This window comes from Balaenoptera physalus (assembly GCF_965194825.1).
Source record: "Balaenoptera physalus genome assembly, chromosome: 5".
In the NCBI taxonomy this organism is placed as follows: domain Eukaryota; kingdom Metazoa; phylum Chordata; class Mammalia; order Artiodactyla; family Balaenopteridae; genus Balaenoptera; species Balaenoptera physalus.
The window spans coordinates 59,427,890-59,499,978 of NC_138884.1; the positions used below are offsets into that span (position 1 = coordinate 59,427,890).

The 72,089-nt window shown below is 40.0% G+C and overlaps 1 protein-coding gene across 1 annotated transcript; it reads right to left on the reverse strand.

Annotated features, from left to right (window-relative positions):
- Positions 1-16,181: 16,181 nt before the first annotated feature.
- LOC309661872 (cyclin-Y-like protein 1) lies at positions 16,182-50,810 on the reverse strand. Its single transcript, XM_082464013.1, has 10 exons — positions 50,278-50,810; positions 41,098-41,172; positions 39,177-39,211; positions 33,024-33,124; positions 29,431-29,466; positions 27,182-27,233; positions 26,090-26,209; positions 22,117-22,283; positions 18,680-18,842; positions 16,182-17,125 (listed from the first exon to the last, which is right to left on the reverse strand). Exons 1-10 carry the CDS (start codon positions 50,501-50,503, stop codon positions 17,009-17,011), a joined length of 1,092 nt encoding a protein of 363 aa, XP_082320139.1. The 5' UTR covers positions 50,504-50,810; the 3' UTR covers positions 16,182-17,008.
- Positions 50,811-72,089: the final 21,279 nt, after the last annotated feature.

Consider the following 72,089-nt stretch of genomic DNA (forward strand, 5'->3'; position numbering starts at 1 on the left):
TCCTTTGTCCGTTGATTCATTTGCAAATATTTTCTCCCATTCTGAGGGTTGTCTTTTCGTCTTGTTTATGGTCTCCTTTGCTGTGCAAAAGCTTTGAAGTTTCATTAGGTCCCACTTGTTTATTTTTGTTTTTATTTCCATTACTCTAGGAGGTGGATCCAAAAAGATCTTGCTGTGATTTATGTCAAAGAGTGTTCTTCCTATGTTTTCCTCTAAGAGTTCTATAGTGTCCAGTCTTATATTTAGGTCTCTAATCCATTTTGAGTTTATTTTTGTGTATGGTGTTAGGGAGTATTCTAATTTCATTCTTTTACATGTAGCTGTCCAGTTTTCCCAGCACCACTTATTGAAGAGACTGTCTTTTCTCCATTGTATATCTTTGCCTCCTTTGTCATAGATTAGTTGACCATAGGTGTGTGGGTTAATCTCTGGGCTTTCTATCTTGTTCCATTGATCTATGTTTCTGTTTTTGTGCCAGTACCATATTGTCTTGATTACTGTAGCTTTGTAGTATAGTCTGAAGTCAGGGAGTCTGATTCCTCCAGCTCCATTTTTTTGCCTCAAGACTGCTTTGGCTATTCGGGGTCTTTTGTGTCTCCATACAAATTTTAAGATGATTTGTTCTAGCTCCATAAAAAATGCCATTGGTAATTTGATAGGGATTGCATTGAATCTGTAGATTGCTTTGGGTAGTATACTCATTTTCACAATGTTGATTCTTCCAATCCAAGAACATGGTATATCTCTCCATCTGTTGGTATCATCTTTAATTTCTTTCATCAGTGTCTTATAGTTTTCTGCATACAGGTCTTTTGTCTCCCTAGGTAGGTTTATTCCTAGGTATTTTATTCTTTTTGTTGCAATGGTAAATGGGAGTGTTTCCATAATTTCTCTTTCAGATTTTTCATCATTAGTGTATAGGAATGCAAGAGATTTCTGTGCATTAATTTTGTATCCTGCAACTTTACCATATTCATTAATTAGCTCTAGCAGTTTTCTGGTGGCAGTTTTAGGATTCTCTATGTATAGTATCATGTCATCTGCAAACAGTGACAGTTTTACTTCCTCTTTTCCAATTTGTATTCCTTTTATTTCTTTTTCTTCTCTGATTGCCGTGGCTAGGACTTCCAGAACTATGTTGAATAATAGTGGTGAGAGTGGACATCCTTGTCTCGTTCCTGATCTTAGAGGAAATGCTTTCAGTTTTTCACCATTGAGAATGATGTTTGCTGTGGGTTTGTCATATATGGCCTTTATTATGTTGAGGTAGGTTCCCTCTATGCCCACTTTCTGGAGAGTTTTTATCATAAATGGGTGTTGAATTTTGTCAAAAGCTTTTTCTGCATCTATTGAGATGATCATATGGTTTTTATTCTTCAATTTGTTAATATGGTGTATCACATTGATTGATTTGCGTATATTGAAGAATCCTTGCATCCCTGGGATAAATCCCACTTGATCGTGGTGTATGATCCTTTTGATGTGTTGTTGGATTCTGTTTGCTAGTATTTTGTTGAGGATTTTTGCATCTATATTCATCAGTGATATTGGTCTGTAATTTTCTTTTTTTTGTAGTGTCTTTGTCTGGTTTTGGTATCAGGGTGATGGTGGCCTCATAGAATGAGTTTGGGAGTGTTCCTTCCTCTGCAATTTTTTGGAAGAGTTTGAGAAGGATGGGTGTTAGCTCTTCTCTAAATGTTTGATAGAATTCACCTGTGAAGCCATCTGGTCCTGGACTTTTGTTTGTTGGAAGATTTTTAATCACAGTTTCAATTTCATTACTTGTGATTGATCTGTTCATATTTTCTGTTTCTTCCTGATTCAGTCTTGGAAGGTTATACCTTTCTAAGAATTTGTCCATTTCTTCCAGGTTGTCCATTTTATTGGCATAAAGTTGCTTATAGTAGTCTCTTAGGATGTTTTGTATTTCTGCAGTGTCTGTTGTAACTTCGCCTTTTTCATTTCTGATTTTATTGATTTGAGTCCTCTCCCTCTTTTTCTTGATGAGTCTGGCTAATGGCTTATCAATTTTGTTTATCTTCTCAAAGAACCAACTTTTAGTTTTATTGATCTTTGCTATTGTTTTCTTTGTTTCTATTTCATTTATTTCTGCTCTGATCTTTATGATTTCTTTCCTTCTGCTAACTTTGGGTTTTGTTTGTTCTTCTTTCTCTAGTTTCTTTAGGTGTCAGGTTAGATTGTTTACTTGAGATTTTTCTTGTTTCTTTAGGTAGGCTTGTATAGCTATAAACTTCCCTCTTAGAACCGCTTTTGCTGCATCCCATAGGTTTTGGGTCGTCGTGTTTTCATTGTCATTTGTCTCTAGGTATTTTTTTATTTCCTCTTTGATTTCTTCAGTGATCTCTTGGTTATTTAGTAACGTATTGTTTAGCCTCCATGTGTTTGTCTTTTTTACGTTTTTTTCCCTGTAATTCATTTCTAATCTCATAGCGTTGTGGTCAGAAAAGATGCTTGGTATGATTTCAATTTTCTTAAATTTACTGAGGCTTGATTTGTGACCCAAGATGTGATCTATCCTGGAGAATGTTCCGTGCGCACTTGAGAAGAACGTGTAATCTGCTGTTTTTGGATGGAATGTCCTATATATATCAATTAAATCTATCTGGTCTATTGTGTCATTTAAAGCTTCTGTTTCCTTATTTATTTTCATTTTGGATGATCTGTCCATTGGTGTAAATGAAGTGTTAAAGTCCCCCACTATTATTGTGTTACTGTCGATTTCCTCTTTTATAGCTGTTAGCAGTTGCCTTATGTATTGAGGTGCTCCTATGTTGGGTGCATATATATTTATAATTGTTATATCTTCTTCTTGGATTGATCCCTGGATCATTATGTAGTGTCCTACCTTGTCTCTTGTAACACTCTTTATTTTAAAGTCTATTTTATCTGATATGAGTATAGCTATTCCAGCTTTCTTTTGATTTCCATTTGCATGGAATATCTTTTCCCATCCCCTATCTTTCAGTCTGTATGTGTCCCTAGGTCTGAAGTGGGTCTCTTGTAGACAGCATATATATGGGTCTTGTTTTTGTATCCATTCAGCCCGTCTATGTCTTTTGGTTGGGGCGTTTAATCCATTCACGTTTAAGGTAATTATCGATATGTATGTTCCTATGACCATTTTCTTAATTGTTTTGGGTTTGTTTTTGTAGGTCCTTTTCTTCTCTTGTGTTTCCCACTTAGAGAAGTTCCTTTAGCATTTGTTGTAGAGCTGGTTTGGTGGTGCTGAATTCTCTTAGCTTTTGCTTGTCTGTAAAGCTTTTGATTTCTCCATCAAATCTAAATGAGATCCTTGCCGGGTAGAGTAATCTTGGTTGTAGGTTCTTCCCTTTCATCACTTTAAGTATATCATGCCACTCCCTTCTGGCTTGCAGAGTTTCTGCTGAGAAATCAGCTGTTAACCTTATGGGAGTTCCCTTGTATGTTATTTGTCGTTTTTCCCTTGCTGCTTTCAATAATTTTTCTTTGTCTTTAATTTTTGCCACTTTGATTACTATGTGTCTCGGCGTGTTTCTCCTTGGGTTTATCCTGTATGGGACTCTCTGCGCTTCCTGGACTTGGGTGGCTATTTCCTTTCCCATGTTAGGGCAGTTTTCGACTATAATGTCTTCAAATATTTTCTCTGGTCCTTTCTCTCTCTCTTCTCCTTCTGGGACCCCTATAATGCGAATGTTGTTGCGTTTAATGTTGTCCCAGAGGTCTCTTAGGCTGTCTTCATTTCTTTTCATTCTTTTTTCTTTAGTCTGTTCCGCAGCAGTGAATTCCACCATTCTGTCTTCCAGGTCACTTATCCGTTCTTCTGCCTCAGTTATTCTGCTATTGGTTCCTTCTAGTGTAGTTTTCATTTCAGTTATTGTATTGGTAATCTCTGTTTGTTTGTTCTTTAATTCTTCTAGGTCTTTGTTAATCATTTCTTGCATCTTCTCAATCTTTGCCTCCATTCTTATTCCGAGGTCCTGGATCATCTTCACACTGAGTGCCAAGTAGTTCCAAAAAAACCAAAAAAATATAAGCACCTGTAGAATCCCAGGGAATGAAAGAGGTAAAGTCCATTTTAAACATATTTATTAACGGTTTTAATGTTTGTGAAGAGATTTATATTTATTTCTTTTAACTTTGAGGCTGGGATTAATACACGTATTCCTCATTATTTCTCACAAAGTCTTGTTGATAAGCAGGAGGAAGAGGGCTATTCTGCAATTTTGTCTCCCAGTCTGTGTAAGTGGGATCCAGGACACAAGAACGACTCAGCCCTAAAGTGCAGTCCTGAGTCCCTCAAGAACTCAGGCCCTCCTGCCTTTTTCCCGCCTTCTTCCAGTAGAAGGAAGGGGTGGGGGGAGCGGGAAACAATTCAAACCCTCTTTGTAAGCGTGTGAATGAATTTCAAGAATGTTAAACACCTCAGTCTTCCATCCTAATTAGAACATGTAGAAAAGAGGCATTTTTAGGACATTTAAAACTTGCAGCATAATAACCCATCTGGAGAGCGCCACAGTGCGTCCCAGTGGTCGAGGCGCCCAGCAGGTCTTCGCGCGGGCTCCCGCAGCTCCGTGCGCCCCGGATCCCCGGCGGCGCGCGGGTGCGCAGCTAAGCAGCGGGTACCCCCCCGGGGGGGGGCGGCCCCTGCCCATCACAGAGCCCGGAGCCAGTGTTGCTTTTCTCTGCGGGCGACTTCGAACTGCCTGGATTTTTAACCCGATAAACTGATAAAGGACTAACATGTCTGGAGTCTTCCAAAGACAGAAAGAAAATCACTTTCTTGTCGCAACAGTAAGATTTTGTTACGAAATGCAAAAGTAAAGGTTAAAGCCTGGGAGATAACCGGTCGCATATGGGGGGAGGGGGGAGGAGGTGGTAAAAACTGTGGCTGTCGCATCCCAACTATCTCGGTTCGAATCCCGGGTTTGCCATTTGAGAGCCTACTCTGTGCTAGGCGGTCGGAATACCGCCCTGAACAAGATTATCTAGGTTGTGGCTTTCTTGGGGGAACTATCATTAGCTCGGTTTCCTTGGTATGCTTCTAAACTCTGTTTCTTCACCTATAAGAATTGTTGTAAGGATCTGAGACATCCTGTATTAAGATGAGAACGATTAACGCGCCGTCTGACACACAGTAGGGGCTCAGTAAGCATTTGTACTTCTCTCAATTTGAGCTCACCTGGTGAGGGCAGCGCAGAGAGGAGACAGGTGCCACGGTTAAGAATGATTCTTTGAGCAGTTCTTTTAAACAAGCGCTGGACTCTAAGGATGCTTAGCTGCAGATAGGAGACCTGGTAGGTGTCCTGGAAGCTAGGGTTCATAAGCTAGAACATTACGGGAAAGTGAGCCCCGCACCAGTGGACGCCAGCAGAGAACTCAGGAGGGACTTCTAGCTAGGGTTTCCCGCTCCGGGTCTCAAGAAGTCGTGATTAGCATTCGCCCCACCCCCCCATAGCTTCCCGGCCGGCGACTGGCCCACGCTCCTCCTCGGCTGCCAGCTCCAGGCGGGGCCGGAGGGCGCCTGGGGAGAGGCTGAGCCCACGGGGCAGTGGGCGGGGACGCGCGGAGAGCGTGGCGGGGCGGCCCACCAACCGAGCCCCAGCGCGAAGGGGCGGGGCCGGGGCGGAGCCTCCCGGCGGGCATTAGAAGCAGGTGACCCAGGCTGGGCGGGAGAGGCTAGTCAGCCCGAGGCCGTGACTCCACTGCAGCCAGCGCCGCCGCCGCCGCCGCCGCCGCCGCCCGCCGCCGCCGCCGCGCGCAGTTCAATACCCGCCGGAGGTGGGCCAAAGGGTGCTAGAGCGCGGGGGAGGAGCGGAGCCCGGCGCGTCCCGGGAGAACCTCCACCGCCCCCAGGAGTCCGCTGGAGCGCGGATCCCCCTGCAGGGGAGGAGAAGAGCGGCGGGCGGGACGCGGCGGCGGGCGCGCACCATGCAGTCCTGTGAACAAACACTGGCAGCGATGGGGGAAAATAAGTGTCCCTGGACTTTGGACTAGATTACAGCCAGATATTCCAAAAGCATCGAGACACTGCTCTCTGCGGCCTCTGAAAACAAATGAGACCCGTAACACCCTTGCATAAGCTTTTAAAACATGGATCAGTGCAGCAAAAGGAAAGCTGTTCCCCGCCCCCCCTCACCTCAATATATTTTTCTCTTCCTCCTCTTCTGAGAAAGCCTATATAGTGATGAGCACACACTTTACTGTTAGAGAATTCTGTTTGCTTTTCTAATCTGTTGAACCATTCCCTCATTTATATATGAAAGCCTATGTATTGATGAATACACACGTACACACACCACGCATACATACTTTACTGTTAAAAATTTTGTTTGCTTTCCTAATCTATTTAACCATTCATTCGAGAAGAGTGTGAGGCCATTACTGGGGAAGGGGGTGACAGTGCATTGGCCAGCAGAATACCAGTGACCAGGACTGAGTGGGGACTAAATTTAAGAAGCTAAAATGGCAAAAACAATTAAAATTTGAGGATGTCTCCCTAGAAAAACAGCAAGTGTAGGGATTTGCGCTTCATTTATACCAAAGTTGGAAAAGTCAGATTTAAGCCCAGGTCAGTTTTTACATTATGGATATTAAGTAAACAAGTGTATAGTTTCCATAGTGTATTTAAGCACTTTGCTGGTGGAAAGAAGCCTGGTGTTATAGTTTTCATGGACTTTCAGAAGCTATTCACGTTTCTAAAAATGCACTGCTCTTACACACTCATCCTCTGAATCAAAATTTCAGTATATTCGACAAAACCTTGTACACAGAGCTACAGAACTTTTTGCACATCTAATTCCTCTACTTGTTCAGAAGCTTCTTAGAACCTTGAAATAGATCCCCTGCCTGAGGGCCAGTTCCTCTCTTGTTTTTCAAATGAGGAACTTTTCTGATCACCTTGACCTCTTCCCTCAGTTAACATGTCTTCCCAGAAAGTACATAGATTATTCTGCTGCCTTAGGTCACTGTGCCTAATTTGGGTTTTTCCTCTTCCTTTTTTTTTTTTTTTTTTTTTTGTGGAGGAGTGTAAAGATGATGCAGAATGTATCTAAAAGTTGTGGGATGATGTGGTTGAAGTGATTTAATTCTTCCTGTTAAAACAACTATTTTTCATTTTGGCAACATACCAAACCTAAAAAGAACAACCAATTTACTTTAAAAAAGAAAAAAAGACAGTTAAGACAAAGGATACTAAGCCAAGGAGAGGCAATACAGGTAATGCATTTGGAGGTCTAGGTCCAGGCCAACTCTCAGAGCTGCCTCTGTTTTCAGCCTCTGTTCTCACCACTGCTCTCCCCCTCCCTTCCCTCAAAGATGAAGCCCACCTGCTTCCCTCAAGTCTTACCTCAGCCACCCCTCCCGCTACCCAGGGCAGAGAAGCCCATCTACTTATGGTCGCCCCCTATTTCCATCTCATATGCTGTTTTCTTCTGATTTTTATTTTTATTAGGCAAACAATCCACACTCATGAAAACAATTATAAAATGGAAGGTTGTGGGGTGGTTTAGCAGCTTCTTCACAGCCAGCTCTGTGATTTTAGTGAGGATTTAAGGCCCAGTGTAGTTTCACATGTACAGCTTTTGGGCTGTCCCTTTCATGGTTCAATTGTAAGCAACGTCTCCCATCACAGATTAGGGGGTAAAGATTTAGAAGGAACTAATATGTGACCTCTCAGTAAATCAGTTGATAAGACTTAGGAAGTCATTTTAATTTATATTATTAACCTCACACTTTGAAGTTGTCTAAATTGGCTGAAAATAAGTATTCTTGGTGCCGTATTGGTTTATCCTTGCAAACCTTTGTCATGCTTTCTCGTAGTCATTTCCAGTGATAAGCCTGTGTGTGTGTTGTGTGTAATTGTGAGCAATGTACAAGCTTAAATAACGTGCTGACACCACTGTTTCCAAGTTGGTATTCATTAGGCCGTTTCCTCCTGGGCTAGGGCTGTGCTAATCCTGACACCGGCTGCCAGGAGAAAACCTCATGGAGCCCACACCGCACCTTAATAACAGCATCCGTGACCTGCAGTCTCAAGTACAGAATGGGAACCCCAGAGCTAGGAAATGTAGTTGTATATTTTAATGAACTGCTACCCCTGCTAAAGAGGCTTCTTTCACTTTTGTGCTCTACAGAAGGACCAAGGGGGGTAGGAGGGACAAAGCTTTGAATAGCTGCTTTCTAACACCGAATGTGGCCAACAGGACAGAGAACATCACAAATCTAGGCAGGTGTGAGGTACAGTGGCTGAGGATTTCCTGCTCCCCCTGCATGCCCTTTCTTGCCTCCAAAGTCCGATCAAGTGATCCTGGGAAAGAAATACGCCTGGGTTGAGGAGGGTGGTTTTGAAAGAAAAAGCTACCAAGACATTAAAGCAGGGTGAATGAAGGGTAGGCAGGATGAAAGTAACTAAGTAACCTGGCTCAGAACTCTCAAAAGCTTCTAGCAGCTTGATGACAATTACAGGATTTATTTCAGTCTGTGGTACATCATTTGAAGACAATATTACTTCATGTTGTTACAAACCGTATGTATAGTGTGTATGTGTTGTGGGTGCGTATATAAATAATATATATTATATATATGAGAGATTTAGTGACTTTTGATACGGGTTTGGTGCAGGTGAATTTATTACTGAGCCAAGTGAGGCACATACTGAGTCAGTGGTTCGAGTCCAGGGCATTCAGTACTTTTCCTGATTTCCATGTGTGTATAGTGCCTGTCCCATGCGGTATTGTCAGTGTCATGTCAAATCCAGAACTCACAAAGCAGAGCCAGCGATATTTTATTTGTAGACAGTCAACTAGAATCTATAAAATGATTACTGGCAGATGATTATAATTCCAGATCCCTAACACTAGCAAAAGGAAACCCAGAGCATCTTGATAAGAAGTTTTCTGTTTTTGTTTTGTTCCTGGAAGTCAGTAGAATAGCAGTTGTATGTGGTTATATTAGTGTCAAGATACTTAATTTGCTGACCTTATTATTTCAGAAAAAAAAATTGTATGTATTATATTTGTGGGAAGTTAAAATAATGCTTTGAGATTTATATCAAATATGGAGAGTAGTTATTTATGAAAAACAAAGAAATGTCTATTTTTGTTTCTTTGTTCCCAATTAATGTAGATAAATTTTAAAGTGCATTAAAGCAATGGTAAAGCAAATAAGATGCTGTACAAGTATTTTTCTCATGCTTTCATGGAGAGACACTGTTTTCTAAGAGTATCTGAAGGAGGTATGTGCATTCTAACTTCATGATCAGATTTCTCGGATGTACTTTGAATATAAGTGGCAACGTTTTTATTGATAATAAAATCAAAGAAATTCCAGTCACCAGAAGGAGAACTAATGAAAACATGTTTTACCTGAATGAATATACTTCATAGGTTTCTCCTGCTGATCCTGTGATTGTTTCATGATTCACTTGAAGAAATGAAGGAAAATACACATAAGAACAGAGACATTACCTGAGATTGTGTTCTATTTTATCAACCCTCCATCTATACTCTGTACTGAAGCAATTTGGATAGAAGTGCTGCTGTTGTTGTGTGTGTCTGGTTTGCAGTCAGAAACTCCCAAAACTTCATCATTCAGCAGTTAGATCCACAACTTTGTATTAAGGTCTAAATACAAGTCAGGGAACCCAGATAAGATAAAAGGATATATGGTTCTCCCTCTGTATTTGTGGGTAATTGGTTCCAGTAGTCTCCCTCCCCCCCGTGCCACCCCATACCAAAATCCATGGATGCTCAAGTCCCTTATATAAAACGGTGCAGTATTTACATATAACCTACGCACAATCCTCCCATCTTCCCCCGCACCCTCCTTTATACTTTAAGTCATGTCTAGATTACTTATAACACCAAATACAAATCCTAAGTAAGTAGTTGTAAATACAATGCAAATGGTTGGTGGTGTGCAGCAAATTCAAGTTTTGCTTTCTGTAACTTTCTGAAATTTTTTTCCCTAAATATTTTCAGTCCATGGTTGGTTGAATCCACTGATGCAGAACCTGTGGATACAGAGGGCCAACTGTAAATTGATTTAGAGTTGGCACTTCCCTGACAATCTGGACAGATGCTTAGTAAACCTGAGATAATTAATTTAGCATCAAAGTGAGTACTGTGAGCATTATTAGATTGGTACATGTTAGGGCATTTGGGAGAACAGAAAAACCAGCAGTTGAGCTGGATCCTGGTGCAAGAGCCACTGTGCCTTACCCGTACAGGTCTCTAGTTGGCACATCTTCCCAATGCTTTCTCATTGTTCATTCCCCCCAGTGGAAAAGGGGGGCACTGTTGGACTTAGGAAGTTGGAGAAATAGGTAATAATGCTTCTTTTAGTGATTTAGTTACAGAGCTCTTACGTGCAACAGAATGAGAGGAAGTAGAATGGTTCTGTGCATAGATTTGGGAGCTAGACTGATTAGGGATTCAACTCCCAGCTCCATCATTCATGGGCTGTTGATCCTGAACAAATTACTTAAGCTCTTAGTACTTCGTTTGTGTACTGCATCTTAGTACTTTCTCATCTGTGAAAGGGGGATAATGATAGTACTTATATTTTAGGGTTGAGAGGATCTTAAAGATGAAATCAGGTTAAGGTAAGTAAACCAAGGAGGAAGCAGCCATTCAGGCATGGAATGGAAAGGGAATTGAAAGACTAGTTTTCAAGTTTGTGTCTGCATAAGAATCATTTGGGGTTCCTATTAGAAATGTAGATTCCCAGGCTTCAGCTCCAGGAATTGAGATGAATTTGGGATCCAAGAATTAGGTCTTTTTGTTCTGTTTTAGTAAACTTTTAGAATTATTTTAGGTTTACAGAAAAGTTGCAAAGATATATCCATTTTGCCCTAATATTAACATATTATCATAGCACATTTGTTAAACTAAGAAGTCAACATTAACGCACTACTGTTAACTCCAGACTTCATTTGGATTTCACCAGATTTTCCACTGATGTTCTTTATCTGTTCTAGGATTCCACATTGCATTTAGAGAAGCTTCATTTCTTACAGGGACTTTCAGCCCATGAGAGGCAGGTGGTCTGGAGACCACATCTTGAGAAACACTAGGACATGTCAAGGGCTGAGGAAGGTCAAATTGCCCCATCCTCACCACCATCCTGGTGGTGGGGGTGTTGGATATAGAAATTTGATTTGAAGAGTTGGGATGGAATCCTCTCCCTTAGATGAGAGGGGTTACCTTAAGAAGTGAGGCATCTATTCCTAATGCCAGATGAAATGAGTTTTGGAGTTTGGAAGGTGGGGTTGCTGCCTAGCCTGAGGAGATACATCTAGGGTTGTGGGCAGATCAGGGGAGTGAGTGCAGCAAATTGGGAACAACTACTTTGTGGGAACACAGGAGGGCTCAAGTAGTTGATTAAAGGGGATTACAAGGGGCCAGTTAGCCCGTGAGCCATAGAAATCCTGTATTTCCTGGAACCTGGTGATAGTGTTTTAGAAATGGGTCATAGTAGTAACCAACATCAAGCACTGCCACATTGGACACGAGCAGAGAGTCAAAGGGTGAAGCTGAGATGACCTTGTTGAGAGAGGGCAGTGGGAGGTGGACAAAACACTGATGCCCTGCGTTTGGAAGAGTCGGTTCCCACAGTGAGGAGATAAAGGGCCACCATCTGGGGAGCTAGAAGTAAAGGTCAGTAGAATTGAGAACGGTAAGATGAAGGAATAGATGTTGTAAGAAAAAGCTAGCAGAGTAATTTGAGGTCTTGAAGTAGAGATCGACATATTCTTGAGGACCTTAGGTTCTGAGGCTGTCACTGACTTTCTCTAATCACATTCAAATTATTTAGCTGCCCTCACAGCAGTTAAGTAATCACCTAACCTGTTCCTTTTTTTTTTTTTTTTTTTAAAGAACATTAACCTCTTTTCATTTGACTCTGGATTTCTCTTAATTTCTATACTACTTCACTTTCCTGGTTCTTTCTGCATGTTAGCGATCCTAAACCATAAACTGGTATTCATAACATTTCTTTCACATGAAGTACATGTTATCTCATCTGCCAAACCCATTTAAAATGGACTAGTGGAAATTGCCTCAGAAGCCAAACAGATTGCACCTGTGTACAAGGGACCAGGTGTCTCTGAAGGGCTCCTAGATCTTTTGTATTCTTGCTGGCACGGTGTCAGGCTGGCCAGGCTGGTGAGTGGCTAACAGTTAAGATTTTAGGTGATCTAATCCTTAACTTGATAGATGCTGGGTGTAATCTACAGATTCTGCATAGAAATTAGCACTTACCCCTGGGAGAGCCCCTACCAGCTGTCAAGTGCTTTACCAAACAGCTCTATACTCAAGAATGCGGCTTCTGGGTGAGGGAACAGTCGTAGTCATTTTACATGTGGTTAGAGAGAAGTCTTGGGTGATGAAAGATTTTAGCTAACCTACACGCTATAGGTAAACATTTCCCAAAACATTGCATAACCTGAATACAGAGTGAATTGTTTTCCAGTAAATACTGGCTTCAGCATTTTTCAAAAATCAAGGAATGGTATATTTTATAGAATGGGAAAACTAAGAAATGAAATTTGACCTGTTGTAAAACTAGGATTTAGTGCTGTTGAATTTCAATAATGGGCATACAGGGTACATTAGGAGTAAATGTGAAAGAATAGGGTCATGATGGAATCTGATACAGGGTGGAAAAAATTTCTCTTAACCAGAAACACTGGGCCCTAAGAAGTTGTCTTAGGGTCAACCACATGAATTTAACATACAAAAATGGCAATTTAATTTGGTTCAAACATACATTTCAAACTTTTGTCTTTTCCTTGTAAAGAATAGAGTTCAGTTCACGGTATACCAGAGTTAAAATTGCACAGATGTCAGTATTCCAATAGAGAAAAATAATTTTTTTTAAAAAGCGAAAAAGTAAAATTTGAGTTCAGGTAGTCAGATATTCTTTTATAGTCTTACTACTTTAGGGAACAAACCCTTCCTCGGTATAAAAATCTGGAAAAAAATGCCATAGTTGCCACCCTATTAATAACTAGTTTCCATGCCCCATATTTGTTGGAGAACCTACTTTGTGATGTTTAAACTTTTACCTTAAGTTGCCTCAATTTCCCATTTATTAAAATGGCTGTATTGCCTCTAGAATTAAAGCTGAAGGGGAAAAGCAATTTTTAGCGATTCCCCTTATTCTACCAACTTGTTCTTGAAGCTACAGTCATGCCCAATGTTCCTACCCCCAATTTTTTTTTTTTTAAACCTTCGACCACTCGAGATATGTCAGCATTTCTGCTTAGTAACTGGCATATTACTACGCGGTGCAAACTATTGATATAAACAGTGACTTGTGATAGATTTTTTTTCCCTTCTGTACTAAATCAGATCATTTCTCCTCATCAGCAACTTAACAAGAACAAAGTTAAAGATGTGACCTTAGGAAGGTAACTAAGGTGGATGAAATACTACGGCAATACTATCAGGACTGATGGAATATTGCTCAAGTGCAGTGGCTAGGGTCTAAAAGAAACTTTAGAGATCTGGTATATTTCCAACTGAATGTTAAGTGAAATAGCATGTTAAAGTCAAATTACGTGGCTTGTTTAAAAGTCACCCTCTTAACAGCAACCACAATTCTACTGCTTCCTGTTCTTCCATGTTCTTTCCTGTTCAATTGCTTGAAGCTCTCAAACAACAAGTTCTGATTCTACAGTATTCCTGTAATTCCTTTCTCTGTGTATTTACCTACTTTTATCTTTCAATGTGCATTTCCATCTTGGCACCATAACAAACAATTCAAAAATGCCATCTAATGCATTATGCCACTGAGCACTGTAGCCAGTGATTTTAAGTGTACTAGATTATCTTCAGGTTGAAAAGAGCGTAAGCTGAAGAAATAAATGTCTACATCTTAACTAAAGGCAGGGGTCAAAACAACTTATGAATGGTTAGTTTGAAAATGCTTTAAGGCCCGACTATCAGAGCTGACTGAAAACATTTGAGTTAGGCAGAGTTGTAATGTTATGTGAACAGTGAGAAGTGTTACAAACACAGTAGCCATATATTTTAATTGAAATAGAGTTTATTAGCTTTTCTTTTAATATAAACATGAGGAAGAAAAACCACATAAGTTGTAGCATTCTTTTCAAAATAAAACTGCAATCAGTACTTGAATTTCCAAGCTCCAAACTCCATAAACAATATTTTTTGAGGTGGTAGATTGTAGTATTTTATATACCATAATTTATCATTTATGTCTCTGTCCCTTAAAAATGATGGAACCTGCAGCACTCAGTATAATGTGAAGCCTTGCTATAAAGAGAGAAAGTACTTCTGGCCCAGAAATGCTTTGTTTACAGGCAAAATTCCTAGGATTACATTTGAGAAGGTAGGAGGAGAAAGATTTCACATAGTTGAGAACACTTTTTTTTTTTTTTTTAATATTTCAAGTTTAGGTGACATCGTTACCAATCTCCAAAAAGACTGATTACTGGACCTCCCTGCCTTTTAAAGCCTGAGGTAAGGGTTCCTAAGGTTTATATGTTTCCTCTTACATAGAACTTGAAGTGAGACACCTACAGCCAGGTTAACACACAGGATAGAAAAGCTGTTTCGTATCACTTACTCTCCTGTCCCTACTATTAGGGTCCAGTTCCTTTCAATTTATTACATGTGAATTAACACTGTTGTTCATAATTCCTTTACCAAATCTAGAAAAAAGAAACTTAGGTGATCAAGCAGGTAAGCAGCCCAGCCTTGCAAAGGACTATTTTAAAAAGAGGAGGGGAGGTATCCCCTCAAGTCTTAGTGCAATTTTAAGCTTTGATACTTGTAGAAGTATAAATGCCACAAACTTACAAAACATCATTTGAAAGTTTAATCGAATTTCTTCTAAACTCATTTAGTTTTGTAAATTTTAAACGTTAAGCGTTTATTGTTTTATTTTTTAAAATTTATGTATTTATTTATTTATGGCTGTGTTGGGTCTTCGTTTCTGTGCGAGGGCTTTCTCTAGTTGTGGCAAGTGGGGGCCACTCTTCATCGCGGTGCGCGGGCCTCTCATTATCGCGGCCTCTCTTGTTGCGGAGCACAGGCTCCAGACGCGCAGGCTCAGTAATTGTGGCTCACGGGCCTTCCCAAGCCAGGGCTCGAACCTGTGTCCCCAACAAGAGAGCCTGCGACAGTGAGAGGCCCGCGCACCGTGATGAAGAGTGGCCCCCACTTGCCACAACTAGAGAAAGCCCTCACACAGAAACGACCCAACACGCCATTAAATAAATTAATTCATTTAAAAAAATAAAAAAATAAAAAAATAAAAGCTTAATGTTTAAAATGTACAAAAGTAAATGAGTTTAGAAGAAATTCGATTAAAGTTTCAAGTGATGTTTTGCCAGTCTAGCATTTATACTTCTGCGACAGTGTTCTGGAGTATCCAAGCACACTATATTAAAGCTTAAAATTGTTCTAAGACTTTTGGGACACCTTCTATTTCATCACCGGCTTGTTAATTACTGGACCACCATGTTGGCTGGAATTATGAAAATATCCTTTAATACAAGTATATAACAAAGAGGAAAATCATCACAAAATCAGAAGCACCATTATAGTTAACAAGAAATGCAGCACGGACCCAATAGAAGGAAATAACCTACTTTCTCTGTTTATGATCGCAAACATGCTAATATGCTAATAAGTACTGCCTGCAAAGCATTTGGATGACATGTGTTATTCAGCAGCTTTTTGGTTTAAATTGATTGCCAATAATGACTAGCAGCTTCAATGATATAGTAGGGAGGAAGAACCCTGCAAAACCTAACGATGCTACAACAGTCTGTTCTGAAGTTTGGCTTTATGAGTTGTTAGGAGTCCCATTTTTTTTTTTTGTTTTTTTTTTCTTTTTTGTTTTTTTTTTTGTTTGTTTTTTGTTTGTTTTTTTGTTATTTTGTTTTTTCTTTTTTTTGGTTTTTTTCTTTTTTGTTTTTTTGTTTTTTTTGTTTTTTTGTTTTTGTGCTTTTTTTCTTTTTTTTTGTTTTTTTGTTTTTTTGTTTTTTTTCTTTTTTTTTTTTGGAGTCCCATTTTTTGATGGTAATACTGCACTGATTCTAAAGGAATATGCAGCAGTATGGGACAGTGAGGTAAGAAAAACATAGAAGTTATATAGGTAGTGTCTTTAAAGTCTAAGAATTTAAACTATTAATTAAAAAAGTTTGGCTTTATGAGTTGTTAGAAGTCCCATGTTTTTTTTTTGTTTTTTTTTCTTTTTTGTTTTTTTTTTGTTTTTTTTTCATTTTGTTTTTTTTTTGTTTTTTGTTTTTTTGTATTTTTTCTTTTTTTTGTTTTTTTCTTTTTTGTTTTTTTTTGTTTTTTTTCTTTTTTGTTTTTTTGTATTTTTTGTTTTTTTGTTTTTTTTCTTTTTTTTGTTTTATCTTTTTTGTTTTTTTTTTGCTTTTTTTTTGTTTTTTTGTTTTTTTGTTTTCTTTGTTTTTTTTCTTTTTTGTTTTTTTTTGTTTTTTTGTTTTTTTGTTTTTTTTCTTTTTTTTGTTTTTTTTTCTTTTTTGTTTTTTTGTTTTTTTGTTTTTGTTTTTTTTTTTGGAGTCCCATTTTTTGATGGTAATACTGCACTGATTCTAAAGGAATATGCAGCAGTATGGGACAGTGAGGTAAGAAAAACATAGAAGTTATATAGGTAGTGTCTTTAAAGTCTAAAAATTTAAACTATTAATTAAAAAACCTCGCATAGCTCACAGCTATCAGATATCTGTGCGTGGATTGGGAGCAGATATCTGTGCGTGGATTGGGAGCTTTTAGCTTTGGAGTGGTTTTTGTAACTCTGTTTACAATAAAAAGGACAGAAGAGCGTGTTACATTGACGAGGTCCCGTTCTTTCCTATGAGCATAATCTTCGCTTGTGCATCAGTCTCTTGAATTCAATGTCTTTCTTTAAGGTGAAAATACTAACTTTGCTGGTTTCTGAGCAGGAGAGGTGATATTTCTCCAGTCATTGTTTCGAGGGGTTTATGATGTTACAACCCCTCACTTCTCCCTTAAGAGAGGATGGCATTGGAGCGCCGAATACCAATGAAATTTTCAGCGCTGAAAGACCTTCTCATAGCAGCTCTACGCACGTCTTTGTATTTGTCGTCACACAATCTGGAAATGGCCTAGGAAAGTCAATCAGGTAGAACATAGGTATAATTAGGGGGGAAAAAAATGTTCGGACCTTAAAAAAACAAAAAAAGCATCATTGATAAGCCACACATCTACATTCGTTTAGATAGTTCATAGTTACTGCTACTTTGGATAGCTGATATCTACACTAACTGACAGTTCCCTAAGGTCATAACCTTTAAGGGCTATGATTGGATTGCTGGGGCAAGGGGTAACTTGCCCTAATAACTTAGAGTTACTTAAAAATTGGGTTCCTAATGATAGGCTCCTAATAGCAATATCATCTGTTACCTACACACGTGATCCTTAAACGTAATGGACATACACTTGGGCAAAATCAGTGTTTACTCAGCTATTCAACTTCTATTCAGTTTTCATTAGTTATTACATACTCTAAGAAAATTTTAATCAGGTAGGTATGTGCTGAAGGTAGGAGAGGTCTAATGACAAGCGCTGAAAGGTGCTATTTCACTTGCACATAAATTATGGTAGAAAAACATCTTATTCTAAAGTACCACCAAGGTACCACAGAAAGTATCAATTTTAAATGTGTTCATTTCAGTTGTGAATTTTGCTGTATACCCACCAAAAATCATAAGCCATAAGTAGTACTTTGTTCCATGTACGTTACCATTTATATTCAAAACTCATGTACTTTCTACATCCAGTATCTGAATCCACATTATACCTTCCAAGTATAGGTCTCTCAGGTTAGCCACAGATGCTTTGTCTAATAAACTCTTGGGACTGAACTGTGATACACATACACACACACACACACACACACACACACACACACACACGAACTGCAAGCTGAGTAAAAAACAGTTAAGAGGGAATTCCCTGGTGGCGCAGTGGTTAAGAATCCGCCTGCCAATGCAGGGGACACGGGTTTGAGCCCTGGTCCGGGAAGATCCCACATGCCGAGGAGCAACTAAGCCCGTGCGCCACAACTACTGACCCTGCGCTCTAGAGCCCGTGCTCTGCAACAAGGGCAGCCACTGCAATGAGAAGCCTGCGCACCGCAATGAAGAGCAGCCCCCGCCCGCCGCAGCTAGAGAAAGCCCGCGTGCAGCAGCGAAGACCCAATGCAGCCATAAATAAATAAATACATTTATTTATTTATTAAAAATGTCAAGACAGTAGAAATAGTCCAAAACATCAATTATAAAAAAAAAAAAAAAAAGACAGTTAAGAGTGGTAAGTAGATTATGTAGGTACATATGATTAGGGATACAATTTTAAGAAATTATTCATGTATGGTTATATGTAAGTGTAGAGGTTCAAATGGAAAACCATTAAGAACAGACTAAATATGATTTAAAGTATTCTGAATTATGGTTACAGAAGAGACAATTTTTTTTTTTATAATGTGGGATCCCTGTATAAACCATAAAAGACACAGGAAATATGATGCCAACGGGTCAATAAGCTCTTCAAACTGTTAACAGCTTTCCATTTTCCTAATCACTGCTTAATATAATTTAGCTACAGATGTGGCTTCGGTGGCTGACAGAAAACCCCAGTTAGTGATTTCACAGCCTTACCTCTAAGTTCTGTGCTCTTTCTTTGCTAAGAGGAGCGAATAGAACATTCAGGTTGTTGTCATCTGCTAAGGAGCGAAGGTCAAAGTAGTATTTGGCATACACACTGAAAGGAACATTCATATTAAACTGAAGTAGCTCCAGGAAGTGCCTTTCCATCTCATTCCTGGGGGAGGAGGAGAAGACAAAACCAACACAGGACAATTTTAGTCAACTGGGCTATCTTCAAAAATACCATTCTGAGCTACTAGGATGGCTCTAAATACTGTTTTGAAACAAATAATGGCTACCCAGCTGGATTAATACCCTAATGCTCAAACAAGGTACAGCTATTTGTGGTCCTTTCTGCGTCCCAGCACTTTGAGTCTGGGACAAGGGGGAAGAGGTTATGGCCCTCTTATGCACTCATGCTGCTGACTCAGGGGCTCATTCTTCAGAGTTCCATTAGTGCAGCTGTACGATTCATGCTCCACACTCACTCACGAGGCCCCGCTCTAGTGATCAGACGAAAGGAATGATGTATGCTGTTTATTAGCTCTGAAGAACTTGCAGACATTTTCACCGGGCTGATGACAGGAAGGGGCTTACTGAAGTAGAGACGAGCCAACAAAAGGAGTGGGCACATCACCACGGCAACAAATGGATCCATCGAGAGCCACTGCTATTATCTCTGAGGGGGGAAAACTCTTGAGGCAACAAGGATTCATCTCAAGTAAATAAATAAATAAGCTACATTCGATGGGAAAGGGAATCCCCCCACCCCCACCCCGTGCATGGGGCTGTGTCAAAGGGCATGATGCAAGTTTCTGTTCACCTTAAAACCTTACTAGGGTGAGTTGTCGTCACCATGACAGGACAGGATGCACTTTTTAAGCTTAGGAAGGCAGTAAGATTATGTCTCAGCTAGACTAAACCCACTTTACGATACGACCTCTGATAGAGCAGTTGTTGCCCCCGGTGTTAGGAGAGCAGCCCAGAATGTTCAGACCTACCGCCCCTTGCCAGGACAGACTGCACACGCCCACAGAGGGCGAATTCAATGAAGTGGGAAAGTAGAGTGCTGGGAGCAGGCTTCTGCTATATGACCATATCCAGCCATTTGCTTGCCAAATGTTTAAGTAAATAAATATAAAGTTAGAGTAAATCTTACCACTTTTCACAGCAATCACTTTAGAGAGTTGATTATATAAAAATGATAAATACCCAAACAAACATGCAAGTGGCTTATTTTACAATACATTTGGTTTCTTGGTTTTAAAGTGTTAATATTTTATCCATTGGATAAATCAACAAATGCTCCATGTTCTCCTGTATGGAGAGCAGAGTATGAGCAGAAATGAGGTTTCTCATTTGTTGAACTTTAAACCTAACTGAACCTACTTCCAAAATTAATTTCCTGTTCATACGGCCAGAAGTCTATAGAAATGTAAATCAGATAATGTTTTGATAATCAGCTAATCAGGACTTAATTTACTACAGGAATAAATGCACTTCACTATCCCTTTTATATTTTCTCCACTAATACATTTTAATTGTGTGGAAATACAGTACTTCATAGGATTAACATGTCTATTAATAGAGCTTTAATCACTGAAGAAAAGCATTATGCCTACAGAATATGCATCTTCTGTGTTTTTTGCTGTTTTTAAATGGCTAGGTGGCTGAAGAGCCTACCACTTACAGGCGCAGCAAACTGTCTGAACAGCAGCTGCTCAGTTTAACTTACTCTTTTGAAGGGAAATATATATTTAACAAGACACAGAGATGTTAGAAAGTTTTAAGGAAAAGCTGATAGACAGCAATTTTTCAATTCAGACTCAAAATGAGACCATTACAAATAGTAGTCAACAGCAGAGGGATGAAACAAATGTGTATTAAACACTTTGTTGCAATGCTTTCCAACTCCCAAAGATCATAAACAAAAGCAGCCTATTGTAAACATAACTCCTGGTGATTCTCCGTTCTACACAGAAAAGCGTTGTTTAGAATTAGTTTCTTCATAGCTGGACAGTGCCGCCAATGCTCCTGGGCTCAATGCCTATGAACACCCACACGTTTCCCTGCATGTTCTCGGATGTTGTACCTGGAACCAGAGCCCCAGTCAGCTCAGTTGCAGATTCTGAGAAAATTTCAGCTGCCATCATGGCAGGGATGGTGTTCACGATTACAAATTTTCCTTCCTTCAAGGCACCAGTTTAAAGACTGATGATAGTGTTGGTCAACGTCACTTTAGTTTCTGCAACTTCCAAAAGTACTTCTATTCATTTCAAATTCATTATCTGCTGTTACACTGTTTGCTAAGATTGCTACCAGCAATATCACCACGACCACCTGGTTTACATGATCACCAAAGTGGGCATTTTCACCAAAAGCCACTTTGACAGCTACTGACAGTCACTGGTCCCTTCTCTTAGTCACAACTTTCCTCGCTTCAGCTGTAAATATGCACTTTGGTAATTGTGAATTATCTAGAGTAAGGGGCAAAGGTAACAAAAACAAGCTCTTGCCCCTGCCTGCCACCTTGATCGGCCTCTGCTGTCCAATATAATCAAGAGGTGTCCTTTCACATTTTCCTGAATGCCACCCACAAAGACAGGTTCACTGTCAAGCGGGCACTTCGAGAGTCTGCTGGAATTACCTCTCTGGCTCATCCTGCTTCCCACCCTTGGGGCCCTTCACCAGAGCCAGATTGGAAGCCTGGCGTTTCATGCCAATGTGAGCGTGCCATCTGTGAGGAGAACCTGCCTAGTTAACTCAAGGCCCCACAAAGTGCCGCTGTGTTTGCTGAGTGCCCTGGGTGAGGCCCCAGGGATGCTTCCCGGACGACCTGAGAGGTAGGTGTTTCCTAACTCGGCAGACTTTAGGGGAGGAGACAGGAACACAGGGATCTGAAACCTTTATATGTGGCTACCTGTACATCATAGTTTCTGTAACAACAGAACCTCAGATAAAAAGGAGAAAAAGACCAGCAAAAGCAAATACACAATGTGTGACTCAGGTTGAAATTATAACCTGTCAGTAGTCTAGAGGCCCTAAGACCTTAACAGTGGCCACTTGCTTCAAAGACCAGGCATGTGCCCCTTAAAAATGGACTGGACCTGGTAGACAGCTTTAAGAAAGCTGTCAAGTTACTTACTGTACCATGTTGTTCTGGTAGTGAGCTTGTAAAATGTTTGGCAAAAACCACCAGAAAAATAATTTCAATTTATCAAGCAGAATATTACAACAATAACACATCAAGACCTACCAATTAATGAGGGGAAATACAAATTGTTATACTACAGCTAGATAGAAAGAAGGCTGTAATTGTATGTCTATTTCAGCTCTCTGCACAAGGTAACCTTTCTTAAAATGTAACATTTCTTAAAAATGTAAACTTACGAGAGCAAATGAGGTATTGGAAAATGGTTAGAAAGTTCATGGTAAGCTTACAAACTCACATGTCCTCAACTGTAACGTCCTTGAGGATCTGGCAGTAGTCCACATTCCATACAGCCCGATCGTCCCAAACCTTGGAGGCAAGCAGAATGGCTCCCAAAACAATTCTTTTCCAGTTAGTGGGGCAAATGTCGATCTCAGCATAAGTTAAGAGCCTTTCTAAGTAAACCTGCAAAAGTAGAGCACTGATCTTTGATTTTAGTTCAGTTGAAGTGCTGTGATAAGAATTGTTAGGAATGACAGATTTCATCTCTTTTTGACACCCCTTTTATTCCTAGGTTCTACAAAGACTTTGCTCAGCCAAGCCAAGGCCAGAGGCCAGGTCACAGTTGTTAAGTCAGATATTTCTGTTAGTCTGATATTTCTACTCTGCCCGTGTGAATTTCCAACCCAGTTTTGGTCACAGGAATGAAAGGACATCTCAGCAAAGGGCATTCTAAAGACACGCATTGTATTATTACCTTCCCACTTGTCAAGGGCAGCACATACAGCCCAGTGTCGACTTCAACTGTTCAGTAAATGCTTGAGTGCCTATCACGTGCAATGTTAACTACAAGACTGGTGGTGGTTGCATGGCGATTTTACATAACGCTTGAGTGTGTAAAATTCTGGTAAGACTGAGCACATCTTTACCTTCTCTTCAGAGTCACCAGTCCTTTTGTGGCATGAACTTGAAGATAAAAACTGGTGGTCAAGAGAGCCTCCCAGTGGCTGCTGCGTGGCACAGCAGGACAGGCAGTACAAAGGGGCTTTACAACTGTCAAGTATTCCCATATTTTAGTGCCTTTTTAAGGAACACACATGCATACAAAGGGTAGTCCTTTTCATAGCCCCAATTTTTCACATCTCCATTATCATTTCATTATTCATTTCTGTCTTACATAATCTGCAGCTTAGTCAATTCTTTTGGTTTTAAGGTGGGAAGACCTGCCTGTGTCTGTATCCCTGGGGCTCCTCTAAACCTGCCGGTTTGTGAGATGATTTCATGGTTTCTTTTACATGTATCAAATGTCTACCCTACAAAGAACTGGATGGAGTTACCAGCTGAGCAAAGATTAGAGAGGTAAGCTGTGATTTGTTGTTACCTCTGTAGAAGAGTGTATATGCCATTTGACAAAAAGAAAAATGTCCAGTTTGAAAGAGTCTGTTTACTCTCTGAAGGGTTATCAGATTGACAGCTCAGATTCGCCCATGCCCTCCAAACTCTACTGTGTTTTCAAACACGGGTATTGAGATTATATGTTCTTAGTGAAATTCGGCTCCCATTCCCCAAAGAACTCAGCACTCTCTAGTACCCTAAGAACGACTCTCCCCGCAAGGTTCAACTCTCTACTTTATGGGACTAATCAGAGGCACTGCAATGACACTGGCAATCTCTCAACTTCCTCTCACCTTTGTACTGGCAAACTTGGTACACGTGCCGATATTCATTTATCCCACTTGCCCTCCTGTCTTGGAGGAAGCGAGATTTCTTTCTTTTCACTGAAGCTAACTCTCCTGTGAATGAAGTTGATCCCACCTCACTTCTGCAGAGCACTGTGCCCACAGTTAGTCTCTTTTTGAACAACTTCTCCCTCTCTGTCAGAGGCTTCCTCCAGTGTGAATGCTTCCATGTCCCCAGCCTGTCCCCCACTGCCCCTAGACGGCGTCCTCAGGGCTGAGGCCAGCTCCTCATCTCCCATCCTCTCCTTAACCCACTTCAGTCAGCCTCCTGCTGCTACCACTCTACAGAGACTACTCTTGCCGTGGTCACCGGTGCCTTCACACAAACAACCCAGAGCTCTTCGTCCCAGAGCTCCACTCCCCAGGCCTTCCCTCATAAATGAAAGAGCACTGCCACACGCCCAGTCGCTGAGACCAAAAACCTGCACTTGAGTGTATCCTGCTCCAATCTGTTAGAACTTCTTGTTATCTCTACCTTCACTGGTACCCTGACCGCTTTTCTGTCTGTCACTTCTGACTTGTATCGCTGCCACTGCCTAACTTCTCTGCCTCCCAACAGACTACAGTCTGTTCTCCCCAAAGCAGCCAGGAGAGCCTCTTAAATTAAGAGTACTTTATGCGCCTGCTCCAGATCTGCCAGAGGTTTCCCATCAAACAAATACCTTCTTCCCGTGGCCTGCAAGTTACGAGGCCCTGTGCGGTACGGCCTTGTCCTTCCGTGACCTCATCACCTATGCTCTTTCCCTCATTCCCCGCTCGGATCACAATGGCCACCTTGCTTTTCCTTGAACACACAGAACAAGTTCCTGTCTCAGAGCCTTGAACTTGTCCCCTCTGCCCGTAATGCCAGCGTACCTGATCTTCCTCAGTTCAGCCAGGTCCTGGGTTCAAACATTACCTCTTTAAAGAGGCTCTTCCTGAGCTTTCTAGTAAGCCCCTCTAATCACTTTATCCCTTTACCTTGCTTTCTCTTCATGGTTTTTACCACTACTTGAAATAGTCATCTTTTAAAAAACACTCATTAAAAAAAAAACACTTATACTTTGCTATACACCTGAAACTAACACAACACTGTAAATCAACTGTACTCCGATAAAAAAAAAAAAAAAAAAAATTTACGTCTTCCACACTTGCTCCATAAAGGCAAGAACTTTATTTATCCAACTTGTTCTCTCCTCCACCCCACACATGTAGAAAAGTGACACAGAGTAGGTATTCAGTGGCATGGTATTTATGACATGAGCAACTTCTTGGTAGCATTTAGCGTTTGGACCATACTCTCCTTCTTGAACCTCTCCTGGTGTCTCTTAGGGTTCTCTGCTGGGTTTCCTACCACTGTAGCCACTCCTCTGGGGATCTGTCCCTTAAGTGCTGACAGTCCCTAGTAGGATCTATCTTCTACCCACTTTTTATTTTACATACTTTCTCTGCATTTGAACAGCTACACTTAATTCCCTCCCTCTAGCTCAGATTCATGCTCCAATCCCATATATTCCAATGATTACTAGACACTGCCATTCTGCTGTCTCGCAGGTACATCAAGCTTAACTTGTCTACAAAGAAATGCCCCTCTTCCAACCCAAATACTCTCCTTCCTGCCTTTCCTAGCTCTCCATACGCAAGCACCATTCCTGCCTCTCTCAAGCATGTGCTAAGCACTCCAAGTGGCCTGTAGCTCCAAGAAAAGGCCTGTGTCTGATCCAGTACCCACCCACTGAGGGGTCTCTTTTCAAAAGGACAAGCCTCCTGTCCTAAATTCTGCCCTGACAGGAGCAGGCAGTGAGTGGCCTAAGTATTCCTTCCCTGCAGACCACGCAGCTGACTTTCCCCCCTACAGGTTTGCTATAGGGAGGAGTAAAACAATCCCAACTACCTCTCACTTGAATATGATTTATTATTCAAATGATAAACTCTTACCATAGAAATTAGGAATGGATGACAAAAAGGTCCTTACACAGCTGTAGCTTAGCAGGCTAACTAGAGTAAAGCCTTCTGAAGTCCTACTGGCACCCTAGTCCTGGGCAACTTCACATGCAGGGATGGTTAACACCATTATCCATTATCCAAGGAACAGAGAACTGAGGGCAGTAGTTCTCAGTCAGGACACACATCAGAACTGCCTAGGCAGTACAGTCTGGAATTCAGCTTCAAACTGCCCGGAACCTGTTTCTGCCTGTGGACCAGAGCGCTCAGTGATTGCCCCGCCCCACCACCACCACACGCGTCGTCTGTGTGTGCGTGTGTGCGCTGTGCGTGCGTGTGTCCCCTCAGGTGTGGAAGGAGAAACCAGAAATCTCTCCTGCTGCCTTTAATAGCAATTGTTTTGTGATGAGAAAAGCAATGGCAACATTTTAAATCATAATGATGATTAATGCTCAAATGTGTATACTTTACTTTCTTTTGATAGGTTTCTCTGAATAAAGTTCTAATGATCATTTCAGGAACCTACTTTCATTTGGGAAAAACAGGACCATACCATGTGTACAAGACAGAAATTTCTACAGATGCTTTACGAAAGAAAAACTATCTTACCAAAGTTACTACTGCACATTCAGCAGTTAGCTGTGCGGCACTAAAAAGAGTATGAACAAATCTGTAAATGAATTTGTGTTCAGGATCATGCTCGAAGTATTCCTCTGGAATCTTTTCTCGCTGAAAGGAGAAAAAATGCAATTTAAGTATCCATGGAAGAAAAATACTTAAAAGTACCCTCAAGATAGCAGTCTTCACACTTGGGCCCACGTGCCCCTTAAAATAATTTTGATTGGGTGACATGTCTTGTAGTCTTTTAAATATAAACAATGGGGTCCTAAAATACCACAGTGATCCAGTACTCACCACCATTCATTAAAGAAAAATACAGGCACAACCGCAGAAAATTTATGTATTTCCACGTTCCTCCCCACAGAATTCTAACCAAATGCAAACTACTGGGTTGGCCAAAAAGTTCATTTGGTTTTAAGTAAAAATAAAAGACACAGTTTTCATTTTCACCAAGCATTTTATTGAACAATATATTCACTAACCAAACAAACGTTTTGGCCAACCCAATATTTTTAGGCTCAAAAGTCTTGCTGATCACCATATGGCATACTTTTCTGTAATCAACCTTGAAAACACATTTCCAGTGTCCTGTAACCATAAGGCTCTAAGAATGTGCTGTCCTGTACAGCAGTCGCCAGCCACGTGTGGCCACAGAGCGCCCGGAGAAGTGAATTTTAAAACTTTGTCATTTTAATTCGTTTAAAATGTAAACAGTTTTCTAATTTTCTTCTTAGAGGCCTTATCAGATTAGGTTTATTTACAAATATTTATATTGTTTGATGCTATGGAAAATCATCCTTTAAAAAGAGACATTTTCTGTTACTTGGGTATGTTTACTTACCTGCTCACTATTCACACAAAGTGCAACTCGGTTCATATCCATCAACCCCTTATACAACACGCCTTAGGGAAAATGACTAGACACAACATGGCGTGGGGAAGAAGACTTAAAGGAAGATGAATTTGACTTCGAGCTGGAGGAAGTAATTTTCTTCTAGTAATTAATTTCAAAGCAAATCAGCGTGAAATAAACACAACTGTATAAGAGAAAAATACCACTTCAATAAAACTGACACTTACTGTGAGTGGATGTAATCTCTCATCAAAAATATCCAAGGATCTATCTGCATCTCTATAAAATAAGAATGTGCATTTAAAAAATTAATTCAGGGGTTACTATCTTAGTAACATATCTGCTAGGAGTAGAGAGAGGGGTAGAGGAAGCTTAACCTTCAACGAAGCAAACAGTTTTATAAATTCTTCTCCTGGATTCCACCCTTAGAAAGGTTTCCTGACCTATTTTTACTCAGCACATCAAGTTCTGTGAAATCTTTTCTACAACAACCAGCCAGAGTTGCCTCTATAAGCACTGACCCTCCCTAACAGGCAATGCTAGTAAACCAATATATTTTCACTCCTCTAACCTCACACTGGAATATGCAAGAACATTTTATAAAGCAGTGGTGGTGGGCAATAAATTCTTCTAACTTCAATCAATGTGAATATGAGATTCATGGTTTTTTCCCGTTTTTTTCTCTTTAGTTCTTTATATTCTTATTGTGTATTTCTTCTTGTCTCTTTTAAATAGTTTGAGTTAAAAATGTAATTGTCTTTTTATTTTAAAAGAAACCAGGCTTTTTAATTTAAAATTTCACCACACTAATACACTGCGCTCATTTGAACAACGGTTCTCTAAATGTGGTCTGCAGGCCTCTGGGATTCTCCCCTATCCCCTCCTTCAGGAGGCCCAAGAGGTCAAAACTGCTTTTATAAGAATACTAAGACACTACCTGCCCTTCACATTGTGTGACATTTGCTATGGATGTATAAAAGCAAAAGTGGGTAAAACTGCTGGTTTCTGAGCATGAATCAAGGCAGTGGTACCAAACTGAATTAGAAGTCATTCAATTATTCACTGCCACTTGCAGGTAAAAAATCTGCTTTAAGAACATCCTTGATAAAAGAGTAAAAATTAATAGTGTTCTTAAACCTTGGTCCTTCTTTTTAATATTCTGAATAAGTGGAAAGTATGCATTAAGCACTTTTACATACTGAAATATGGCTGTGTTAAGGAAAAGCACTTGTGACTTGGCGGTAAGTCATTTTTTTCATAGAACACCGTCTTTATTTGAAACACTTTTTTCATCGAACACCATCGTTATTTGAATGTACAACTGACACATTCTTTCAAAAATGAACAAAGTGAGCCTGTCACTTCAAGGAAAATAACTCTAAAGTTATTTGTTGCCAATGATAAAATTCAAGCCATCAAGCTAAAAATATCAGGATTTTTGGAAAACTTCTACCTTCTATTGTGAACTTGACAACTTCTCAACACTTCAAAGACTTTTCTGGTAAGACTGGTGGTGATACTAACAAAAGTGAGTTTTTGACACTGTCTAAAGAAATGTGAACCAATACTTTCCAAATGACCAATGTATAATATTATAAAGTCAGGTACAGGTAAAAAGATCTACTCAGTATGCATGACAGATCAATGGGTATTAATTTAACATAGTATTTATTACAAGTTCATTGATATGATTTAGAATTCCATTTTAACTAATTTAAGAAACTAGCACATGCAGACTTTTGGTACAGTATCACAGAATATACCAAATTATCTGAAGGCTTTAAAAATACATCTTTTTCCAACTATATATCTGCAAGCGGCTGGATCTTCTTCACATTGTTTCTTCAAAACAAATGACTGAAGACAGAATAGATATGAGAATCAGCTGTCTTCTATTAAGGAGATACTTTTCTCTCAATATTTTTTGTTGTGGAAAATAGTTATTTTTCATTAAAAAAAAAATGACATGTTGAACACTGGGGTTCCCAATCAGGGGTGATTTCGTCCCCCAGGGGACTTCTGGCCATGGCTGGAGACAGTTTTGGTTGTCGTAATGTGGAGGGAAGAAGGTGCTACTGGCATCTAGTGAGTAGAGGCCAAGGGTGCTGCTATATATCCTATAACACACAGGACGACACCCCACAACAAAGCATTATCTAGCTCAAAATTTCAGTAGTGCTAAGGCAAACCCTGTTTTAACATACAATGGATTTAATTTTTTAAATTCTCAATTTCAATTTCTAATACAGTAAATTATCAATATAACCCATATAAACAAATACTCTTTGGGATGCTCAGTAACCTAAGAATTAAGGGTCCTAAGAGAAAAATAAATGATTCACTTCTATATTGTAATAAAAGCACTCTAATAATAAAAGCTTATGCCAGTAACATCTATAGTTATTACCTAACACGAAACTTGATACCTTGTAAATTAATTAGCTGGAATAACAAGATAGGTTTTAAAAGAGCTCACCTGTTCTTTATGTGGTAATATATTGCTAAGGTCATACTGTGGAGGAAAAAAAATACATTGTAATAACTGATTTTTATCATATCAGGCCTGAAGACATTTTTAAAAAGGGGTTAGCAAGGAGGGAAGACCTTCCAGAGGCCCAGTGGCCCCGAAATCCTCGAATTCAGAACAGTACCACGTGGGTGCTTTCCCCCTTGTTTTAGGTTCTTCAGCTTTTAGCAAAATTAGGAGACCCAAAATGCTAGATATGCTGTTAGAAGGCATGTTTTGGTTGATTATTATAATATATAAATTATTACATATTTCCCCTGTCATTTGTCCTTCTACCCACAAAACCTTCTGTCCTGTACAAGTTATATCTATCTATACACATGCTTAAATTGAAGCCATATAGTAGTGTGTGTGTGGGGGTGTGTGTGTGGGGGTGTGGTTTTTTTGTTAGCCCCTGCATTTCAGTTGATTTAGTTCGCTACCCACCTACCCATCCGTTTTCCATTATTTCCCTAAAAGTAAATAATAAAAGTGCTCTATACCAAAATGATTTCAAATCACTTTTACATAATTATTAGAAAATTTAATAGCAAAATTTTATAGCCACAAAACTGATGATAGGTCTAGCTATCCTGAAATAAGCAGTGTTAATAAGACAGCATAATACTACACAGTACACTATTAATGACAGGTATTTCCAAATTATTTTAAATAAAGTATTAACGAACAGATAGATACAAGTCCTTAGGTAGTCTTTTTTAAGTTACTATAGTCCTAAGTTATTCACAGCTGTTGTATATTAGGCAACAAAGGGGTTCTCTGGTTAAGTTATATGCTCCCCTTTGTTCTCAGTGTCTAAAATGAAACTCAAAATAATTGAGGGAAGGCAAATCTGAATTTTATAATAGGTCTATAGAATCTTAGCACTTGTATAAAGGCCTGTAACACCGTTAGCATCAAAGATGGATACTTCTATAGTGCTTCAGAGTTTCATCTTCAAATTGATTTTAAAATCACAGCATTAGAAGTTTTATGATGGAAAGGACCACTGAACCGTAGATGACATTTAATTAAACAACCCATTTTACAGATAAGGGAACCAAGGCTTAAAACTGACTTACCTAAGGTCCCACTAATTAGCAGAAGCAGTTCTCTTTCTCCTGCCCTCTAACCAAATAGTGGCTCCCAAGCTCAGCTGCACACTGGGATCATCTGAGAAGCTTTAAAAACTGCCTGGCTTCTGCTTCAAGATGTTCTGATTTAACCGGCACTGGGTATGACTTGGGCATCAGGACTGTTTTTAAAGATCCCCAGATGACTGCAGCGTGCAGCAAAGTTTAGGGATGAATGAGTTAGGGTTAAGATCGGAGAATCACTCGGGATGCTTTTGTCCATATAATCATGCTTCACATCATTCCCCATCTTGTCAAAAGGTGTGTGTGCGTGGGTGAGAGAGAGACAGACAGACAGACAGACACACAGACACTGTGTCTTGGAGGCGGGGGCAGGCGGGTGGACTTTGTGCATCCAGAAACATACATCTTGAAAAGTTGCATAAGTGATTCTAATAAGGCTCACCTACCCCACTGAGAACAACTACCCCACTGAAAACTAACCCCATGATAAACATTTTCAAAATCATTCCTAAAAGCCAATTGACCCTATTAATTTTCTCAGTAAACCTTTATTTCACCAATAATGAATGTGATGAATGATCATTTTTAAAACTTCATGAGAGCAAATTAAAATTTACTGTACTTCCAAAAATTAGACTAGGTCGGGAAAAAAAAGGATGAAACCTACTTGTCTGAGCAAGGTTAATCTTTTTTTTTTTTTTTTAAATTTTATTTAATTTTACTTATTTTGGGCTGCATGGGGTCTTTGTTACTGCGCGCGGGCTTTCTCTAGTTGCCAAGAGCGGGGGCTGCTCTTTGTCGTGGTGCGCGGCCTTCTCACTGTGGTGGCTTCTCTTGTTGCACGGCACGGGCTCTAGGTGCGTGGGCTTCAGTAGTTGTGGCACACGGGCTCAGTAGTTGTGGCTCGCGGGCTCTACGGCACAGGCTCAGTAGTTGTGGCGCACGGGTTTAATTGCTCTGCGGCATGTGGGATCTTCCCAGACCAGGGCTCGAACCTGTGTCCCCTGCGTTGGCAGGCAGATTCTTAACCACTACACCACCGGGGAAGTCCCTGAGCAAGGTTAACCTTCAAAGTACTTTTGAATTATATACTGGACATCAGACTCTTTTGAATTCAAAAGAAGCTGCGACTCTAGCCAAAGTAGAGTGGTTTTTGTACCCACAGATTCAGTGTCTTGGCTGAATAAAAACATTCAGTGATTATGTGATAAGTGCCCAAACTCAGGACTTTAGAGATGGGGCTCAGTTTTTGCTGAAACATGATTTGACTGCAACTATTATTGTAAGCAAGAGAGGAAAGTTACATTATTATGACTGTGAACTTGCTGTCTTTAATTAAAGTAGAAGTTACTGATAATTTAAATAGCTAAAAAAAGAGCTGGCACATTAAAAACCAATTAAAAATATAATTAGCTTATAAAATTAATACAACAAATAAAATTAAGGATAGGACATTAATATTTTCAAATAGCATTTCCCAAACTGTGTTCTGGAAAATCAACATTCATATCCTAAGGAGATGTTAATGTTTCGTGGACAACCGCGAGGGAGGAGGCAAGAAGCTCTGCATCCCATTTGGTTTTTTTCTCTTAAATAAGCTTGAAAGGTTCATCATTAGGGTGTTTTGAAAGTGCATCGCCAATTGTGGACTATGAGGTGCTCCCAGAAATTAAAGAATAGTTTCCATCATCATGACACTGTTCGTGTCTCCTTAAGTATAAGCCTGACCACAGCCATGTTTCCGAAACCTCACCTCTTTTATTGTTCTCTGCTGTGATTGATACAGTGTGTTGGAGATATATTTATATATATAAACAAAAATTAAATGTGTCTATTAAGTTAAAACCTCAGTTGAACAAATTTCATCTACAAAGAAATTAAGCTTGAGTGTGTATTTCTTAAGACTGGTTTGATATATTCTCCCCCTCTTTGGGGGACAGGAAGGAGAAGTCAAATTTCATACAGAAAGAGTGCAGGAAAAAAAAAAAAATGCACAGTGGGATAAATCTGACAAACTCCAATGAAATTTAAATGCAGATTCGCTTTGGTGCCAATAGGGGACAAGCTGTTCCTTCTTCTAAGAGTAGCTTCCGAAGTAGTGCACATTGTTTGAGGACTACAACTCATACAGAAATAATTGTCTCTAGAAACAGCCAATCAAAAGCACCTCTCTTTCTCATCGTGTTCAACAATGGCTTAGCAACAGAAACGCGTCAAATGAAGATTTATACTTTTTCTGGGATTTCTTATTTGCTAACTGGCTTTCCCTTCTATCATGCGCTCTAAGATTAAAATGTAAACTGAAAATTCATATTTAGGTCCTTGAAATCAATCTATAGTTGACACCAGTTTTTTAACCTGATCACTGAAAAGGACAATTCAAATGAATGAAATTATGTATGGCTAGGAGGCTTTTAGCGATAAGGGGGTCTGTCACTCAGCCCTTGGCAAGCTACTTGTACTCACCATTTTACTGTGATTCTAAGATTAGGCTGGCTGACTGTGCTGTCATCTAGAAATATTGTTGAGCATGAGCTGTACTTTTTAGTAAGCTGCCCTGGAGATACCTGAAGGGGAAGGGAAATAGAAGAAAATGTCACAGTAAGTTAAACCTATAAAGTGTGTTTTTTTCCTTGGTTAAAATGTCAAACGATAAAGCATTAAGATTTTTCTTACACTCCATGAACTGCCTGAGTGTGATATCATGTGCAGCTCTATGGGAAACCTCTATACTCTGACTTCCACAGACGAGCTTTGAGAAATGGGTTATAAAATGCTGCCTTGATATAGTACCTATAATCAAACCTGGCAAGCACCTATTATAAATTACCTTTATAATAATGTAAAAAGTTTAGAATAAGATTTCAGGGTTTTTTCCTTAAGCAATGAAATGCAGCTGAGATTTCCTATTTCTATTCATTTACTACAATAAAACGTAATGCTTTATGTAATACTGATGTAGGAGCATTTGACTGCAGTAAATGAACACCAATAATAAATGTATTAGTTCAGGAGACAGTGTGACGAAACAAACGTTTTCCAATCAGAGGCTGGGCATGCCAGGGCTGCTCTATCACTAAAAAGCTGGGGGCCATAAGTCTCTCTGGGCCTCAATTTCCTTATCTGGAGGACAAAAAGGTACTGCTTAAAGATTCTCTCGCATCCACAAAAAACGGATAAAACAACTCTGAGAATTTAACTTCTCACTTCATGTTTAAGTCAGACTGCCGTTACATTACTCAAGTGAGAACCTCAGAGAATACTTGCCATTCATTTCAAAATTGTACTAATTCTGTTCTACGTGTTATTTGACACTCCTGCCTCACCCATGCTGCTCTCTGCCTGCAATGCCTTTTTCTTCCTCCTGTCCCAGCAAGCTTGACCCCATCTTCCTCTAGGATCCCTTTGCCAGCAGGCACACCACAAAACTTCTCACTTTCTGCACACTCACACATCTAATTTACCAACTGTTCCATGGTCTCAGCTGCTTGCATAGTACCACCCTCTTAAGTAAACAAGCTTCTCCATGTTAGGAAGATTCTTCTCCTACCTCCAGCTACTGAGCACAGAATCTGGGACAAATTAGGATTCAACAAGTGTTTGAGAAATTATTTAAGATCAGTTACAACTGGAGGTAAATCTTACTAAAGATACAAATTCGTGAGAATTTATCTACAGTGGTGTTGGAGAGGTGACAAAGAACTTTTTGAGACCCTCTAGAGAATGAACTATCTTTAAAACACTTTAGAAGTATCCATTTATTTGTGAAGAGCCCATGAACACGGCAATAGTCAAATACTAAAATGGCCTAAACTATGTTAGGACAACTCTCTTCCTTAAAGTAAGGCCAGTAACCAAATCCCAATCACTGAAAGCCACTGGAAGGAAGAGTAGCATTCTTTAATACCACAGAATACAAACAATTTTAAAGCTGGGTTTTGGTTTTGGTTTTTGTTTGTTTACTAATTCAGATGAGCCTTCCTTCCCCCTATTAATATAAAATAGTTTTCACCATGCTGTCACACTCTCCCATCAATGTCCTCCACAGATACATGAAAGGTGAGGCAGGGAGAAAATCTAGTTGATGCTTTTTAAAATACAGAGCATTTAAATAAAAATTGTCAGTATCCAATAATCAGAAATATCCAAATGGCATATATAAAACACCATTTTGCTTGTTTCAGATGCTTTATGCAAAGCCACTTATTCCTTATTAACAAAAAGTTCTAGATGTAACATATTTGAAAAGTATCACTATTTGGAAGACTAATTTCTCCTTCAAGCTAGAAATGTTTTAAACTAAAACTCTGATATGGTCCTTAAGCTATTTGGTTAATGTGTAATTTTAGAATCTCAAAAAACAGATACAGCATGAAAAATGAAAATTCACTCATTCAAATACTTTGATTCTAAACGAAGCAGGTTATCTTTTAAGGTCACTACTATTAGGGTATAATATGACATACACTACACGTAATAAAAGTCAATTCTGACCAAAAATCTATATATATGAGGGGAATAAAAATAGTAAGGAAATGTACCAAAATATAGACTAGTTGGTAGAGCTTTGGGTGCTATTTATCCTGTTTTCCTCTATTAAAAACTTTTTTTTCTATTATGAATGTATATTGATTTGTCTTTGGAAATATTACTGCTAAAACATTTAAAATTTTTAATTAGATGTGCTCTATAGTCCTATGGGGGCTCATTTAATGTATCAGCAACTTACAGTCTACTGGCTCGATCCTACAAAAGAAACACTTCCACAGGCCTACTCCTGAAACTATTCAAACTTTCCAGCATCTAGTGTTCACTAAAGGATGGCAGAATTGAAGCCTCTGAGCAAAGCCTAGATATGTTAGCTGCCAGCAGATTACTTTCCTCTCATCTTGCTTGAAAATTTAAGATAACTGTCCTTTATGATTAAAGCCTTACCATTGCTGGCTCACAACCTCAATAAACTGCACTGACACACATAAGGGTATAAAATGCAAATACAAAAAAAAAAAAAACAAGTAGCAAAAAACACTACTGACAGTTTAATGTTCATAGGTATTATTTCAATTGGTCACTGAAGAAGAGTATTTATCTTCATTCAGCACTAAGGACAAAATACATGGACTTTTACAATCTTTATAAGGGGAAAGGTTGCTTAGTAGACTTCAGGTTTAATGGTGAAGACTAGAAAATAATCATACCTAGGAGGCTAGTAAGTAACAACCCTCAAAGCTCATCATTAAAGGTCAAGTACCTGTTGAAATCCTGCCCCCACCCAGTGACTCTTCCCATTGTGCCTACTGCCTCTGATTTTAACCCATTAAAAGAATAAAGCTGGAGAGAGCGAGAGTACGAAGTGCGGCAACCCGAGTCATGGCAGGACAGGCATTTAGAAAGTTTCTTCCCCTCTTTGACCGAGTATTAGTTGAAAGAAGTGCACCCGAAGTTGTAACCAAAGGAGGCATTATGCTTCCAGAAAAATCGCAAGGAAAAGTATTGCAAGCAATGGTAGTAGCTGTTGGATCAGGCTCTAAAGGAAAGGGTGGAGAGATTCAACCAGTTAGTGTGAAAGTTGGAGATAAAGTTCTTCTCCCAGAATATGGAGGCACCAAAGTAGTTCTAGATGACAAGGATTATTTCTTATTTAGAGATGGTGACATTCTTGGAAAATATGTCGACTAAAATAAGTCACTATTGAAATGGCATCACGTGAAGCTGCCCGTTCCCCCAATGGCATCACGTGAAGCTGCCACTGAAGTTCTGAAATCTTTCATCCTGTAAATAATTTCCGTGTTTCTTTTATAATAAAGTAATGATATCCAAACTAATGATATTCAGTGTCCCTGAAATTTCGTTTTCTCTGTATTGATTTAAACATTCCCAAATAAAAGTATATAAATGAAAAAAAAAAAAAAAAAAAAGAGAATAAAGCTGAAGTTCACTTTTTTCTTCCCCCTTTTCACAAGTTTTGGATACGTTTATTAAGAATCAATGACTTTAACTGAAAAGTCTGTAATACTCCATCTATGTTGCACATTAATGGACAATATGGTAGGGTGAGTGGTTTGAATAGAATTCATACTCAAGGCCTTAGTAGAAAAGTATAATATTCTAATTATAGGTATAATCAAAAATATTGTCTGAATTAATATCGTTAATTATATTGAATTAAACTTCAAACTCAGAACCTATACTCAAAGAATAAATCTAAGTTTGAGTAGACTGACCACAAATCTATTTCCTCTCCCCCTTCTTTCAGATATCATCTCATTAGAATTAAAGGCCTTTTTTAAAAAAGCTATACATAAGACAGGATAAACAGCAGATGATTTTTAATGTTTGAAAGGTGAAAAGACTAGATAAAGGAGTGGTAACTGACATGGCAGAACAGAGGAAGCACAACCTTGGTACCTACAGAGAGTGACTAGGACAGGAACAAGAAAACCAGTTTGTCTTACAGAACCCAAGGCAGGCTCAGAGTTCAGAGGCGTGGTCCCCAAATCGTTGCAGTGAGGCCCATCAGTTAACGAGTTGTCCAAGTGATGCTTCCAATTAGATCTTAACAGACAGCCAAGGACCATCACACGTTTGAGGGAAGCCCCCAACAAGTGAGAGATCAAAACAGGAAGAAGGAATGGGACTTCCCTGGTGGCGCAGTGGTTAAGAATCCGCCTGCCAATGCAGGGGACACGGGTTCGAGCCCTGGCCCAGAAAGATCCCACATACCACAGAGCAACTGAGCCCATGCGCCACAACTACTGAGCCTGCGCTCTAGAGCCCATGAGCCGCAACTACTGAAGCCCGCACGCCCTAGAGCCTGTGCTCCGCAACAAGAGAAGCCACTGCAATGAGAAGCCCACGCACCCAACAAAGAGTAGGCCCAGCTCACCGCAACCAGAGAAAGCCCACGTGCAGAAACCAAGACCCAATGCAGCCAAAAAATAAATAAATAAAATAAAATATAAGGATGCTTTAAAAATACAAAACAAAACAGGAAGAAGGAATTGATGGGAGTGATAAAATCTCAGGAGCAAATGAAAACTTGAAATTGCATCAGTGAAAAAAAGAATGACAGGATATAAGAGAACTCTATAAATTGAAAATAAGGTAGACAAAACAATATATTCAATAGAAGGATTAGAGCACAGTCAAGGAAATCTCCAGGAAGCAGGACAAAAAGACAAAATGCAAAGCAGGAGGGGAAAAAAGTTAGCGATCTGGTAAGTCTAAGACTTCCAACATCTGAATAATAGGAACCTGGAAGAAAAAAACAGAATATCAAAGAAACACACAAAAAAGGTCTATACCAAACCAAATTATGAAATTTCAAAATCCCAGGGAGAGGGAAGGTACTAAAAGGTTCCCGAGAAGGAAGGGATGGGGGAAAATGACTAAAATCGGTAATGCACAATGTACCATACAATGTTCAACAGGTTTAAGAGCAACAGTGTAAATGAGAAGATGAGAGGGAAATGTCTTTAGAACTGCAAAAATTAGTTTCAACTGAGAATTCTATACTTTATCAAATAGAAGGAGTTTCAGAGAGGCTAGATCTCTATAAACTTTCTGCCCATGTGCCCTTTTCCCAGGAAAATGTGCTCCAGTAAAACAAGGAAGTATAACAAGACAAGAGGGAAACAGAATCTAGGACATAGGGGATCCAACATAAGAGAGCAGAGTTATGTGAGATCCCAGATGACTTCACACAGATATCCCAGGGAAAGAGGCATAGAGCAGGCCTAGGGGAACACTAGTCTATATGGGAGTAGGAAGACAAAAGATTGGGGCAAAGTGTCTCCAAGAAAAAAATGGAACAGATGTGGCTTAGTAGACGGAAAATTTTTTTGATAGGCATGTGACAAATGTTAAAACATTTGGGGAAAAAAATAGCTGTTAGAAAACAGGCAAGTGAATATAGTCAGGAAATTAATTCCACAGAAAAAATGAAGAATGTGAAAGCAGGGAGACCGGGCAGGGAGCTACTTACTGCATTTGGCTGTGTGAGATCACGTTGGCTAGGAAAAGGGGGATTGGGTTATCCTAGAGAAGTGCAGAAGTGCTCCAATTTCATTAATATTTAAGAAAAAGAATGAAGGGTGTACAAGGAGGAGGCACAGTCAGAGAACTCTATGGCTCAGCAATGCACAATATTTGCAGAGTCGTAGTAATGTAAACATTGATTCTGATTTAATAAAAACTGATACATGTTGAGGGAACACAGGGAGGGTAATAACGTCATGGTGGAGCGAAGAAGCTAAGCTTTCACCTGCTATGACAAGAAGTCAATGGACAGTGCTAAAAATTAACTTACCTGTTATACTTTTATTACTTTGGTTAAAAAATAAGATCAAAAAAATAAGGCAAAAGAATTTAAGGCAGATCTTTATACTACAACCGTATTAGTGAAATTTAACTTAAATGTCAGAACCCTTAAAAAATGGGCACTACTAAGTCAAAGACTTTCCTGAATACATTTGAGAATTAGGAAAATAGAGATTTAGAAAATCTACAAAAAAGAGGTTCAGGCTAACAGTATTGGATCCATCATATTTTTTAGGAACCATGGCAGACATATTTTTAATTCAAACTATTAATTTCTTAACTTTTCAACTGTTTACTTACATGGTTTAAACGGTTGCTCCTCCTCTTTTCCCGCACTAAGAATAAAAAAAATTAACTGATGAATTCTGATACAAATGCCATAGAAAAATAAAAGTAGTCACTAATTATCTGATGGATTACCAATAACACAATGAGATAAAATTCCATTCTATTTTTTAAAATAATTTCCAACAAAATATATAATTTAAATCACCCAGCAAGATGAGTCCTATAAGTAAAATCTAAAAACTTAGTTTCACTTTTTTGACCTAATAGATATTCTGTATTAGGTACAAATGAAAGACTCCCCATTTACAAAAGAAAAGGACAAAGCAAATTAGGCCAGGTGAGAAACTTAGCTAATAAAAAAATGTACCTGCTGCATAGCTGAACTACTAGCCAGGAGTATTTTCTAAGTCTTCATTTACACACAGCTTACTTTAATTACCACAGTCTACAGATGACAACTCTACGAACCAGTTTCTGGCCAGGCACTCATCTCCCAACGCACCAGGATCTCTGGAAGCATCCTGAACCACTTAATGGTAACCTACTCAAATACCTTACTGAAAAAATACACAACTGGAAAGTAACCTATGTTAAACGTAAATTTTAAAATGAGTGTGCTGACCTAAATGAACATATCTACAGCACACAAAACTGTTTTGCTCCAACAAAGGCCAGAAGAATAAAAGCCTGAAGAGGGTCTTAGGCCACACTCTTGCTCACATTGCCTCCTTTAACTCCAGACAGGCATCACAGGCACGGATTCCTTAAGGCTGAAGAGAGAGACAGGCATGGGACAGCTTTTCTTTTACTGTCTCCAGAGCCCCTCTACATGTGAGCAGCTCATGGCTCTGGAAGAAACTGAGAAATAGAGCAATCCTAACCAGAAATGAGTGGCTCAAGTACACACACTAGAAAAATGCAAGTTAGAAACCCCAGGAGCTTCCAGGTTGGTGAGCATGTAGTACCCTTGCAGAGGGCATCAAAGCTCTGTGCCCTGTCCCCATGCCTGGCCCTATGCATCTCTTCCATCTGGCTGTTCCTGAGTTATATCCTTTTATAAAAACCAGTGATCTAACGGAAAAAAACAAAAAGCAAAACAACAGCAACAAAAAACCAAACCTCCGTTTTTTATTGTGCTGCTTCACTTTAAATATTATGGAATGTTCACTTCTTGTATTCCTGCTCTCGTAATCAACTGAAAAACTTGGTCACGTGTGGCTTTTTAGCAAATAAACTAGGATTTAACATAACATTAAGGAAGACAAGCAGGCAAGCAGGAGTGCAAAATATTCTACGGTTCTGATTCTCATCTTAAAACAAGGAGGACACAGGAAATTTATATGAGTTTCACATGCTGAGGATAATCTTCTGGAAAACCCCATATGGCATGTTGCTCTTATTACCCTGGCACAGCACTACATTAGGATGAGAAAGTTTTGAATAGCTTAAAAGTTCTGAGTAGCATAAATCTGGATGTGAGATAGGCTCGTCTGGTTGAACACTGTGTAAAACAGGGCCAAAATCACAAGGCTCAATTCCCATATATAACAACTGATTTTTCTGATTTGATCAAATGAAAACCTAACTGTGATCTAAACCCTATCATTTGTCTTTAACATATGTGCTCTTCGGAGCAAGGGGAAAAGGACAAAGTAGCATGGAGAAATAGACCACATCTAAATCATGTGGCCAGTTGACTATGTTGATAAAGAGGTGGCAAAATGTATAAACAGATAGTCCAAGTGTTCTCCTCCCTAAAACACTGACAACTAAAGGAAACTGTATCATCAACATATTAAAATAAGACAAGTGAATACATAAAAAAGTGAAACATTTAAACCACTGTAAGAGTTTTTCTAAGTACCTCCTATAATACACAAAACAAGAACAGTTTTCACTCTTTTTCTCAGGGAAAAAAAAAGCATTGCCTTACCATCTGTTCGAGATTTGCTCAGAAAAAGTGTGCTTGCACTTGGGTGGTCAGAAGGGTTTGGTTCCAAAGCTAAGTCTGTATAGGAAGAAGAGAAAAAGGTGTGGTGATTTAGTTGAGTAGAAAAGTACATGATTTTAAAGATAGCTACACATTGATGGAAACCACTTTTAATAGTCTTGAGAAGAGCTTTTAGTAATGACAAAAAGGCAATTTTAGTAAAGGCACAATATAAAAATTCTATTGGGAAACAGCAAAATTGTAGAAACTCTCCATACATGTGGAATAAAACCATGGCTATGTCTTAGACTTCTTTAACTTGCACCTAAATAATCTATGCCATTTTTAGATGAATCATATATGTGACTCCCCTCCTATTTATCAATTAAAAATTCAGTCACCCTCTTTTAAAGCTGATATTACTAGCACATTCCAGGAACAGTCTCAAGAAGCAAGTTATGCTGTGGCCAACTACTGTCAGATACCAGCTCAATATATCAAATATGCCAAAACGAAGTGAGTTGCTTTTGGCAAATGTTCTTCAGACAATCAAATGGCTAATTCTAACTCCATTCAACAAGTGAACTCATTTAATTGGCTGTGGTTTATCTGGGGGCTATTCATCATGGCAGATTTAAGAGGACTACATAAAAGTTCAATGTTCTAATCTAGAGGAACACTTCCATGATAGTGATTTTTAACTTTGCCCTCTATTTCCAAAGCTAAACTCACTTCTTCATTCCACGCTGCATGATTAATTTGGGGCTTCACTAAGAGTACTTTCTGGAGCAGATCATAGGGCTACTAGAAAAAAATTTTGGCCATACCTACACGAAAAGGTGGGTCTGCCTGTAGCCCACCTTGCACCCAGGTGGGATAGCGTCTTCTATTTAGGCAGAAATACAAAACAAGCACAAGCTACCACACAGGATAGTAAGGTTGTTGTTTCAAACAAACAAACAAACATAAAAGCCCTATGACATTTCCTCAGCAAAGTCCATCTCAAGCCATTTAACCAATCTTTTAAGAAACTGGACCAAGATTCAGATAAAGAGTAATGGTTAAGGCAATTATTTCCCAAACCACATAATAACTGATCTGTTTTTGAAAGATGGCTTTGATGGTCAAAGTGAAATACAAATATATCCCTGCCTCTTAGAGAATCCAAAGAATACACACATTGATATATTAAAAACTAATTAGTCTAGTAGTGAATTCTGTCTAACCCAGCATTTCACAAATGTATCTACCTAGAATCCCCTTTTCCCACCCAGAAAGAATTTTGCACGAACAGTAATTTTGGACTTCCCGTTTTAACAGGAATCTGAGCCATCCATTTTAATGTCATTGCCAGCACTAGTAATTTACAGAGCTAAACCAACTGCTTTGTTCTTCATGAAAATTCCTTCACTGAATTTGAAGTTTATCAAGCTGCTTTTGGAGAAAATATTCTATTCAACATTTTTATGTAAAAGACCCATATAATTATTTTAAAGTTTTTTTCTCCTACATATTTGAAAAATTAAGACAATGGGAAAATAAATTATTTCAGCTGTACACAAAATGGCAGGCAGAGACTTTCACAGCTGCCTCTAACCTATAGCTTCCGAAAGAATTCATGACTACTTACCTATACCAAAAAGAAAGTAAATAGACTACATTTGAATCTAAAAAATAAGCAGAAATGTTTGCAAAGTAGCTGTATTATTTATCAGTGTCTATGGCATGGTAAAACTTAACAATTTTCAATGGAAGTCCAGGAAAATTAAGTGCCAGAATCAAAGAGAAGCAAGCTTTAACACACACACACACACACACACACACACACACACACACCCGCCAAACCAAGATGTGCTACTACAGATCTAAATACAAAAATCAAGAAGGCTGGGATAAAAGAAATGACAACATGCAAAAAAAAAAAAGTAAACTTAGCCCAAGTGACCAGAAAAAAGCTGGCACTCTCCCTACTCTATCCTAGGGGGTTCAAAGGTAGGCACAGGACCCAGGACCGGCCAATCAATCACAGCTGTCCTGGGACTTGCCAAGAAAAGAGAAAGGCAGAACTGTACTCTAGGATCCTTAGCTAGTCTTGAGCTGCTGGACACTCCCCTTGTTATCATGAGGGGAAAGGCTTTTCAGGAGACATCAACAGAGGAGAGCAGAACTGAGGAGATCATTTAACTCCTGGGTCAAGTAGTGCTTAACTCTGTGATTTTCTTTTAACTTGCAACTGAAGGAGACCTGGTTAATCAGCAGTACTGATGATCACACTAAAGGTGGGGAAAGGTAAAAGTCACTTGCTCATTCCTTTAACAAATATCATGAACAAAAATCTGCATGAGACAAAACGATGCTCTGTTTAAAAATTACACACAACCATTCACAATCATTAACACACAATGATTCACAACCGTTACTTTTAGTTGCTTTTCTTATACGTTATAAAAAGCTCTAATTAGTGTACAATTTATGTCTTCTTGTTACTAACAAGCGCTCTCCACCCCACTGTTGCATATTTATTGTTTAATGAATACACACTGGCCCATCAAGTGTTATTCCTATACTGGACTTAGCCAATCCCCTATTGCTGGGGATTGGTGCTTACAAAGTTCTATTCTTAAAATATTATGAGGAAAATCTTCACGTACATAGTTTTTTAAAATAATGGTTTTATCTCCTTAGCAAAGATCTTCGGAAGTGGAATGACTAAGCCAAAAGGTTAGATCACTTTCACGGCTCCGTGTACAATGCTAAATTGCTTCCTAAAGAAGGTGGGGGGCACATTAGGGTATAATGCTACCAATCATGACATTTTGAGTTCCTACCCTTGCTTTGGATACTTGAAAAAAAAAAAAAAAATTCCTACTGATATGAATGAGGAACCTCACTGTAGATCTAATTTGTATTTCTTTTGATTACACAGTTTGACCATTTTCCCACAGTTATCAGTGTTATTTCCACTTTGGTGAGTTGGCCTATCATTTGAATGTACTGTAAACACCAGGGCCCTACTGCTGTCAGTCTGCATGAGGTTTTCAGAAAATATTAATCTTTTGTTTATAGCCTATATAACTAACAATTTTCTATATAACTTGCACTTTTTGCTAATGAAAAATACCACATCACTATCTTATAGAATGGACATGTGAGCCATTAGACAGTAAACTCATACATACACACAATATTTCTGCACTTGCCATGAACTATCTTCCCAAGAGCCTAAGGAGACTATGATAAAACCTACCACACTCTTCACTATCACAAAGGTAAGACTGCCAACTATTAAGCAAAGCTTTACCACCCACCATCCCTCTCATCCCTCTCCCCACCACATGCACACACAGTAATTTAGAGACTTCAGGAAATTACTGTGCATTCAGGAAATTACATGGATTCTTCTGAAAGTTATTTCTTTAGAAACCTCTAAGAATGTTTTACCCAGGAGAAATACTCTTGAGCTCATGATTAGGGGTTATGATTAAAACTGTATTTTAAGACCCATCATTTTTGTATTATCAATTTAAATTGCAACTTATTTGACAGCATGATAGGTCGATGTAGAAAAAGTATGATTAAAAAAAAATTAAACTCGGTCTTAATGTAAACATTCCTCAGAGGAAACCTGTAAAACACCACCGACACTGAATACTGTTTTTCCTCCAATCTAAGATTCTACCAGTTGTTAAGATCCATCTCAATTGCAGTTGTTAAAAGTGTGAAAACATAGGCAACTTAGAACAAATGAAATGCATTACTGAAGGCTAAAAGTGTTACAACTATGCTATCAAACTGTCGATAAATGATTTTTCCTTGTTAAAATATTAGAGGGAGAGGGAAGTGACCAAGAAAGCATCTGACAGAAGCAGCATATTTCAGAAAGCGATTAATATCGACATATTGATTTCAATATATTCCAAATAAACAGGAGATGTCAGCAGTTTCTGGGCCAACTGAGCACCAGTTTACTTAACGGTAACCACTGCATTTACTGAACTGCCCTAGCATCCCTATACTGTGCAGTGTATTAGTTTTATGGCTCATAATACAAACATTACAATCTTTACAATTACCATGTAAACTGATGATTTCATCTCTTGGAGTCCACACTTTCCACCGCAGTCAGGGAGCTCCTGCCAGCCAGCCCTGAGCTGGGCTGCCTCACCAGCGGGTACACAGCAGGCTCCTGCACCTGCCAGGCTACTGCTCACCCAAGCCTTGATCCTGCTTTCCTAGCTTCTGACAATCCTGGCTTCCAAACTTCCCAGCTCTGGTTTCCAACTGCTTCTGTACCTGCCTCTACCCTGGTTCTCAGTTTTGCCTTATTTTAATCCTCAATCAGTGTTACAGTGATCATGACTGAGAGGTGACACATAGGTAAGTACACCTGGTTTTATATATTTCTAAAGAGTACTTTATTCAGTTTCTTGGACTTTTAAGAACCTTTCTGGGTTGCAAGTTACCTTCATTTCATTTCACATTACGCAGTGTTACTGTTTTAACTCTTAAGTTTTATTACTTTAATACACTAACACAACAACAACAAAAAAGGGTGAGAAAAAAGGTAGTATTCCAAAGAAGCTCACATAATGTCAACAATAAATTCTGTTCCTATATGCCATGCATTTGGAATTTACAGTCCTACTCTCTATCAATACTCATTTTTAAAACCTTGGACAACTCAATTTATACCTAAGAGAAGAATTCCTACACTACCTAACTCAGAACATGGTGAGAATCAAATGAAATGCAAGAGCAATCTATATACTACAGCCTATTTTAGACCCTTATTAATATCGCTTTTTTGTTCAAGCCACTGTTGGCTCTCACCTGAGCTACCGCACCAGCCTCCTAACTGGTCTCCCTCTCTGCTTCCTTCCACCCTTACAGTCTATTCTCACACAGTAGCTGGTCTGATCTCCCTCCACCCTCTCTACCCCCCTTCCCTTTTTCTAAGAATTAACATCATTCCCCTGCATATAATCCTTCAATGGTTTCCCATTACAATTAGACTAAAATTCATATTTTTTGGTCAAGGCCCACTAGGCATACAAGGTCTTAATCCCCCACATTCCTCCTGGCATTCATTCACTCAGCTGCAGCCACCCATCTTTCTGTCCTTGGCACGCATCAAGCATATTCCCTTCTTAGGAACTGCACAGAAGCCTCTTCTCCCACAGCCTCACACGGCTCTCTTAGGACTGCTCATGGGTCGCTTAAGGAGAGAAGCTGTCTTTAACCACCCCTTGTAAAACTGTCCTCCTCCCCAGCCCATTACCTTCATTTTCTTTCTTACTGTTCTCACTACCTGATGTTATTCTTGTGTCGTCAGCCCCCAGGCACCTCTAGAAAGTAAGGACCTGAGTTAGGATACGGGTTTTGTCTTGTCTAACCACTGTTTGTCCTGCCTCTGGAATGGTGCCTAATAATCATGTTTCAGTGTACCCAAAACCAGTTAAGTTTCTCCCAATTTTCCCACATCATCTAAGATTTCTTCTAATGCTGTCTTTTGATGTGTCTGTCACCTAAGACCAGAGTTAATTTCAGATCTCTTAGAGTAGTAGTTTAGTTACTCAGAATCAAAGACACAAGACAGGTTACCAAGAACCACGAAAACCTAAAAGAGGAAATCTAATGTTCAGTGAAAAATCAATGGTAACTTTAATTTGGGAAAAGAACATTTAATGTTCAAATACCTTTACTACAAAATGACTCACCCTATGAATTTAATTAAGGCGTAAGACAAAGCGTACAATCAGAATGCTATAGGGAAGTATCAATACAATGCATCAGTTTTTATCTGTGTCCCCTGAATAAAGCATTATAATGGGATTATAAAAGATGCTCAAGCATAAAGGCTGGGTAAATGAATTATGCTCCAACCATTCGATGGCACAGTAAACAGTTGGTAAAAGGCAGGCTGTAGAGCTATGCGCAGCTGCATGGAAATACATCACCCTGGAGCACTCTCTAGGTGTCAGCCCAGTTCCAGGAGCTTCATGTCGTTACTTTCCTTTCTAACAAAAAGTTACAAAGTGGCACATAAAGAACAATCCCATCTTTGTAAAATAAACACAGTGTTATGTTTATATGCATACAAAAGGTTCAGGAAGAATCAACACCAAAATATTAATAAAAATTCTGGATATTCTGAGTGTGAGTGAAGGACTTTTCTGTGTTTTCTAAATCTTTTACATCAAATGTTCATTAATACTGTCACCAAAAAAAGGAAAGATCTGTTGCTCAGAGGTTTTTCCACATCATATTGCCAATTCCTTCCCTACCCACTCTTCAGGGGGATGGGAGGTAGGGGTCACTTGAGAGAGCACCTTTCACCAGAAAATTAGCAAAGCTCCTAAGGTCAGAACATAAAGGCTGTATGAAAAGTTGATGAATAAAAATAAAATCAGATAATAGGACCGTAGCATCTTCTTTTCTATTATGACACTACCATCAGTTATATTAGATATACTGTTAAAGACAAAGTAGTAAAAAATTCTTTTGAGTCTATCTGAAATCTATACTACGTTCTTAGGAGTTACTTTTTTGAGATGGCTTGAAGAAATCATGTTCTTCTCCAATGTTTCTGAAGAACAAGACAGAGCATCATTTATGTACGATTTTCTCTAAGTAACCAAATAATTCTTCACTGTAGAAAAGCCAAAATGTTTTATATCTGAGTAGGTATTTCTCAGTTTCCAGGGAAACTGATACAAAATTGTCTGAAAGAAAGACATTAAGAGCAAACTTCCAATGTGCCTGTACTTTATATTTGGTGTTCTGACCTTGTTTCTATGGAAACTTAATTAATAGGCAAATGCTGAAGTTGAGGTTTCTCTTATCACTTTATTGAATGCCCCCCCAAAAAAGACAAATTGAAATGAAATTTTAACAATCATGTTAAACATAAAAAGGTAAATTCTGTACTCATGAACTCTATTTTTCCAGTTCCTGATTTAGCACTCCTTCCTTATCATACATAGTCGTATGCTAAATGCTTAGTACCTTACCTGCCCGCTTACCAGCTTCCCCTAATGTCCCTCTGTCCAGGGCATTCTCGGCTTCAATTGGATTTCACCAGAACAAACTCTTTAAATTATATCAACGTGTTTACCTGACTGATAAATTTAGGCTATTTCATGACTTCTACTTTTATTCATATCCATTGCAATGTATGTACAGACAGAGAATGGAGAGGTAAATGTTGCTTCTGAGTTGTGTACAATAAACTGGAATGGCAATAATCAAAACTGGAGTATGCTGAGATAGGCCTAACTTATGGATAAATTATAAAATATAAGGTGCATTCTAAACAGTTTCTTAAGCAGCCCAAGAACTGAATTTGGCATATCTACCACCTCCCAAGTCTGTCTCTTTTGTTCAGTAGCTGTGTTACACAGTCATTTCAGATCTCTAAGTCTTGGCTTCTTCATCGGCAACAGAGGGAGAATATATATGGGCCTTATTTGTAGATGGAAGGGCCAAGTGAAATACACAAGAAAATGCATTGTAAATCTTAAAAGAATTCTATAAAGGTCCAATTTTCGTCTCTCATCCTACACTAGCCAACTACTAACTGTTTTTAAAAATCATTTAGAGGCTTACCTTATAGCAACAAGCAGAGCAGTTTTCACAAGTACTTACATGCTTTGTGTTTAAAGCTACAATTAATTCACATAATTTGTTCATTCTTTCACAATATCTAACTATTCTGAAAAGGGAGTACTTTCCACTTACAAAGCCACGTCCATCATAAGGGTGAATCCACAGGCTTAATTATTCTAACTTTTAAAGAAATTAAATAAACCCAACTAAAATTTAAATAGAAGAGCTGTAAGACATTTCGTCTATGAAATAATGAAATAATCTCTGGCATTTAAATGAAACAAATGGGCCAGTGGGGCTTTAACATCTTTATGATACAATGTTTTATACTTCAAAGAACAGTCTTTATTAAAGTGCCACTATGCGACCCAGAAATTTTTTTTTTTTAAACCTAGAGCCATCCCTTTCCAAAATTCTAGAGGCAAAAATCAAACATTTCCTCTCTTCTCTCTCTCCTCTCCTCCCCGACAACACCCACCCCCAGCCACTTAGTCTTCAGAACTTTTACCTGAACATTCTTAAAGTTAAATAGTATTCTACCGGGGGGGGGGGGGCGGAGGAGGGAGCCATGGAGACATTTTTCTGCAGGATGGATGTGGTATGTTAACTCCCAAACCTTTATATTACAAATTACAATCTGAATTTGTTTTTTCTCCTTTGAAACTTCTGTCCAGCAGTCTCAGGAACCACCTCACCCCTCCCTTAGAACAGGCAACGTGCAAAAGAAGTCGGTTAAGGCTGTGCAGCTGAAGACATACTTGTGTCAAAGTGGGAATTTAAAAGTAATCAGAACTCCATGGGGTCTCCTCTGGTAAAGAAAAAAAACCCAACAACTATTCTCTGCAGCCGTGGCAGTAACGTTTCACACCGTTCACAGTTATTTTAAGCCCCTCTCCCACCATTTTCTTTCCTGTCGTGTTCAAATTATAGTTAGAAGGGATAAAGTAGCTTCTATCAGGGCGACTGAAAACATTAAAATCCAAAGAATTTTAGTTAAGAACACCACACTGACTCTGTCCATCTCTATTTTGAATTTAAATGACAAATCCTCTAATGTTTGTCTTAATTGTCTCGAGTATCCACTACCTTAACGAATAGAAGTCTATCATCAGGCCCTTACCTAGTTCCTTCGCTTAGGTACCATCTGGATAGGGAGACGGGATGGATACGCCGAAGTTAGAGTATTTAAATTTGCATTAAGAAAAGAGAGAATACACCAGAAAGTCTCTGCTAAGTCCCACGAGATGTTAAATAGAACCACGAACAGGAAGGGCCGCGGATTGGAGGGTCTCAGGCCGGGCTGGGAAATGGGAACGGGGGAAAGAATTGGGCATTCGGGTAGGGAAGAGGGAAGGAGACTGGCCGGACGCGACTGGTAAAGAATAAGGGGTGGGGATGCCAAGCAGAGCCAACCTTCGTTCCCGGTGCCCAGCCCTGGGAGAGCCAACTCCGGGCAAGAAGGAGCCCTAGGCGGCGTCTCCCTCCCGGGGGACCCTGGGGGCGGTGGAGGCCAGAGGTAAGCCCGAGAGCAGACGGCGCCTACCCCGCGAGGGGCGAGGCGCGCCAGCCGCTTCTTACCTTCGGGCATCTCCCGGTCGCTGATGTGATGCAGGTGGTGGCCTTCGCCACCTGCGAAATCCAACTCGGCGGGTTCCACGGTAGCTGCCGCCGGAGCTACTGCCACCGCGTTCCCGGCCGCCGCCTTGTAGACCTCAGACTCGCAGTCCGGCTCCGCTGACCCCCTGCGCCGGCCCGACTTGGGGCTGGCATTGGGGCACAGGCAACAACACAGCGAGTTCCCCATGGGGCGCCTTCACTCCTTGCCGCCGCCGCCTCCGCTCGTCCCCCGACTCCGCCGAGCTCAGAAGCCGCCCCTCCCCCAACAATGGCGCGGCGGGCACTGGCAGCCCCGGGCTATGCCGGGGCTGTGCCGCACATGCAGACGCGACTTCGCCCGCCGCTCTCCTGTCCGCCCAGCCGCCGGGCCCCGGGCAGGGGCCCGGCCCCGGCCGCACCCCCGCCGCCGCCGCCTCCCCGGTGCCAACTAGTCTGTGAGGGCGGTGACCAGACCGGCTTATTTAAAAGGGGTGGGAACCAGACAAGCGCTGAGACGCACAACCACTGAGGGAGAGAGCGCAGCCGGAGCTCCTCCTCCTTCCGCCGCCGCCTCCTGACTGAAAGTAACTAGCCCGGCCGGCCCTTGCCTACCGGAATGTGTCCTTTGGTTACCTGGTTACGACGGACCAATCACGACCAGAGTTCCCTCCACGCGCCCTCCTCGGAACGCAGGCGTGTAACTCACAATGCCCCGCCCCCGCCCGCGGCTGCCCCGCCCCCCGAGCGGCGCGCGCGCCCCGGACTCTGGTTTCCATTCATCTCTCGCGCTCCGAGCTTTCCGGTCCTGCGGGAAGTGCCGCGGGAGTTTGTTAATCGAAGCCATCCTGAGTCAGTGGGCTCTGTAGAAAGCCCCTGTTCATAAAATGCCAGTTCAGTTAGCAACTCGGTTTCACCGGGTCCACAGTTGACTCATTTGATGTATTGCTCAACGAACTTAGTTTCACCCCAATTTTTGACCGTTTTTTATAACTGAATGCTCCTCCTGTCTTGCCTTCCAAAGAGTGTTAGTTTCCACCTACAGTTTAACCATAGCAACCCCCGGGGCCCTGGTCCTACTCTCAATAAAGAGCTGTGGCTGTGTCTTGAATGAGACTCGAGGACACGTCACCCCTCCACTTCCTCATCAGTAAATTAGGTACCGAACTCCTCCCTCCCACCTCTGAGGCGCTGGGATTCAGCAACTCGCTTTTCTCGCCTGTTGCTCTCTTCCACGGCAGGAGTTTCCAGGTTTCCCTACTTTAGCCAACAACAACGCATAAAGCACGATTTTCTCATACAAACTTGAGAGTCACAAAGTGAAGTACCACGGTCTTGATTTGATGAAGATGATAACGATAGTTAACATTTGGTAAACACTATGCGCCCGCCCCCGTTCCAAGTGAGGTACTCATTTAACCCTCGGGAACAAAATCCTCAGAAACCTTCATTTTACAGATTTTACAGAAGCTAAGTCACGTTCCCAAGGTCACATGATTGCTCAGGGGTGTGGCCAGGATTTGATCCCTGATTGTGTGGATCCCCAAAGGCACCTTATTGTGATCATCAGAAAATAAAGGTCGAAGTCAAATTTGGTTGGAAGTGGCATAGGGTATCAGGATTTTCTTTTTTTAAGGAGGAACAATTTTTTGATGTGGATTTTAAAATACTTTCCCTTCATTCAACATTGATTAGTCCCTCCTACATGCCAGGCACCCGTGTGTGAAAAATAGTCCTGCCCTCAGTGACCTCAGGCACGGTGAGAAAACAAAGGCTTAGAAAGCCCAATAGTCTGAGGTCACACTGCTGCAAAGTACTTAAACCTGAAATTCAAACCTAGATCTATTAATCCCAAGTAGATGCTGGGGTAAAGAGCTTGGTTTTCTTCCCAGAAACATGAGAGCCATTGAATGTTGTGAAGTTAAGGAGTCACTATCAGGTGGTTTGTAGTGAGGTCACGCTTGAGAATAAGTAGGACTGATGGAAGCAACAAAACCCATTAAGAGACTTTATATTCATCTAAGAGAGGAGTGAGGGTTCAAACTAAAGGCAGTGGCAGAGATTGGGGTGGAGGGAAAGGATCTGAGGTCATTTGGGAGGTAGAATAGAAGTGCTCAGTGACTAGATATGGAGCGGGAAGGGGAAAAGAGAAGCAAAAATGGCTGCTAGGGTTCTGGCTTAGGGAACTATGTAGAGTGTGGTTACTTTTTCTTAGATAGTGCAGGAAAAGGAAGAGGTTTGGGAAGGAAGATCATTTTGGGTTCTGTTAAGCAGAACATGGAAATGGAGCTCTCTGGTAGAAAGTAAGCCTCTGCAGGCTAAGTCCATTTTGTGATATCCCAACTTACGTTTTCAAAAATAACACATTAAATCAATTTAAAAATGTGATTGGGGAAATTCCCTAATGTTGACAGCTAAGAATATCACATTTTTCATGGGGCAACTTGGAATCTATGGTTTTAGTAAATGAGGCATCCTATGTAAAATAAAACTGGTAAATGAGAGCTCTACCCACCACCAGAGCCTCCCATCAAGCCTCTTAGATAGCCTCAACCACCAGAGGGCAGACAGCAGAAGCAAGAAAAACTACAATCCTGCAGCCTGTGGACCAAGAAACACAGTTAGAGAAAGATAGACAAGATGAAAAGGCAGAGGGCTATGTACCAGATGAAGGAACAAGAAAAAACCCCAGAAAAACAACTAAATGAAATGGAGATAGGCAACCTTCCCGAGAAAGAATTCAGAATAATGATAGTGAAGATGATCCAGGACCTCGGAATAAGAATGGAGGCAAAGACCGAGAAGATGCAAGAAATGTTTAACAAAGACCTAGAAGAATTAAAGAACAAACAAACAGAGATGACCAATACAATAACTGAAATGAAAACTACACTAGAAGGAATCAATAGCAGAATAACTGAGGCAGAAGAACGGATAAGTGACCTGGAAGACAGAATGGTGGAATTCACTGCTGTGGAACAGACTAAAGAAAAAAGAATGAAAAGAAATGAAGACAGCCTAAGAGACCTCTGGGACAACATGAAACGCAACAACATTCGCATTATAGGGGTCCCAGAAGGAGAAGAGAGAGAGAAAGGACCAGAGAAAATATTTGAAGAGATTATAGTCGAAAACTTCCCTAACATGGGAAAGGAAATAGCCACCCAAGTCCAGGAAGCGCAGAGAGTCCCATACAGGATAAACCCAAGGAGAAACACGCTGAGACACATAGTAATCAAAGTGGCAAAAATTAAAGACAAAGAAAAATTATTGAAAGCAGCAAGGGAAAAACGACAAATAACATACAAGGGAACTCCCATAAGGTTAACAGCTGATTTCTCAGCAGAAACTCTGCAAGCCAGAAGGGAGTGGCATGATATACTTAAAGTGATGAAAGGGAAGCACTTACAACCAAGATTACTCTACCCGGCAAGGATCTCATTTAGATTTGATGGAGAAATCAAAAGCTTTACAGACAAGCAAAAGCTAAGAGAACTCAGCACCACCAAACCAGCTCTACAACAAATGCTAAAGGAACTTCTCTAAGTGGGAAACACAAGAGAAGAAAAGGACCTACAAAAACAAACCCAAAACAATTAAGAAAATGGTCATAGGAACATCCATATCGATAATTACCTTAAACGTGAATGGATTAAGTGCCCCAACCAAAAGACATAGACTGGCTGAATGGATACAAAAACAAGACCTATATATATGCTGTCTACAAGAGACCCACTTTAGACCTAGGGACACATACAGACTGAAAGTGAGGGGATGGAAAAAGATATTCCATGCAGATGGAAATCAAAAGAAAGCTGGAGTAGCTATACTCATATCAGCTAAAATAGACTTTAAAATAAAGAATGTTACAAGAGACAAGGAAGGACACTACATAATGTTCAAGGGATCAATCCAAGAAGAAGATATAACAATTATAAATATATATGCACCCAACACAGGAGCACCTCAATACATAAGGCAAGTGCTAACAGCTATAAAAGAGGAAATTGACAGTAACACAATCATAGTGGGGGACTTTAACACCTCACTTACACCAATGGACAAATCATCCAAAATGAAAATAAGTAAGGAAACAGAAGCTTTAAGTGACACAATAGACCAGACAGATTTAATTGATATATATAGGACATTCCATCCAAAAACAGCAGATTACACGTTCTTCTCAAGTGCGCATGGAACATTCTCCAGGATAGATCACAATTTGGGTCACAAATCAAGCCTCAGTAAATTTAGAAAAATTGAAATCATATCAAGCATCTTTTCTGACCACAACGCTATGAGATTAGAAATGAATTACAGGGAAAAAAACGTAAAAAAGACAAACACATGGAGGCTAAACAATACGTTACTAAATAACCAAGAGATCACTGAAGAAATCAAAGAGGAAATCAAAAAATACCTAGAGACAAATGACAATGAAAACACGACGACCCAAAGCCTATGGGATGCAGCGAAAGCAGTTCTAAGAGGGAAGTTTATAGCTATACAAGCCTACCTCAAGAAACAAGAAAAATCTCAAGTAAACAATCTAACCTTACACCTAAAGAAACTAGAGAAAGAAGAACAAACAAAACCCAAAGTTAGCAGAAGGAAAGAAATCATAAAGATCAGAGCAGAAATAAATGAAATAGAAACAAAGAAAACAATAGCAAAGATCAATAAAACTAAAAGCTGGTTCTTTGAGAAGATAAACAAAATTGATAAGCCATTAGCCAGACTCATCAAGAAAAAGATGGAGAGGACTCAAATCAATAAAATCAGAAATGAAAAAGGAGAAGTTACAACAGACACTGCAGAAATACAAAGCATCCTAAGAGACTACTACAAGCAACTTTATGCCAAAAAAATGGACAACTTGGAAGAAATGGACAAATTTTTAGAAAGGTATAACCTTCCAAGACTGAGCCAGGAAGAAACAGAAAATATGAACAGACCAATCACAAGTAATGAAATTGAAACTGTGATTAAAAATCGTCCAACAAACAAAAGTCCAGGACCAGATGGCTTCACAGGTGAATTCTATCAAACATTTAGAGAAGAGCTAACACCTATCCTTCTCAAACTCTTCCAAAAAATTGCAGAGGAAGGAACACTCCCAAACTCTTTCTATGAGGCCACCATCACCCTGATACCAAAACCAGACAAAGTCACTACAAAAAAAAGAAAATTACAGACCAATATCACTGATGAATATAGATGCAAAAATCCTCAACAAAATACTAGCAAACAGAATCCAACAACACATTAAAAGGATCATACACCACGATCAAGTGGGATTTATCCCAGGGATGCAAGTATTCTTCAATATACGCAAATCAATCAATGTGATACACCATATTAACAAATTGAAGAATAAAAACCATATGATCATCTCAATAGATGCAGAAAAAGCTTCTGACAAAATTCAACACCCATTTCTGATAAAAACTCTCCAGAAAGTGGGCATAGAGGGAACCTACCTCAACATAATAAAGGCCATATATGACAAACCCACAGCAAACATCATTCTCAATGGTGAAAATCTGAAAGCATTTCCTCTAAGATCAGGAACGAGACAAGGATGTCCACTCTCACCACTATTATTCAGCATAGTTCTGGAAGTCCTAGCCACGGCAATCAGAGAAGAAAAAGAGATAAAAGGAATACAAATTGGAAAAGAAGAAGTAAAACTGTCAGTGTTTGCGGATGACGTGATGCTATACATAGAGAATCCTAAAACTGCCACCAGAAAACTGCTAGAGCTAATCAATGACTATGGTAAAGTTGCAGGATACAAAATTAATGCACAGAAATCTCTTGCATTCCTATACACTAATGATGAAAAATCTGAAAGAGAAATGAAGGAAACACTTCCATTTACCATTGCAACAAAAAGAATAAAATACCTAGGAATAAACCTACCTAGGGAGACAAAAGACCTGTATGCAGAAAACTATAAGACACTGATGAAAGAAATTAAAGATGATACCAACAGATGGAGAGATATACCATGTTCTTGGATTGGAAGAATCAACATTGTGAAAATGAGTATACTACCGAAAGCAATCTACAGATTCAATGCAATCCCTATCAAATTACCAATGGCATTTTTTACGGAGCTAGAACAAATCATCTTAAAATTTGTATGGAGACACAAAAGACCCCGAATAGCCAAAGCTGTCTTGAGGGAAAAAAATGGAGCTGGAGGAATCAGACTCCCTGACTTCAGACTATACTACAAAGCTACAGTAATCAAGACAATATGGTACTGGCACAAAAACAGAAACATAGATCAATGGAACAAGATAGAAAGCCCAGAGATTAACCCACGCACCTATGGTCAACTAATCTATGACAAAGGAGGCAAAGATATACAATGGAGAAAAGACAGTCTCTTCAATAAGTGGTGCTGGGAAAACTGGACAGCTACATGTAAAAGAATGAAATTAGAATACTCCCTAACACCATACACAAAAATAAACTCAAAATGGATTATAGACCTAAATATAAGACTGGACACTATAGAACTCTTAGAGGAAAACATAGGAAGAACACTCTTTGACATAAATCACAGCAAGATCTTTTTGGATCCACCTCCTAGAGTAATGGAAATAAAAACAAAAATAAACAAGTGGGACCTAATGAAACTTCAAAGCTTTTGCACAGCAAAGGAAACCATAAACAAGACGAAAAGACAACCCTCAGAATGGGAGAAAATATTTGCAAATGAATCAATGGACAAAGGATTAATCTCCAAAATATATAAACAGCTCGTTCAGCTCAATATTAAAGAAACAAACACCCCAATCCAAAAATGGGCAGAAGACCTAAATAGACATTTCTCCAAAGAAGACATACAGACGGCCACGAAGCACATGAAAAGATGCTCAACATCACTAATTATTAGAGAAATGCAAATCAAAACTACAATGAGGTATCACCTCACTCCTGTTAGAGTGGGCATCATCAGAAAATCTACAAACAACAAATGCTGGAGAGGGTGTGGAGAAAAGGGAACCCTCTTGCACTGTTGGTGGGAATGTAAATTGATACAGCCACTATGGAGAACAATATGGAGGTTCCTTAAAAAACTAAAAATAGAATTACCATATGACCCAGCAATCCCACTACTGGGCATATACCCAGAGAAAACCGTAATTCAAAAAGACACATGCACCCGAATGTTCATTGCAGCACTATTTACAATAGCCAGGTCATGGAAGCAACCTAAATGCCCCTCAACAGACGAATGGATAAAGAAGGTGTGGTACATATATACAATGGAATATTACTCAGCCATAAAAAGGAACGAAATTGAGTCATTTGTTGAGACGTGGATGGATCTAGAGACTGTCATACAGAGTGAAGTAAGTCAGAAAGAGAAAAACAAATATCGTATATTAATGCATGTATGTGGAACCTAGAAAAATGGTACAGATGAGGCAGTTTGCAGGGCAGAAGTTGAGACACAGATGTAGAGAATGGACATATGGACACCAAGGGGGGAAAACTGCGGTGGGGTGGGGATGGTGGTGTGCTGAATTGGGCGATTGGGATTGACATGTATACACTGATGTGTATAAAATTGATGCCTAATAAGAACCTGCAGTATAAAAAAAGCAAACAAAACAACTAATACTAAACTGTCATTGGGTTATTTGTATGGAAATATGTTAATATAAATGTTTCAGACATTAAAAAAAAAAATATCCAGCAGTACACACAAACACACACACACACACACACACGCACCAGTGAACTGGCTTTTAAAAATACCCCGAAGAAGCCTAGGGCTATGTTTTAGCTGAGTTTCTTCTATGTGAGTTAGAGGGTTGGATACATAAACTAGAGTACATCTGTTCACCCGGATATGATTACTCCACGCAGGTACCACAAGAACAGGCTTCGAGGGATGTGATGGTTTACTTTATGTGTCAATCTGAGTGGGCCATCGAGTGCCCAGATTAAACATCGTCTCTGTGTGTGTCTGTGCAGGTGTTTCCAGATGGGACTAGCACTGAATTGGTGGACTCAGTACACTGCCTTCCCCCATACCCGCCCATGTGGTGGACATCATCCAATTCGTTAAGAGACTGAATAGAACAAAAGGGGAAGCTGGGATGAAGTGAGAGAGTGGCATGGACATATATACACTACCAAACGTAAAATAGATAGCTAGTGGGAAGCAGCTGCATGGCACAGGGAGATCAGCTCGGTGCTTTGTGACCACCTGGAGGGGTGGGATAGGGAGGATGGGAGGGAGGGAGATGCAAGAGGGAGGAGATATGGGGACATATGTATATGTATAACTGATTCACTTTGTTATAAAGCAGAAACTGACACACCATTGCAAAGCAATTATACTCCAATAAAGATGTTAAAAAAAAAAAAAAAAAAGGTGGAGGAAGGAGGAATTTGCCCCTTTTTTCCCGCCTCATGGTTGAGCTGGGACATCGCATCTCATCTTGGACTGGGATTTACATCATCAGCCTCCTTGATTCTCAGCTCCTCAGACTCAGACTGAATTACATCCCTGCTTTCCTGGGTCTTCAGCTTCCAGGCGGCAGACTGTGGGACTTCTTTACTTCCATAATTAACTGAGCCAGTTCCTCATAATAAACGACCTTTATACACACGTTCTATTTCTCTGGACAACGTTGGCTAATACAAGCAGATTGTGGTGGTTCACAACCTCTGAAGCCTGTCGCTGAGATCACAGGGCACCTACAGGAAGCTGGCCCCTTGTTAAGCACAGTTGTATTTCCAGGAAGCAATCTTGCCCCTCTGAGGGCAGTCTTTGGTGGGTGACCATAGAGGAGCTGTTTGGCAGATCTTAGCAGGGGGTCTTCACATCACTGAAGTTTCAGCTCTTCTGGGAGAAGCCTCCTGTGACTACCTTTACCTAAGGTCCCTCTGTACCTTACCCCAGTTACTCTATGACATCACCACTTGATTGTCCTCTCTGTCTCTGCTTCCGCTAGGCTGGGAACTCTGTGACAGCAGGGACCATATCTCTAGGTCACAGCTACGTCTCCTGTGCCTAGAACTGTACCTGGCACTTACCAGGTACACCATAACTGTCAGTCTTATGGATAGATGATCCAGGATTATGCTTTATACCTTGACTCAGTGATGTATACCTCAATAAATCTTCAGAATAGGAAGTGTAGTTTTTGTAAATAGTAAATTTACTATTTAAGAGGTTCAGATAATGAAGCAGAGGCTAAAAGAGCTTAGTTAGTGTTCCCAAGGTCACATGGCTTGGATTTGTGGAACTGGAATCACAGTCGACGTCATCCCTAGTCTAGGACCTGTTCTTTCAATTCCTCCAAGTTGCCTACCAATCTGATGAGAACCCCGTGATGATTGTAAGGTATGTGAAAATGTCTTGGAAAACATAAAGGAAGTATAAAAGATATTTTTAAAAAATAAAAATAAAAGTAGTAATCTTTACTGTTTTTTTGAGTATACAATATTTTCATTGGTGAAAATAGTTATTTAGATAGCAAAGTATTTTTAGTTTCCAAGTAGAAATACAGATACTGTCAAGGGGCTCATTAGAAAGAACTGTGTTGAGAGAATGCCTTTCCACAGCAATGTAGCTTAGAGGAAAGAGTAAAAGAGTGAAATTTAGTATGTTTGTTTCCCTTTATCATCATTTAAAAAAATACATATTTTATATTTTGAAATTATCACAAACTTACAGAAAAGTTGCAAGGGAAATACCTTTAGAGAAAAAAGAGAACTTTTTTTCACTGAATCTTTTGAGAGGAAGTTTCCAAATCAATGTCCTGTCATCCCCAAATATGTTAATGTGTAGTTCCTACAAACAAGGACATTTCCTATATCACCACAAGACAACTATCAAAATGAGGGAATTGAAATTGATATCCTTACATTATTTCTATATAATTCTCAGATCTCATTCGAGTTTCTAACGTCCCCCATAGCAAAATGATTTGGTAATTGATATTTGTATTCTGTTTAGACTTGTCTCCCCGCCCCCCAAAAAACCAGAAAAGCAATAATTATCCATATAAATGACAAGTAATTGCTATTTTTGTGGCAAGATATGTTTGACCTAATTTATACGGTTAAATACTTGTAGAAGGAATAATATTCTGGTGATTTTAATTTTCTTTAATTCATGCTATACTACATGTTTACTCTTTTGACAGAACTGAAAGCATCCACACTCACTAGGAGCTTATCCAATTGGAACTCCTATGAGGACCTTCTTTAGTGTATCCTTAAATTGAAGAGTTTCTGTCTTCTCCTCAGAAGCCTCTGCTAATGCCATAGAATAGTCTGACCTGGGTCCCACCCCTTACTTCCTCATTTGCCCATCTCCCCAGCTGGTCACGAATGTGCTCAGTCAGCAGGTTTTTAAGCAAACAGAGTATTTTACTGAGCTGTGAGGCAATAGACTAGTCATGCTGTACAGGTGAGTAAATCGCAGGAATGCAGATCTGTTACTAATTACCATGCACAAAAGCTTCACACTCTTCTACCCATTCCACACAAGTAAACAGAATGCTACTGGGAAAAGATATTGTGTTTTACTGATTACAGAAATAATGTACAGTAGTTGTAATTTATTTAGAGAGTTTGGAAAAGGAAAACAAGTAGATCAATAGTTAAAATTATTCACTAGACATAACCTTAGTGAACAGAAATACATTCGATCTATAAACTGTTTTTTTTTCATTTAGCAATATCATTAACCATTTTCTATATTATTGATATTTTATACAACAGAAGTTCCCAAACTTTATTCTAGTAAAACTAGTGCACTGAGATAGACAGTGAAATGGTACCCCGTGGTTAAGTTTGGTAAAAACTGTATGTTATATCCCCTTAAATAAAGTAAGCTGCTTAATCAAGTTTAACTTGGTGTTTCCCAAACCATTTGATCACAGGGGTTTCTTTTTAATTAAAAATCTATTAGCACTTCGATAAATATTCTTCTTTCTATGGCATGTGCTTTATGGCTATAGAGCATTTCATCATATTACATCATTTAGGAATTAATTCAAATCCAAATGGTAGAAAATTCAATCTCAGTAGTCTCGCCAAAGGTTTTTTTGAATATTATTTATTTATTTTTTATACAGCAGGTTCTTATTAGTTATCTATTTTATACATATTAGTGTATACATGTCAATCCCAATCTCCCAATTCATCCCACCACCACCTCCCCACCCCACACTTTCCCCCCTTGGTGTCCATAGCTTGTTCTCTACGTCTGTGTCTCTATTTCTGCCCTGCAAACCAGTTCATCTGTACCATTTTTCTAGATTCCACATATATGCGTTAATATATATTTGTTTTTCTCTTTCTGACTTACTTCACTTTGTATGACAGTCTCTAGGTCCGTCCACGTCTCTACAAATGACCCAATTTCGTTCTTTTCTATGGCTGAGTAATATTCCATTGTATATATGTACCACATCTTTTGTTTTTCTCGTATAAGAAGTGTGGATCTGGAGCAGCTGCTCAATGATGTCATAAGGGTTCCTTCTATCTTTCTATTGAACCATTTTTAAATTCCATCTTTACTGTTGTAAAATGGCTGCTGTGCCTCCAAGTATTCCACACGTGGTCTAAACAAGAAAAAAAAAGAAGGGGTCAGCCAAAAAAGAGGAAGGGCTAAAGAGAATGGCATCCAAGTCCACTCCTTAAAAACCAATCATATTTTCTACAAGTCTCATGAGTAGCTTCCACTTATGCCTCACTGACCAGCGCTGGGTCACTAGGTCACCCCAAGCTGCAAGCACGTCTGGGAAGGTGGATATTTTGCTTTTCAACCTTAGTGATAGAGGGACTCGAGGGGAAGTGCATGGTGAATAGCCTGTAGGTAGATTATCCAAAATATTTGCCTCTACCCATTCCTTGGCTACTCAGCATCCTCAGAGACCTCTCTTCCTCATCATCCAACATATTCTTCCTTTCCCAGTGGAGACCACACCACTGTCTCATCTAGTCACCAAATCCAGCTCCAAGTTCAGGAACCCCGTGTGACGTACTGGCCTCGCCATCAAGTCTGAATGTACCTCATGCTCTAGAGACCCATCAACCAAAAGATACATGATCTGTCTTCAACATACACAGTATTCGAGGACGGAGACAGCAAGCAAAGAGCTGTCTCTGACCTGCGGGAAACACCAAATCCTACTGGTGAACAATTGCGCCCACTGTCTGAGCTGGAAGGGACTCCACTTCTCCTTCTTTTTCTTCTTTTTTTACGTTTAAAGTTGTTAGGAAGGCTCTCTGCAGGTTTTTTAAAATTTCTTTTTATTATTATTTTTTTGGCTGCACCTCATGTGGGATCTTAGTTCCCTGACCAGGGATTGAACCGGAGCCCCCTGCGGCGGAAGCGTGGAGTCTTAACCACTGGACCATCAGGGAAGTCCTGGGACTCCACTTCTTAGTTAGCCAAACTGGCAGCCCCCCGTTCCGCCCCAGTGAGGATTCTCATTATTCACCGTCCTCCGTGAACATAGGAAAGATACCTTTCTTGGAGACTATACACCTTTTTGAGCCCCTCCCAGTGGTACAAATTTAGGGACCCTGATCTAACTTTATGTGGGAAACACTGACAAACAAAGCTTGTCCACCAGGCCTGGGGTCCTCTGTCACCAAAGTTTCTTAAACATTTAATAGGCCTCTTGTCTATTTTCTTTGGGTTAATTCCATGTATGAAAAATCACAACCAAAGTGCTTGCTCCTAGTGGTAAACACTTGTGGTCTGCCCATCGTCCACTCCTTTAGATAATATAGCTTTTGCCTTAAGACAGTGGGGGAAGGGTCTCCACTGGTGTGACTGACATTTTCCATGTGCCCCTGCAGGTCCACGGTCTGCTTAACTCACCAGTGAGTAAATATTTCCGTTGCTCAAGCTTACATCCCTCCCCTTTACCCCATATCTACCCCACACCCTGGACACACCTTGGTTAAAACATCCCTTTGCTGTTTCTAAACATTTTATTCTCTGCTTTCATGTACATGCCCATGTCCAGTCTTAATAACAACAGCAAATGCAACCAGTTTATTAAGTGTGCTGAAGTCAGCGGGCTCACAGACAGAAAGTGGTTTTAGTTTGCTCTGACTACTTTCTTCAAACATTCTGTTTCTGATCTCCCTTCCATAGTTTAGATGACATTTTTGACAGCTCCCACATATTTTCAGTTGACTTCAGCTCTTAAAAAATGGCCTTTTTTGGTGACTCTGTCTTCGAGGCCTTAAAAATGCAGAACAATCAAAATTTCAATCTCACATCTAATTAAAAACCTTCCCCCTCCCCAGTAATTGAGTACTGACCTTTGGTTTGGGGATATCTGTGGGTAAGGGGGACATGGTCTCTTTTTTTCACCCTTTATTTCCTGTACACTTTCCTGTTTCTGTCTTCTTTGGGTTAAGGTAGAGGAAGAAAGAATTTTAAAAAGAGATGCAGAGTCATACCTGCCTGGAGCTGTAGTGATAGTATTGCTGGTGTTTTCTGTCACTCCCTGATGTGGGCAGTGCACGTCCAGATGACTACTGTGACCCCTCAGGTTTACCCCCTGACCCCCTAGTATACCTCCCCCATTCTAGTACTGGCGCTTCTGAGTGGGGCATGTGCACAGCAGCTCATGCTTGACTATTTTCTGGCCCATAATTTGACCCATGGGATATTCATGCATCCTGCATCACTGAAGGTGGGACTGCACTCTGTCCAACTGCTGACTCCTCTCTTTTTGCCCTCCTTTCCTCTAATACACCAGCATTTCTTCTGCTATTCCACATTCTCCATGTGGAAACCAGGCATCAATCTCTATGTTCGTGTAATCCCTAAACGCAAGGGAATCTATGTCATTTTCCCCCATTAACTCTCTCAGCATGCTTTTCTCCTTTCTCAGGGAAGCACTTGGACTTGCATTTCTGCCGTTTGGTGAACAGAGAGTGAGGTGCCCATCTCCTCTTCCAGCAGTTCTGGAAGCCTTCCCTTACACGGCTTAAGCAAAGGGAAGAGGATTCCCTCTTCTACCCCTCCTTTACGGCTATGAATTCCATTCCTGGCAGCCCTCCTTTTGAAGGCCAAGTTTGCTCTAATAGTGTCAAGATGGAGTGACAGTCTCAGTACTGGGTTTGTTCTCGTTGAATAAACTTCATGGAAGTTGTAAAAAGCAGATCTCTTCAGAGAGTACATGAACTCATCACTCGTGTTCTTAGTTGTGAGAATTTAGCCAAAAAAATTCCAAGACACCTGGGAAAGTACCACTGAACACTCAACTAACATTTATTGAGTGTTTATGGTAAGCCAGGCATTGCACTAAGATATGGCATAGATTTTTAAAATGTATTTCTTACAACCCTATGAAGTAGATACTATTACTATTCCATGGTACAGAAGAGAAGATTAAGGCTTAGATGAAGTTCTCACCCAAAGTCACATGGCTAACAAGTGTCTGAGCTGAAATTCGAAGTTTGGGAGTCTGACCACAGAGGCGAGACTCCTAGCCACTATGCAATCTTGTCTCCTCATCTATTTAAGCCCTCAGCATCCATTGGGATTTCTCTGTTAGATCAAGCGATGGTTGTCTTATTGTAATCTCTTAAAAAAAATCTGATTTTCCCTTTAAGAAAATCATTCTTTTAGTTTAGAGGTTGGCAAACTATGCAGCTTACTTTGGTAAAGAAAGTGCAATTGGAACATAGCCACATCCATCTGCTTATGGCTACTTTCACACTGTAGCTGCAGGGCTAAGTAAAAAGTATTGCCTACCTGGCTCTTCACAGGAAAAGTGTGCTGACCTCCGCTCTAAATGACTCAGGAAGTTGACTCCAACTCTGCAAGTTACACCATTTCAGGTGGTGTCCTCTTGGCTATCCTGGGTCTTTGCTGCTCCCCATGGCCACGATGTATATAAATTGTGGAAACCATGAAACTCCTCATTTGACTTGAGCATTGATTCTCAGACTTTTAATAGAGCTTGAAGCTGATTATTATTGAGCCATATGAAATTGCCAATATCTGACTATTTTGACCTACTAAATGGCAATTCCATATTTTTTTAACTATAATATTATGTAGGTTGCAAGTGAAACAGACTTGGGGTTTGAATTTTGCATCCTTTACTTACCAAATATATGACTTTGAAAGATTTATTTAACTCTCCCAAATCTCTGTCTCCTTGCTATAGAATGGAGAATAGTAACATCTCCTTTTCAGAACTGATATGAGAATTACAGTTGACCTTTGAACAACATGGAGGTTAGGGGCATTGACCCCCATACAGTTGAAACTCCATATATACCTTTACAGTCAGCCTTTTGAATTTGCGGTTACCTATGCATGTATTCAACAAACCGGGGTCATGCAGTACTGCTGTATTTATTATTGAATTAAAAAAATCTGTGTATGTGGACCCAAATCAATGTCATTCAAGTGTCAACTGTACTTGTATTATCCAAAGCACTTAGTTTCTGCTGGAAATAAGTTCTTAATAACTGACAGCGATTTTTGTTGTTGCTCTTATTATCATCAGCAATAAGATACAGATCAGGGGACTTCCCTGGCGGTCCAGTGGTTAAGACTCCACGCTTCCAATGCATGCGGCGTGGGTTCGATCCCTGGTTGGGGAACTAAGATCTCACATGCTGCGTGGAGTGGCCACAAAAAAAACAAAAACTAAAACCAGATAGGGCACCCTCTTCATGAGATTTTATGAGGTCTGGCCTTGCTGGGGGCAATTTACCTGCCTTTGTGCACAGATTTCCCTTGGAGTCTCCTTACCGCGTAGCCCCACAGATAGCTCCCTCCACCCCCCATCACTGAAGCTCAGCTTCTGCCCTGAAATACAGGCTATTGGAAAACAGTTTTAGAATTGACTGATTAGGTCATGATGTCTCACCCCAACCTGATGTCCTATTTCATATTTCACAAAAAAAGATTGGGCCTCTTTTCCTTAAACGCTCCTTTCAATTCAACCAAAGACTGGAGCACACATCAACTGTCACTCAGTTTACTCACATCCATGAGCAGGAACTGTCAAATGTCACCTAGCAATACATCCCATCTCCTTCAACCTAGGGGAGTTGCATTCTAGGGAAAATCTAAAATTATATGTCTTGGTGGTGGACACATGTGGAGGGGAAGGCAGATTTCTAGGTAGACAGAGGAGGAGGGAATCCAGCACTTAGAGTTCACGTGCTAGCTAAGTACAATGGTGTGTAGCATGTTCACTTAAAAGCTGTAGGTTTTGAAATATTTGGAGAAAAAATTCTGTCATTTAGCAAAATGCATTCTAACATTTTCAGGTTATGGAAATCTATCTCTCTTGGACCTTCGGAAGAAAAACAGCATGAATTGAAGTGTTGGGGGCTGGCAGCTACGATGAAGAAAAACAGTGTCAGAGCAATGTGGAAATAGGCAGGGGATAATAACGCTTCGGTTCATTTGTGTGAGCACTTTCTAAGGCCTTGTATCTAATTTTGTATTCATAATTTTGTAATGCTTGTCCTAAAAAGGGTTCTTGAAGTAGTGAAGGCTTCAGGCTCCCTGCAACTTAGCTCTTTCCCAGGAAAGGGTGAGGCACAGAGGAGGAAGAAAGGGAGAAATTGTTCCTAGTGGCAGGAATGCAGAAGAAGTTTCTGAGAACAAATGAGGCTAATGTGGATTTTAGGCTGATTGCTAAAATCAGCTATACGGAGATGTAGATTTCTTCTATACTCACACTTTCAGTGGCACTTTGAGAACTTCAAGAAGCAGGAAAATGTCTGCTTGTGAGTAAGCTGGTGAGGGAAAGGGCCGTGTGAACAGGAGACGAGAGGCAGAGGGAGGCCAAGAATTCAGTGACAGACGGGCACAAAATGTGGCTGGGAAAAAGTTAAGTTCCCTTCTCCTTTGAATCTTTGGAGACACTAGATTTTCCACCGTATATGAAATAGGTATTCTGCTTCCTTTATTTATGTCTTAAAAAAGACGACCACTCTAGCAGGGCGGAGTACTTTGCAGCTATCTGCATTCCTGACACTCAGGATACATCTTTAGGAACAATATAGGAGTAATGATTAAGATCCACATTTGCATGAACCAGAGGTGTAGTCCTGGGAGAAAGGGTATGGTTGGATCAACTGAGCCAGGATAAATTGAGGACATTCTTGGTGTTAGTCTCTTTGATAGGGGAGGTAACAAGGCCTAGTAGATGGGAATTAACAGAATATAAGCTGGGAATGAAAGATGAGGACAATTCAGGAAGGAATTAAAGAGCCCCCTGAAGTTCTCTGCAAAAGAAACCAATGTTTAAAAGAAAGCTTTAGGTGACAACGCTTTCAAAGTCCATTCCCTGCAGAATTAATTATGCCTTCCGCTCTTCGATTACATTGAATACAAACGCTTATTACTGCAAATTGTTTATATGTAAGTCAGTCCTCTGTTCTAGAGCAGGAAGGAAGACTGTAGTTACTGAAAGAGTGCACTGCATGTGGTAAGCATTTAATACTGAAAAACACTGAGAGGATAGATGACTAGAGATTCATCCACTGTGGGTCTTTGGAGCTCCTAAATCCTTCATGTGCAGTGAAGCTTTTTCTCCTGTTTCTCATTACGTGTAAGTCAGTACCTAAAAAAGCCGTTGTTCCACCTGGTAAAGTGAGAGCTCTGGATGTAAAATGCTTCTGAAATTGCCCACAAATTTTCTTCTATTTTTGATGAAGAGATGCTATAGAGATTCCTTTTAAAATACTCATATTTCAATAACATTTGCAGATTTCCACTTAAAAAGACATTTTTTAAATTGTTGATGAAATCTTTGTAGAAAATCTTTGTCTGGGCTGACTTCCAAGCCTCCTTCCTATCCTCTTGGCTCCCTGGAGCTCTGACCTCCCTGGCCAGACTTTTCCCTGGGGGCATCGCAGGTTTGCTGGCATTCCTCTGAGGACAGAGATGGATGAGGTGTGTGGGTTTGCTGATGTTCACTTGGTATTTTTAGATCATGGTTAGCAAAAGTAGAGACAGTGGCAGAGTGGTCTTGTTGAATCTGAAATCTCACATCTCTCCTGTGAAAGTCCCTTTCTTTAGGAGAATCCGTTTTAAGAGGCTGCCTCTGCTGCCAGGATTGCTGCCTCAATCCTGGGCCTCCCTGTTGCCAGGAACCTCCCTACTCCCTAAAAGGTTTGGTGTGTAGTCTGTCATAAGAATAGGCCTGAAACACTGTAATGATAAATAATTTAGTTAAACTGTTTTTAAAGGGTGTGGATTTTTGTCCATCTTAGGAAGTGTCTGCTAGAGAACTTCTTAGCTCTCGTTGTTCCTTGGTAGGTTCAGAGTCTACTGTAGAAAGAACACTCATTTCCAACTTCCGAGTTTATCTCCATCCTTATCCAAATAACACATGGCTGAAAAATTGGTTTAAAGTTTCCTTACTTAAAAAAAAAAAAAAAAACTGGACAGCTACATGCAAAAGAATCAAACTGGACTACTTTCTCACACCATATACAAAGATAAGGTCAAAATGGATTAAAGAGTTAAATGTAATATCTGAAACGATAACATTCCTAGAAGAAAACATAGGAAGTATGTTCTTTGACATCATTCTTAACTATATGTTCTTGGATATGTCTCCTCAGGCAAGGGAAACAAAAGCACAAATAAAAAAAGGGACTATATCAAACTAAAGAGCTTTTGCACAGCAAAGGAAACTATCATCAAAACAAAAGGTCAGGGCTTCCCTGGTGGTGCAGTGGTTGAGAGTCTGCCTGCTGGTGCAGGGGACACGGGTTCGAGCCCTGGTCCGGGAGGATCCCACATGCCGTGGAGCAACTGGGCCCGTGAGCCACAATTACTGAGCCTGCGCGTCTGGAGCCTGTGCTCCACAACAAGAGAGGCCACGGTAGTGAGAGGCCCGCACACCGTGATGAAGAGTGGCCCCCACTTGCCGCAACTAGAGAAAGCCCTCGCACAGAAATGAAGACCCAAGACAGCCATAAATTAAAAAAAAAAAAAAAAAAAAAAAAACTGAAAAAAAGAAAAACAAAAGGTCACCTACTGAATGGGAGAAGATATTTGCAAATGACATATCTGATAAGGGGTTCATATCCAAAACATACAAAGAGCTCATACACCTTAACAAAAAACCAAATAACCCAATTAAAAAATGGTCAGAGGGGGCTTCCCTGGTGGCGCACTGGTTGAGAGTCTGCCTGCCAATGCAGGAGACACGGGTTCGAGCCCTGGTCTGGGAAGATCCCACATGCCGCGGAGCAACTGGGCCCGTGAGCCACAACTGCTGAGCCTGCGCGTCTGGAGCCTGTGCTCCGCAACAAGAGAGGCCACGATAGTGAGAGGCCCGCGCACCGCGATGAAGAGTGGCCCCTGCTCGCCGCAACTGGAGAAAGCCCTCGCACAGAAACGAAGACCCAACACAGCCAATAAATAAATTTAAAATGTATTAAAAAAAAAAAAAAAAAATGGTCAGAGGATATGAAAAGACATTTTTCCAAAGAAGACATACAGATGGCCAACTGGCACATGAAGAGATGCTCAACATCACTAATCATCAGGGAAATGCAAATCACAACCACAATGAGATATCACCTCATGTCTCTCAGAATGACTATTGTCAAAAAGACAACAAATAACTAGTGCTGGCAAGGGTGTGGAGAAAAGGGAACTCCTATGCACTGTTGGTAGGACTGTAAATTGGTACAGTCACTATGGAAAACAGTATGAAATTTCCTCAAAAAATTAAAAATAGAACTACTATTTGACCCAGCAATTCCAATCCTGGGTATTTGTCTGAAGAAAATGAAAACAGTAATTCAAAAAGATGTATGCACCCCTATGTTCACTGTAGCATTATTTACAATTACTAAGATATGGGTAGCAAACCAAGCGCCCATCAATAGATGAATGGATAAAGAAGTGGTATGTATATACAATGGAATATTAATCAGCCACAAAAATGAATGAGATCTTGCCATTTTGACAACATAGATGGACTTAGAGTTTATTATGCTAAGTGAAATAAGTCAGACAGAGAAAGACAAATATCGTATGATTTCACTTGTATGTGGACTCTAAAGAGCAAAACAAATGAAAGAACAGGTGAGGGAGATTAGGAAGTACAAAATTCCAGTTACAAAATTGATTGGTTCAAGATGGTGGAATAGAAGGACATGCTCTCACTCCCTCTTTCAAGAACACCAGAATCATAACTAACTGCTGAACAATCATCGACAGGAAGACACTGAAACTCACCAATAAAGATACTCCACATGCAAAGACAAAGAAGAAGCCGCAATGAGATGGTAGGAGGGGCGCTATCACAATAAAATCAAATCCCATAACTGCTGGGTGGGTGACTCACAAACTGGCGAACACTTATACCACAGAAGTCCACCCACTGGAGTGAAGGTTCTGAGCCCCACATCAGGCTTCCCAACCTAGGGGTCTGGCAATGGGAGGAGGAATTCCTAGAGAATCAGACTTTGAAGATTAGCTGGATTTGATTGCAGGACTTCAACAGGACTGGAGGACACAGAGACTCCACTCTTGGAGGGCACACACAAAGTAGTGTGCGCATTGGGACCCAGGGGAAGGAGGAGTGACCCCAGGGGACACTGAACCAGACCTACCTGCTAGTGTTGGAGGGTCTCCTGCAGAGGTGGGGGGCAGTTGTGGCTCACCAAGGGACAAGGACACTGGCAGCAGAAGTTCTGGGAAGTGTTCCTTGGCGTGAGCCCTTCCAGAATCCGCCATTATCCCCACCAAAGAGCCTAGGTAGGCTGCAGTGTTGGGTCGCCTCAGGCCAAACAATCAACAGGGAGGGAACCCAGCCCCACCCATCAGCAGACAAGTGGATTAAAGTTTTACTGAGCTCTGCCCACTACAGCAACAGCCAGCTCTACCCACCACCAGTCACTCCCATCAGGAAACTTCCACAAGCCTCTTAGATAGCGTAATCCACCAGAGGGCAGAGAGCAGAAGCAAGAAGAACTACTATCCTGCCGCCTGTGGAACAAAGGCTACATTCACAGAAAGATAGACCAGATGAAAAGGCTGGCTATGTACCAGATGAAGGAACAAGATAAAACCCCAGAAAAACAACTAAATGAAGTGGAGATAGGCAACCTTCCAGAAAAAGAATTCAGAATAATGATAGTGAAGATGATCCAGTACCTCAGAAAAAGAATGGAGGCAAAGATCGAGAAGATGCAAGAAATGTTTAACAAAGACCTAGAAGAATTAAAAAACAAACAAACAGAGATGAACAATACAATAACTGAAATGAAAAATACACTAGAAGGAATCAATAGCAGAATAACTGAGGCAGAAGAACGGATAAGTGACCTAGAAGACAGAATGGTGGAATTCACTGGTGCGGAACAGAATAAAGAAAAAAGAATGAAAAGAAATGAAGATAGCATAAGAGAACTCTGGGACAAAATTAAACGCAACAACATTCGCATTATAGGGGTCCCAGAAGGAGAAGAGAGAGAGAAATGACCCAAGAAAATATGTGAAGAAATTATAGTAGAAAACTTCCCTAACATGGGAAAGGAAATAGCCACCAAGTCCAGGAAGTGCAGAGAGTCCCACACAGGATAAACCCAAGGAGAAACATGCTGAGACACATAGTAATCAAATTGGCAAAAATTAAAGACAAAGAAAAATTATTGAAAGCAGCAAGGGAAAAACGACAAATAACATACAAGGGAACTCCCATAAGGTTAACAGCTGATTTCTCAACAGGAAGTCTACAAGCCAGAAGGGAGTGGCATGATATATTTAAAGTGATGAAAGGGAAGAAACTACA

What these genes read in the sequence shown, in the direction of transcription:
- LOC309661872 (XM_082464013.1), bottom strand. Translation starts at nt 50,503, where the DNA reads ATGGGGAACTCGCTGTGTTGTTGCCTGTGCCCCAATGCCAGCCCCAAG. An exon ending in CGACCGGGAGATGCCCGAAG is followed by an intron (nt 41,173 to 50,277) that starts GTAAGAAGCGGC and finishes CTTCCTATACAG; the next exon opens with ACTTAGCTTTGGAACCAAAC. An exon ending in AATGTGCAGTAGTAACTTTG is followed by an intron (nt 22,284 to 26,089) that starts GTAAGATAGTTT and finishes CTACTTTTGCAG; the next exon opens with GTTTACTTAGAAAGGCTCTT.